The sequence below is a fragment of the Meriones unguiculatus genome, chromosome 17 (assembly GCF_030254825.1).
Source record: "Meriones unguiculatus strain TT.TT164.6M chromosome 17, Bangor_MerUng_6.1, whole genome shotgun sequence".
Lineage (NCBI taxonomy): Eukaryota > Metazoa > Chordata > Mammalia > Rodentia > Muridae > Meriones > Meriones unguiculatus.
The window spans coordinates 35,046,472-35,118,355 of record NC_083364.1 but is presented as its reverse complement, the minus strand read 5'-3'; the positions used below and the strand labels follow the sequence as shown (position 1 = coordinate 35,118,355).

At 45.8% G+C, this 71,884-nt stretch overlaps 1 protein-coding gene across 1 annotated transcript; it reads left to right on the top strand.

Moving 5' to 3' along the window:
• The first annotated feature begins 36,352 nt into the window (after nucleotides 1-36,352).
• Apod (apolipoprotein D) lies at nucleotides 36,353-54,760 on the top strand. The gene is made up of 5 exons (XM_021651220.2): nucleotides 36,353-36,508; nucleotides 40,122-40,272; nucleotides 46,968-47,089; nucleotides 50,768-50,856; nucleotides 54,324-54,760. The coding sequence occupies exons 2-5, from the start codon at nucleotides 40,150-40,152 to the stop codon at nucleotides 54,557-54,559; spliced, it is 570 nt and encodes a 189-aa protein (XP_021506895.1). The 5' UTR covers nucleotides 36,353-36,508; nucleotides 40,122-40,149; the 3' UTR covers nucleotides 54,560-54,760.
• Nucleotides 54,761-71,884: the final 17,124 nt, after the last annotated feature.

The window sequence follows — 71,884 nt, the reverse complement described above, 5'->3', positions numbered from 1 at the left end:
TCTTTTTGCCGTTTCTTTTAAAACTCCAACTAAGAAAGATTGTGAGGTTGCCTTGGGTTCTAGACTGAGGTGTCTAACATACCAAAGCCTCCAGGTTCTCCCAGCATCCCTCACTCCCTACCTGTCACATGCCCTTTCCTTTCCTCTGTATTTCTTTATTTCATTCAGAGACTATGGGGCTGCGCCACTGCTTTGTCTATTCTTGCTTGTTTTGAGGAAGGGTAAGTCCCACCGCCACTCCCGCAAGGGAGCGGAGCCACAGAGAACTGAGTCAGAAACAGCCAGAAACAACTGGGGTCTCGGCCCTCAAAGCACCAGACTCTCTCTCTCTTTCTCTCTCTGACAGGTTGGGGCATTTACATTTCTAAGGAGTTTCTGGGACCTGCCCAGGCTGTTGCCTGGTCCCTCAACTCCTCCTCACCCAGTAAAACTTTTGTTTACATGAAGGCAGTGTGTGTGTGTGTTTGTGTGTCCTGAGTTCTAGACCTGTCTGAGCAAGACCCTGACTCAAAAGGAGAGGGGAGGTGGCTTAGTTGGAACTGAGACCCCAGTTCGGTTGCCAGCGCCCACTGCTGGGCAGATCACAAACACCTGCAACTCCAGCGCCACAGGATCTCAGGTGCTCTTCCGACTTCCTGGGCACCTGCACTCACGTGTACAAACTCACCACTGACACAGATACACATATTTAAAAATAAAATAAATCTTAAAAACACCGGCCCCTCCAAACGGTGATTGTGAGACGGTGTTGAAGTCGATACCCAACATTCTATCCAGTTTGCTCACACTCCACCCGCAAAGCTCCGTCCTCAACCTACAAAACGGTGAGACTGACTGCCTCACTTCTCTCTAGCCCGGCGCAGCTGAGCACCCTTGCTCCCACAGGACAGCTCTCAGAGGACCTAACCTCCCTGAAGCGGGAGCAAGAGACCACGCTTCTCCCAAGAGTCAACTCTAGAGGTCGCCCTTCCCCAACATTACACAAAACTGCCAATGGCTGGCCGGTTCAAAAGGCACCCCGGGAGGTGAACCCTGGGCAGACAGGGAGGTGCTGCTGTGGAGCAGATGAGGTGGTGGGGTTGTCCAAGCTCTGAGGACTGTCTAAGGAGAGGCAGCGAAGAACGCGACACAGAGATGGGTCAGCCGTACTCCCTTCTCCTCCAACCCTCATCTCCCTACCCCTACTCCTGAGCAGCTGTGGTCTGGGGAAAGTTGGAAAAGACAAGATCCTTTCTATGGTGATGAACCAGGAGCACCAAAGGCCGGACTCTCTGGAGAGTATCAACCTGTAGGCATTGCAAAGACAGGGGGACCTGCACCCACTCTTTACTGGCCTGATAGTCTCTGCAGACACAGACACCGAAGGAATGAGGCTCGGGGGTCTCATGAGAGCCCCGGAGGCTGAGACTCCCGGGCTATTATTATAGGTGTTCTGTTATAGACTTGTCAGCCAGTCTCTCTCTTTTGCGCTATCCTTGCCAAACTTTCCTCACGGAGGCCCGCATGCCTGTGTAAACAACATAATACTGTAATCTTTAGTTCTCTAGCCAGGTGCTCGTCTCTGCTGGAAGTCGGGGGGCTTGTTTTGTGAGACCTACAGGTTAAATGCTGAGCTTAGGTCACTCAGCCCTGCAGACTAGGAGTCAGGCTGCTCTCTCCCAGCCCTGGCCACCCTCACCACGCTGCCTGCTTCACACAGGAGAGCCACCCCCTTCCCTCAGCGAACCATGCAGGGCTGGAAAGAAAACTATCACGGAGGGGGTGATGGGAGGAAATTGCAAATAGACATGGGCCCTGCTGCAGTTTGGATGTTCAGTGTCCTTCAGAGGCCGGTGGTTAAGATAAAGGTGAGGTCTCTACCCTGACACTACGGAGGACTGTTGGGTGGGGTCCTGAGGAAGGTCTCCTGTCATGGTAGGTGTGCCTCCCAAAGGGGTTGTGGTACCCCAGTGCTTCCTGGCATATACGAGCAGTTTTTCTCTGCCACACACTCCTGCATTTGTGTTACCTCACCGCAATCCCAACGAACACAGGCTGAAACCTAAAAAGCAATAAGATAAAATAAAAAGTGAGCTAAAACAAGCCCTTTTGAGTTTCATACCTGTGATGGTTTGAAAACGGCTCTCCTAGGCTCGTATGTGTGGACACTTGGTTCCCAGCTACTGGAACTGTTTGGGAAGGATTAGGAGGTGTGGCCTTGTTGGAGGAGGGTGTCACTGGGGATGGGCTTTGAGACTTCGAAAGCCCATGCCATGCCCAGTCTCTCTTTCTTTCTCTCTGCCCAATGCCTGTGGATCAGAATGTAAGTAGCTCTCACCTACAGCTCAAGCACCATGCCTGTCTGTTTTCTGTCATGATTATCAAGGACATCATCATTATAAGAGTTGCCTTGGTGGTGATGTCTCTTCACAGCAACAGAATAGCGACTAAGGCAATACCTCAGGTGTTCTGTTACAGAAACAGAAAGATGACTGGCAAGGCCAACAAAGTCAAGCGTTGCTTCTGGGCATGCAAGCCATCTCCTGGTCCCTCAGGAAGAGCCACACGCTAGCCCTCTTACCCTGAACTTTGGGAGGAGGACAGTACCCTGACCCTTAACACTCCACGATTTTCAGGTATCAGGTCTCAGTGGGGCTGGTTACACTCTGGCTCTCGCCATGACCCAAGTGAAATGCAGCCATTTCTATCTTGAGAACATAGACTTTTGTCTCCAATAGAAGGCCCACGGGAGCCCCCTTGGCATTTGCAGCTTCCTCTTCCTGCTGGAAGGAAACAGCACAGGAGCTGTCCGGCCCTCAGCAGGCCACAAAAGCCAAACACCCCCAGGTACGATGATGGACGTGGAGATCGTAAAATCACAGCATTTCACACGGGGTCCGTTGTCAAATGTTGGAAGTGCTCCCAGGCTGAGCACTAGTTCAAGACACCTGGGGCAGGGGCAGGACTGTGGCTGGCTCCTCCCAGGACCCCCAGACCCAGGTAACAATATGGTGGGAGAATCTGCCCATCAGTGCAGATTAAGTCACTGGGCTGGCTTTAGCTATGGGAGTGCTCTCTGGAACACAGAGGAGCCTGAGAGAATACAAGTTGACATTCTGAAACATAGATACCAATAATGGCATCTCTTTAATTTTTTTATTTTGCAAGCAATTCATGCAAAATAGGACTTTTTCCCAGCAGGACCCTCTTTCTGGGAGTCCACAGTTTCATCCTAAGTTGCGCTCACTCAAGAATGAGAGTTTTCTTCTCAAGAGAATGATGGCCTGCCACAGTGTTTTATACCTTAGGAGGCCACAGAAGGAGACAAACAAAGGCATTAGGTCTCCTTGACCTCGAAGATAGTCATTAGCTATCTTCGAGGGATAAGATAAAAACATCCCTGAGATTTTCCTTGCTGGAAGAGGTAAGCAAGATTCCTTTTATTATCAAAGTGTCGCTGCGCCCCAACCTGCAGCTTAGAGAAGGTCCTGGCTGTACACGCTGTTTTCTGTCACCCACCCCCACCTGCTGCTGATTCAGGATCTTGGGGTCCCCACCCAATGTCTCCCACCACTCTGCTTATTTCTGGGGCTCCGCAGAGCACCTTAGACATTGCTCTGTGTCCTCTCCATCAGCTTTTCTCCATTCCACTCCACCAAGGTGCTCAGGTCCCAGAACAAGTCTCTTCTCAGGCCTGTGCTGGGGGAAAAGGGAAAAATTTTAAGTCCCCCTGCAGCCTTGGCTTCTTAAGGGTGGCATTGTGTTGAGGTCAGGGACAGCCCGAGAGAGACAGCCCTTCTGAATTTTGCATGCCACTGCGTGCCTCATCTGCCTAACCTGGTCTTGGCCTGGCTTCTCAGAGCCCTTTCCTGCCTAATAAATGGCCCTGTCAGCCAGGTCAGACATCTCCATCAGATGTCTGACATCTCCATCTCCTGCTTCCAGGAAAGCTGTTGCCGTCAGCCAAAAGTCCCATGTTGGATAAGTGGCGACTATAACACCTGGACCATGGGATGGTGTGACTTGGTGACAATGTGGAAGTGAAGAAGAAGGGAGACACCAGAGCGCCACATCCAGCAGCCAGTTCACTTTGGGAAAGTTCAATTTTGGAGCCTTTGTTTGTGCCTCAGTCAAATGCCGTATCAATGACATGTTCCTCATGCAGTGGCCGTGAGGAGATGGAACACTTATTTAAAAGTTCACAAGAAAGTGAGTAGATGGCTTGCATGTGTGTTTTATTTGTGTTTAAAATAAAACCACAAAAACTGTGCTCCCCCCCCCCCCAAAAAAAAGGCTGGGCTTAGTGACACTCGTCTGTAATCCCAACATTTGGGAAGCAGAGGTAGGAGGATTTCTATGAGTTCAAAACCAGACTGGTAAATGCCAGGCCAGCCAGAGCTAGATCTTGAGATCCTGTTTCAAAACAAAACAATAACAAAAAGGCCTGCCCCCTAAGAAGGGCACAGGTGGGAAGAGGTTTGAGAGCAGGGATGAGAGTAAGGGTTGGGAGGACGGGCAAAGTCTTTGAAAGAAATCACTGTGCAAGTACTTAAGTGTTTCTTCTTTTACACCACTGAATTTTAATGTCTTCAGTATACTGCCTCCCAGTAGACAATGCCAGCCTAATGAAATAACCAAAGTAGATTCTTTTTTTATAGAAATGTGTGTCTATGCTATAAATTAAATTAAGTAAAATTACACACGGAGAACTCAGCTTTTTGGTGGGTCTCTATTGCTATGATAAAACACCATGACCAAAAGCAAGTGTGTGTGTGTGTGTGTGTGCGCACCCGTGTGTGCGTGTACGTGTATGTATGTTTGTATGTGTGTGTTGTTTCATCGTGAAGGGAAGTCAGGGCAAGACTTCAAGCAGGATCCTGAAGGCAGGAACTGAAGCAGAGACTAGGGAGGAGTCCTCCCTACTGGCTTGTTCCCCACAGCTTGCTCAGTTTGCTTTCTTAGACAGCCCAGGACCGCCTGCCCAGGGGTGGCACTATCCCAATGGACTGGACCCTCCCACATCAATCATCAATCGAGAAAATGCCCCACTGACTTGTCTACAGGCCAAGCTGATGGAGGCATTTTTTCAGCTGAGGTTCACTCTTCCCAAATGACCCTGACTTGCAAGTTGACAAGCCACTAACCAGTGCACTCAGAAATGAGTTGAATTTGGGCTGGAGAGATGGCTCGGCCGATAAGAGCACTTGTTGACTTGGGTTTGGTTCCCAGCACCCGCATGGTGGCTCACAACCATCTGTAACTTCAGGCAGCACCACAGACAATGAACGGAGGCAAAAGATACACAAAATTAAAAAAAATGAATAGATCTAAGAAAATCTTAAAAAAAAAAAAAAGAAATGAGTTGAATTTTGGAGACACAGACTGTAGGGCTATTTGAATTTTTTTCTTCTTTTCCTTTCTTCCTTCTCTCCCCCCCCCCCCTTTTCTTTTTTCCTTTTGCTCTCTTATTTTCCTTTCCATTAGAAGTTTCTGTTTCAGCGCTGGAGGAGTTTCCCCCTTTCCCGGCAGCCCCTCTGTGTACTGGAGGTTCATTTGATGCTCACGCACATGGGGTTGGCATGGTAACCACTTTGCTCCTTGAGAGCGCCTTGCCACCTCCAGTCTCCCAGAACCACTAATGCAGCTCAGTGCTATGTTCATAAACTCTCTTGCTGACTTCACAGTTATTTTAAAGACTTGTCTATGTGGCAATTAGGCGGCAGAGAAAGCTTAGACTTGGTGCAGTTGCTGCGAGATACTCAGCTTACCCCTGTTATTTCCACCACTGCTGGTCCAAAATGGGATGCGGGATCGCTGGGCACAGGTAAGGCTTGTGGGGCACGCTCAGCAGAGAAGAGGCAATGCCTCCAGAACCACGCATCACTCCTGCCCTATGCATCCTGTTTTGTAAATGTCACGAGACTGTTTTCCAGAACATAGATACCATATTTTCCAACCATTTTTCTTTCCCAGGGGAATTGTGGGTACCCGGGACTGGAGAATAAGTGAAAGAGGCAGCCATAGAAACACTAATGATCTAGCAGCTGAGGGCATTCTCTCAGCCACAGTAGTGAGGAAGCAGGAGGCTTTTTTAATCACGCATATGTCCTTCTGCCTCTCTTAGAGCCAAGAGGTCTCCAGCTAGGAAGCCGGTGATTGGCTGAAGAGGTCTCGGCTGGAGTTCTAGCTTGGGCTGTGTTAGGGGTTGGTCTGATGCTTGCATTTGGATGCTAACTACTGGCCCCCAAGATCTGGTTACTGCCTGGATAAACCTGTCCTTGTTGTGTAAACCTGCCTAAGACTTTCCACCTGGATGGTTGATTAAAGGCCTAAAACCGGGACAGGGCAGAATGGGTAGAGTGGTTAAGGTTCCCGGGCTTTGGGTTCAAGAGAATCACGGGGAAACAGACAGACAGGAAGAGAGGAGGAAGAAGGATGCCACACTGGGTTAGTGTGGAGAAGAAACAATGTGGGCCAGGAGGAAGGGCTCCAAGAACAGTGTGGAGAGGCCCGGATGAGGATGGGTAAGGCAGACGGCTTTGGGTGGGGGCTGGGAGGTGATGATGAGGTTATTGAAATGGTGTGGATGGAATTATCTGCCCAGCCCAAGGTGTTTTAAGGCAATTATAAAATCTAACTGTGCCTGTGTTTTATTAGATTGTGATAGCAGGTTAAATAATACCGCCATGATAATCATAGGGTTAATAATAGACAATTTATAGCTCCACACTCTTTTAATTTACTACAACAGCTCTGCCATGTCTAATTTTACATGGTACAATGCCTTCTAGCCATCCGAGCCTTGGCCCCTTCGTTCCAACAGTGAGGATGGTGAAACAGGGCGCCCTGGGGAGACCTTGTTTATAAAAGGGTAAGATAACATTAGATGACCACAGGCTTCACACGAACCAGATGGTTGAAGAGAAAACATGCCAAGAAGATGCAGCCACTTAGGAATCGCACGCATAGCTACCGACCCTAGAGAGACATACCCCCCCCCCCCACACACACACACGAGTCATGACAGAGAAATCATTGCAACAGTGTCTGCAATAGGGAAAAGCTGGGACAGGCTAAATTTTAGCCTGGCGCAAGAGTGTGAATAAAGACATTGTGGACAGTTCAGGGGAGATGAATCTCAAAAACGGGTGTTACGGAAAGATATGGTCAGAACGTCACTATTTGCACGAAGCTTAAAGCATGTAAATCAGCGCTAGCTTTTGTTGCTGGACATTTAGACAAAAACATCCGCGAGGAAGGCTGACACTTCAAACTCATGATAATGCTCCCCCTCCCGAGAAGTGCGGGTGGTAGTAGAGAAAAGGTGGGAATGTGGAGGAGGAGGAGGAGGAAGTAGGGTAGGGTGGAGTGGAGGGAGTTTGGAGGGGTGGGGGAGTGGGGGAGGGGGCGCGGAGGAGAGGGGACCCTCGACTGTAATTGTAGTTGCATTTTCTTACAGAGCAAATGCGGGCCCACGTTTGACTGTGGGAGCAGAGTGGCGTCTTGGGGGATCATTCCACTGAATGCTTGTTCCATACTTGATTTTTTCACAAATTTAAAAGCTCTCCCCCAACTTAAAAAAAAGTTTTGAAAGAAGCTTGGGTTGCATTGGGGAAGCAGGATTCTGCCACGCGGTGGCGCCGTCAACCGCAGGGAGCCGGTGGGTGGTGCAGGCAGCGGCTGGAGAGCCGAGCCACGGGGCTTGTGTGACTTTCTTTGAAGAGAGCGTTTAGAAGGGCAAGTGAAAACAGCCTCGGGATATTTCAAGTAGTGTGGTCCCCGGTAAGGAGGTGGGAACGCAGGCCGACCTAAACACTCTCAACCTGATGCAGCAGATGGCTGGGAGGTCCCGGACACCCTTCCCAAAACAGACCGGAAGGGCCACTCCCAACTCGTTTATTTCACCTGTGGACCGATTGATCAATACTCGAGGTGTTTCTCGTTTGAATCAGTAAGAGCAGTGTGGAACAGATCTGGAAACAAATCTTTTTATTTCCCTTGGGTAAATTCCCAAGGAGTACATTTGCTGAAGTATACGGCTTGTGTGTGTTTGCATTTCAAAGGAACTGTTAGATTACTTGCAAAGTTGATTCATTCCCACCAGCAATTCATGAACACCTCCGTTGTGTAAGTCCTTGCTGACACTTCGAATGTGGATGGATAGTGATGTTTTATTTAGTCACTGGATGGGTAGTGATATTTTATTCTAGTTCCAAGGTACGCGAGTCACAGATAATTATGAACCACTATGTGGGGTCTGGGAACCAAACCCAGATCCTTTGGAAGAACGGCCAGTGCTCTTAACTGCTGAGCCATAGCTTTGGGCTCCCTTTTAATCTGCTTAATAACAGCTTTGAATAGTAATTTTCATTTTGAAATGTGATGAAATAAAACTGATAACTTCTTTTTTTATATTTTCTGGTTGTGTGTGTGACAAAAACCTTACTTTAAGGATTTCTTCTAACCTTTTTAGATCTTATATTCAGACTTCGAGTTTTTATCTATGATGTGAGGTTAGGATAAAATTTCCTCATTTCCCAAGTAGATATCTGATAAACTATTAAGTAGATCACCAACAGCAGAGAGTGATAGCACGCACAGCCTTGCAATCCTGGTACTTAGGAGCCCGAGGCAGGAGGACTGTGAGTTGAAGACCAGCTTGGGTTACCTAATCTAATCCTGGCAAGAGGAGGAGCAGGAAGGGGGGGAAGACCACCGTTGGCTCTGCTTCCCCCATAGAGTTTCCTTGGCATTTTAGTCAAAACTTACCCAGCCATAGAAACATGATTTGTTTTTTCTTTGATCTGTCCCTTATGCTTCTAGCATGACTATGGTAGCCTTAGGTATACACGGAAGCCAGGATAACTCTCCCAATTTTGTTATTGTTTCTCAGTGCTGTCTTAATTTGCAATTTCAACAAAGCTTGCTAAAGATATGTTGAACCTACAACTTAAGCTGAATAAACTGATATATAAACCGTATTGACTCTTCTGATTATCATTAGCGTGATATGTCTTCACCCATCTTTTTTATTTTTGAAAATTTTGTTGTTTTGTAGCTAGCATATAGATGTGATACTTTTAAAATGCAATCTGGAAGCCAGGCATGGTAGCTCACAGTTTTAATTCCAGCATTTGGGAGGTGGCTCTCTGAGTTTGATGCCACTCTGTAGTTGATACAGAGTGAGTTCCAGTACAGCCAGGGCTATGCAGAGAATCCCAGTCTCAAAAAAAAAAAAAAAAAATCTGGGACTGGAGATTAAATGGTTTCATTTGTTGGCATCTTTTTTTTTCTTAAAGATTTATTATGTATACAGGATTCTGCCTGCATGTACACCTGTACACCAGAAGAGGGCACCATGAAAGAATCAGACTAACTTTGTAACCTATGTTTCTTTTAATTGCCTTATAACTTATATTTTCAAGTTTTAGGCCCATGTTAATTAAAGCCTCTTAGTGCTTCTCCAGAGAACCGAGGAATGTAAAAGTTCCTGACATTAGCCATCTGTGAGGGCAGAGATAAGGAAGAGAACAAGCAGAGATCTTTACTAAATGGAAAAAAAATCACCGGCTGGCGCCGGTGAGATGGGCTTTGTTTGGAAACTGGGCCAAATGGCCCCAATCCTTCTCCTGACCTTTGATCCAAAGCCTGTAACCCCCACTCCTCAGAACAGACATGGCATGAGTTAATCACCCCCCCCACACACATTTAACTGTGGATGGCAGGAAATTCCAAACTGACTTGAAGATCAGGTATTTACGACAGGGCTGACTAGACCTAAGGGTGACCAGAACCAACCAATTATTTTAAAAGTTAGACACTTCATCCAATCCTAACTTGCCAAGAAGTCAACCCCAGGAGATTCCCGCCTTGTGTCTTTTAAAAACCTAAGCTCTTTGTCTCCCGGTGCCACTCCTAGCTGACCAGCAGGGGTGACCCCATTGTACAATGGTTAAAAAGAGTCTCTTGCGTTTTTGCATCGATGGATGATTAGTTTCCTGAGTTCTCTTCATACCTTCTTATATTTAGGCTCTTGCTGGGCCTAACAACCAGATCTCATTATAGATGGTTGTGAGCCATCATATGGTTGCTGGGAACTGAACTCAGGACCTTTGGAAGAATAGCCAGTGCTCTTAACCTCTCCAGCCCTGTTGGCAGCTCTAGGGGCCTGAATTTGATTTCTCAGGACCACATGGTAGAAAGGGAGAACTAACTCCTGCAAGACGGATGTTCCCTGACCTCCACACATTGGCAGTGGTACACACTTTCACACACAAATAACTAAATGTAAATTTTTATAGCTTAAAAAAAACTAAAAATATAATCTTACAACCTTTGTTGTTGTTTTTTTTAGTGTTTAGACGTTTACATTCAGTATATTTTTCAATACAATAAGCCAATACAATGAAACTTTGAAAAATATTTTATCTAAATTTTAGATTCTGAAAGAAGACACTATGAAGTCAGGCATGGGGGCAACACACCTGTAATCCCAGCACTCAGCTGACAGAATCAGGGGTTTCATGAGTTTAAGGCCAGCCTGTGCTACATAGTGAGTTACAGGCTGGCTTGAGCTACAGTCAGGTCCTGTCCCCAAAACAAATACATAAATAGTAAAAATTTTAAAGATGCAAAACACATCTAAAAAAGTAAGAAGCTAGGAAGAAAGAACAGGATAAAGAATAGACGAGAGACAAATGGTTAGAAGATTTAAATACAAATTAAACCTAGACATACATCTTTTTTCTTGTTTTTTTTCGAGACAGGGTTTCTCTGTGTAGCTTTGGCTGTTCTGGACTTGCTTTGTAGACCAGGCTGGGCTTGAACTCCTAGCGATCTGCCTGCCTCTGCCTCTCTGAGTGCTGAGATTAAAGGCGTGCACCACCACCACGCCTGGCCCTTAGATATACAGTTTAAAACATTATCATTGAGTGAATAATTTCAGTTGAAAGATTTTTTTTTTATTAGAAACTTTGAAAGTTCAGCTTCCTCATTTTTGAGCTGCAACATCCCTGACGAGAAACCTGTTGTCACTGTCACCCTTCGGCTTCTGTACTTGTTATGTTATTTTTTTCTGATTGTCTTCGTGGCTTTTCAACTTTGACTATGATGTCCCAAGAAAGTGATTTTTGTATTAATTCTTCTTCTTCGGTTATTGTTTTTCAGCTTGTTAAATTACCAGTCTTTAACTGTTCAACTATTTATTTTTTCCATTTGACATCCCTCATATTCTTTGGGGTTTGGTGACACAGTGAACATCAACACAGCCCTAATGTTGCTGACGATGTTCTCTGCGGCTCCTGTCTTCTTCTCTTTGCATTTCAGTTGCATAACTTCCCTTCATCAACCCGTACATCTTCTGACTGCTTTCTGTGCCCATTCAGTCTTTGGTCAGACTATCAGTATATTGTTTTTCTCTTCTTTTCTTTGTTTTTTTCTTTTCTTTTCTTTTCATACACACACATGTATATATCGGGGTGGGTGAAATATGGTTCTCTGTGTAGTCCTGGCTGTCCTAGAACTCACTCTGTAGTAGACCAGGCTGACCCTGAGCTCAGGGGTCCTGCCTGCCTCTCTGTCTCCATCCCAGCATATTCTATCTATCTATCCATCAATGTATCTATCTATCCATCTATCTATCTATCCATCTATGTATCTATCTATCTATCCATCTAGCTATCTATCCATCTATGTATCTATCTATCTAGCCATCTATCTATCTATCCATCCATCCATCCATCCATCCATCCATCCATCCATCCATCTATCTATCTATCTATCTATCTATCTATCTATCTATCTATCTATCTATCTATCTATCTATCCATCCATCCATCTATCCATCCATCTAGCTAGCTAGCTATATCTTGGTGTTTTACCTGCATATATGTCAGTGTGAGGGCGCCAGATCCCCTAGAACTGGAGTTACAGAAATTTGTGAGCTTCCATATGGGTGCTGGGAATTGAACCCACGTCCTCTGGAAGAGCAGCCAGTGTTCTTTACTGCTGAGCCATCTCTCCAGCCTAAATAATTCTTAATTTCTGACGTTGTTTTCCATATGAAACATTTCTAATTGAATAAGTTAAACAGTTTATCTCTGTTTAAATTCTTTTTTTATATGCTGCACATTTTTCTGATGTTTACTTTTAAATAGTAATTACAGTTACATACTAGCTTCTTATTGCTATTACAGCAAATCACTATAAGCTTTATGGTTTGAAAGAGCATAAGGTTATATATCTGGTCATCAGTAATCTGAAATAGGTCCTATGGGGATAAAATGAAAGTGTCTGTGGATTCTTTTCAATTCATAGAATAGTAGTCTATGCAAGTTCTCTTTATTTACATATTCCCTTTAATCTAAATTTCAATTCTTGTTCCTGTTTCTTCCCCCTATATCAATAAATGCTCTAATGTGTTTTATGTAGGTCTTTTATGTGGCTCACCTTATGCCAATTTGGCAGGCAAGGTCATCTGTGTTTTTATTTTTGTTTTTTTCAAATGTGTTTTGTTCATCAACGCATACTTTGTATGAAGAGCATTGTGGTTTATATCTCCCTCGTTTTCTTACTCCTTTAACTCAGCACTAGGAACCAGAGAGGGATGGCTCAGTGGTTAAGGGCACTTGCTACTCTTGCGATGGACCCAGGTTCAATTCCCAGCATCCCACGGCTGCCTAGTAACCCCACCTACAGAGGATCTGCACGTGGTATACATACACACATGCAGGCACTCACACATACACCATAGGTGGGGAAGTTTCCTCGGCCTCACAGCCCACATTTTGCATCATTCTGCTTTCTGACCTCGCCTGCCTGCCAAACTGGCATGAGCTGAGCTCTTTGTAATTTTAATGTGCGCTGCCTGATGACTGAGTTCTGGCATTTCGCCTTTTATCTGGCTTTTTCCATCTACGTATCCTCAGTTGAAAACCATTTCCAGGCACTCCTCAGAGCTTCCCACAAGTGTTGTTTGGCCTTTCAATGCTGTCCGTTGTCATCACGGATCACAATCACCAGTAAGCAGGGATAAACTGTTTCCTCCTTGGCCTGCACAGTGCTGTGAGCATGAAGAGCCTGAGTAGTTTTACGCAGAAACTGCCCTCAGCAAGACTTCCGGTACCACAGTTTTGTTTTATTTTTAATTTCAGTCACTAAGAAAACTTGGATACCATTCTACTTGGGACCTTGTATTCAAAAAGGGGTCCATCTTCCCCGTAAGGCATTTGGAGCCTTTCAAAGTAACTACCATCCTGTCTTTCTCACGGAGACAAGATGGCTGTAACTCACGTTGTCTGTGTCAGTGTCCCAGGCTGTGAGTGTGAGCCTGTGTGCAATCTGGTGAGAGGATCGGATCTGGGCTGTGGAAATCACTGGCTCCACACTGGGACCTGGAAAACAAATCCTTAATCAAATGTTCGCTCTCTCCCCCCTCTTCTCTCTCTCTCTAACCAAACAGAAATGACATAACTTTCTTCTACAACCTCTAGCATTTCTATACCATGCAAGGCCTTTAGAACGTGAGCTAGCTGTGAGAAACAGTGAATTATTGCCTTATAAAGAGACCAAGGAAAGTACGTAGACCCTCTCTTGCCCGCTGTTTCCTCTGCCAACTGAGGACAGAGCTTAAGCAGTTGTCTCTCAGGCACCATTTGGAAGCAGAGAGCAGTTCTTACAAGATAACCATAACTGTAGCACCGTGATCTTGGACTTTCTCTTCTTTCTAAAAATATTTTATTTATTCATTATTTACACAGTGTTCTGCCTGCATGTGTGCCTGCATGACAGCAGATGGCACCAGATCTCATTATGGATGGTTATGAGCCACCATGTGGTTGCTGGGAATTGAACTAAGGACCTTTAGGAAGGGCAGCCAGTGTTCTTAACCTCTGAGCCATCTCTCCAGCCCGATCTTGGGCTCCTTAATTTACAGATCTGTGAGGAATAAATTGCCATTCTTTATCAACTGCCCAGACTCAGGCATTTTGTTATTGTATCGTGAGACAGACTAAAACACCTGTCCTGATCATGTGCTAGAAAATTCAAAACTGGGGATGTAGCTTAGTGGAAGCCTAGTCCACCTGGGAAGCCCAGAACAACAAAAAACTATAAATTTATAACCTAGTTCCCTGGCACTCCCCCAGGACTGCTTATCTTTAATGTCAGTTTCTAATATAGAGTTTGACGATTAATTGTGGATGAATGAGTACAAGGATGACTCGAAGGAGAGATTAGATGGACGGATGAATGAAGGATAGATAAAGAATGAATTTATGGTAGGTAGATGGAAGGGAGACAGGAAAAAGAGCAAGAATGTGCTAGTGAAGATGAAAACAAGCAGAGTGCCATCAGGGCATGGGGGGGTGCAGTCTCAGGCCCCCAGGAAGTGAGAAGGTGGAAGGGGAGTGATGGCTCTGCTCCCTGCCCTAAGCCCTGCTCCTGGAACTGTAGGGTAGTGCCTTTCCATTAAGGCAGCCAAGGGGCCAGGGAAAGGCCATCTCTCTTGCCCAGTGCTTCCATTTCCTCCTTAGGAAATGAGAGGAAGAAGTCATGTGGGTAATCTAAATGGCCCATCCCTGAGGGCACCGAGGAAACCCTGCAGCTCTCTCAGGAAGAGTTGGAGTGATTGCTAAGAGGTAAACCGAAGTATGGAAGCCTTGCCCTGTAATTCCCTCCAAGTCTCAAAGGATTTAGAGAACAAAGAAAGTTTAAAGTCCTTCAGACAATAAACCTTGCGTTTCGGGCTAATCCCTCTTTCAGTTTACATAGAGAAAGAAGTGTGGTATATCCTCGTGGCTCCCGGCCATGACCTCTGAGTCCACATGGAGGCTGGATTACAGGTTTACCTCAGGGTTGGAGGCTCTATCTCCAGAGGGTGTCCAACACTGAGATTGTGCCTGGACTGACTTAACTGATGGTTCTAAGTGTTTCCACCCAGGAGTGCCATGGGGAGCAAAGATTCTACCATGCCTCCGGCTGAGAACGTTACTGGGTGATCTTAGGTAAGCCTTCACACACGCACCTGCTTGTTTCTCTTCTGACTGAACCTCTGTGATGCCTCCCATCATCCAACCCCTAATGGGGGACTTCTTTCTATCAGGTAAAGGCCACTAATAGCCAAGATGAATAAGTTGTATCACGCTGTGGCCTGTGGGACTTCAGTCGTCACTTACCATGACCTGATAGAAGAACCACCTTTCCTGGGGTTCGTGTGAGTGTGTGTGTGTGTGTGTGTGTGTGTGTGTGTGTGTGAGAGAGAGAGAGAGAGAGAGAGAGAGAGAGAGAGAGAGAGAAGAGAAAGAGAGACAGAAAGAGAGAGAGAGAGAGAGAAAACCTTTGCAATTGGAAGCTATCAAATCTTGGTTCCTTAGTCTTCCTAGAGGAAGTGGACCATAAAAACTCTGAGCACGCAGCTCGCTGTGACGGCGCACACCTGTAATCCCAGCACTCAGGGAGGCAAAAGCAAGGGATCTCTGTGAGTTTGAGGCCAGCCTGGTCTACAGAGTGAGTCCAGGATAGCCAAGGCTACACAGAGAAACCCTGTCTCGAAAAACAAAACAAAAACCTCTGAGCACGCTGACCATGGAGAGAAGGCTCACAGGGCGGTCATAACCTTTTAAAATGTTAAACTTGGATTTCTCTCCTGTGATTGCCTTACAGCCTACCAGCATAACAGTACGTAGACAAATGGGTTTAAAGAGACAGGAAGAAGATGGGAGCCCCCCGGGGTCTTTTCAGCTGATATAGTGTGTTGAGCCAAAAAACAAGAACTTGGAGTTTGGAATCCCGTCGTCCAAGCTTGTTCTGAAGGTGATGTCTGACTCCTGCGAAGTCCTGAAACCCTCCTCACACTGGCTCCGTTCCAGCTGCTTCGGTTCTTCCTCTGGAGAGACCCTGTGGATCACAATTCCCCTCCTCCAAGAACAGTAAATGGACCCAGACCCATTGTGAGAAACCTTAGATGAAGCACCAGTTCCCGGCCGGTCTCTGTCCCAAGACGTGCAACACTGGAAGCATCAGAAGCCAGCTCTGTAGGAAGCTCTATAAGGGGGTTTCGTGAGGACTGATTCCCTTGCTGGACACACAGCCCTTCGCCTGACACCCTTAGCTGACACGAAAAGAATAAGTCTGCTGTCTTTTAGTCTGGTGACAGATGTAGACTATTCCATGGCCACCAGGAAGACCCCATCGGGACCTGGAGGCATGCAGGAGTGGTTCCAACTCGTACACGCAGGAGCTCGCATGTCTGGGTAGAGTCACACTGTGTGACACGATGGAACCGCAGAGCAGTCTCCTCGCTAATTCTGCCAACGGGCTAACCTAATGGGCTGCTTGCTCACATGCATACACTCGTGTCTTCCCATGCACAAAGCTGTCAAGCCTGCTCAGCGTGACCTCTGTAACAGGTGCTTAGACACAGGCACTGGCCCCCAACTAGGGCCCACATGGCAGCAGGAGGAAAGCCTGACACCTCAGCCTTTGTTTTGTGACTATGCTGTAGCTGAAGACAAAGAGAGAAGGCACTGCCCTCAATCTTTCCTCTTGAGTCACCATGAATTCTAGAAAGAGTTAGCCATAACAGGACAGGTTCCCCGTTCCCCCTCAAGAACAATTATCCATGTGGGAGAGGCTCTAACATCAGACTAACAGACAAAGCACTAACAATTTACAGAGAACCAACACCTCGGAGGAGAGGAGCTGAGATGTGCAGCTAATATCAGACCCAAGGATATAAGAGGACGAGAGAAACTCCATTTTGTTTTCATTTTAGGACCAGGCCTGACTTTAAAAGAAAAGTCACCAGTCCCAGGGATTAGGCCATAGGTCACCAGTCCCAGGGATTAGGCCATAGGTTACCAATTCCAGGAACAAGACCATAAAATCCCCTAACCAAGGAACAGGATAACCACAAGAATGGGAAAATATCTTGTCTCAGGGTGAAGCGTCTGTGCCGGGCAGCCTTATCTCATCCCGTAGTTAAACATTTATGGCACAGGAATGCAGCCCACTGACCACCTGTATACAAGCCAATCAGGAATCGACCCTTGCAACTTCCCTGGCACCCATCAATGAAGTTTTAGATTACCTAACCCTTGCTAGAATTCGCCTAGTTTCTTATAAAAGGCCTGTGCCCCTTTGTCTAGGGTCACCATTTTATAAAATAGTTTGACCCTTGCACGTGGGGAGAGGTAATGGTGGAAACAGGAACATGGCTGGGCCTTACTAGGCGATCAGTCCAGCCAAAACCTGTGAGTGTCAGGTTCAGTGAGAGACTTTGTTTCACTGAGAAAGAGTGTGATAGAGCAGGACATCCTCCTCTGGCCTCTATATGTGCGCACGCGCACACACACACACACACACACACACACACACACACACACACGGCAACCATCTTCCAGTAACACTCAGGGAAGCCCACCCTTTGACTCCTGCCTTGCTGAAAGGTTCCCATGACACATCTGGGCTCCCTCTCAATGAACTTAGTCTCTGTAAGAGCAGAGAGGTGATTTCTATACACCCCCCTCTCAACCTCAGAGCAACCACCTCCCATTCTCGCTGGGCTGGCTGGTCCCGAGCTGCCTGCGCTCAGGCGAGCCCCCAGTGGTAGTCTCCTGAGTACAGGAGATTGCAGGCGTGTGCCTTGGCCCACTTTGCTGAGCCTTGTCTAATTGACTCTTTCCCCTCGAGTACAGATCTCTCAGACTGCTAGCTTCCACCGCTTCCCATATTTTCTTTTTAAGAGATTCTCTAGAGTGTTTTCCAAACAGATGAGCGTTTCTTTTTTTAATATTATGTCTTAATGGGCCCATTAAATATTCTAATAATTAAGAATGTATTTGGAGAGGAAGGCCTCCCTTGACCAGCTTATCTAATCTAGTTTTCTACCATTCTCTCCACCCTGCCTCACTTTAATCTTCACATTGACCCCCTTGCTTGTTTATTCTTTACTATTTTAAGGTGTGTGTCTGTGTGTGTCTGTGTGTGTGTGTGTGTGTGTGTGTGTGTGTGCACCTGTGGAAGCCAGAGGTCTCTGATCCTCTTGCAAGGGCAGTGTGTGGTCTTAACCAATGAGCCCCAACCCCACTTGCATTTTAAAATCTGCTTTATTTCTGGGTTTATTCAATCACCGACTTTGTTTTGGTTTTCATCTGTTCTATCCCTCAGACTGTGAGCTCCGTACAGGGAGAAGCCATGCCTGCTCCATGATGCCCCCAGCGGAGGGGCATTGTTAAAGCAGGCATTGAGTGGGTAGATACAGTAGGATATTCATGATAAGTGGAGTGCTATGGTGGCCTTGGCTAATTTTACCTGAAAATCCAGATGGGGAAATGATGCCCCGGGACAGGGTTTTGAGAGCAGAACAGAGTGGGCAGGAGCCAACAGGCATAACTAGTCAAACAACAGTCTCCTTTATAGAACACGATTGCCCACGGCTGGCCAGGGTGGTCTGCATCCAGAGGGAGCAGAGCAGCTTCAAGCCACTGCCTCAGGCTAATAAAGTCATGACAACGTCCACCTTGTCCATGGGGACACCTGGAAAAGCAGACATCCAGTACCGATTGATGAACTCATCCATGAATACATGGACACAAGGGACTAACTGCAAGAATCACCTAGTCATCTCATCACCCCCTAAGATGGAGGCTCCATGGTTGTTGTCTGAGTTATTGCTGCAGATGCCTGGTGCCCGGTTCAAGCAGGTGCATGATATGGCTTTCATAGAGTAAATACTGATGGATCTTGTTCACAGTCAGGAAAACCTGTATGGGATCACCGGAAGACTGAATGAAAATGTTTCTTTTGTACGATATCTTAGGAATGGAGTTAGGAGCAATTTTATACATTTAGCACAAAGGGCTCTCATGGTTAATCTTGATTACAGTTTCCTGGACTCAGAATGCCAAGGAGATCAGTAAGCATGCCTCCAGGGTCCTGTGAGGGAATTTCCAGAGATTAGACCATGATGGTTCCAGTCTAGAGGAAGGTCTAATCCACCAATGAAGCCTAAATTTAAATATACTACTTGGAGGTGCTAGAACTGTGGGAGACAGGGCCCAACCGAGGGAGGTAGGTCTCCAAGGGGCCTTGGGGGACCACATCTTGCCCTGGCCCTTTCCATGATCTCTCTTTCTGGCTCACTGTGAGGTGAAATTCTCCACCACCTCCTCCCAACCATTTTAAATCTCAAAAGCCATGAGCAAGACACGTGGTTGTTTCTGGACAATACTTGGCCATAGCAATGATATGATAAACAACAGGGCTAGAAAATGGAACAAAATGAAAAGTGTATTTCCTTCTCTCATAACATTCCTCCAAATATAATTGCTGCAGTGACATTGGAGCAAATATTCTAAATAATAAATCAACTACAGAGAAGTTTAGCTATTGAGAGCAGTGTTTTAACTACTTCTAGCTGACAGAGTAAGAGGGGAGATCAAGGTTAAAGTGAAAAAGCACAAGACAAAGCATATCTTTAGAGAAGCATTGACTGTCGGGATACCTGTCAGTCAAGGTACTCCAGGAAGGGAAGATCAGAAAAAGCCAGATTGTGGTTAGAAAGCCCATGTCCTCGAACTCAAGTCTTTAGGCTTACTAGCTCAGCTATCCCATGTCTCACTGTGTTTCTTGAAGGAACCTGATGAAATTATAGCAGTTCTTGCTCGTTTTTTTTCTACCCACCTGTCTTAGAGTTACTACTGCTGTGACTTAAAACACCACGACCAGAGCAACTTGGGAGGAAAGGGTTTATTCAGCTTACACTTCCACATCACAGTTTATCATCAAAGGAAGCCAGAACAGGAATTCAAACAGGGCAGGGCCCTGGAGGCAGGAGCTGATTCAGAGGCCATGGAGGGGTGCTGCTTACTGGCTTGCTCCTCATGGCTCGCTCAGCCTGCTTTCTCACAGCTGTGAGGACAGGATGCAGTTGGGGGTGGCTGTGTCCTTTCTTGTAGGACCCAGAACCACCAGCCCAGGGTAGCATCACCCACAATGGGCCAGGCCTTTCCCCACTGATCACTAATTAAGAAAATGCCCTACAGCCAGTATCTTCTCAGTTGAGGTTTCCTCCTCTCAGATAACTGTAGCTTGTGTCAAATTGACAAAACAAACAAACAAAAAACAACTAGTCAGTACACTACCCTGCCGTAATTTTAGAGATAGCCACTGGATTTCTTTAAATTTAGTGGTGAATTTTGGTAAATTCATTTCTTTCTTTCTTTCTTTCTTTCTTTCTTTCTTTCTTTCTTTCTTTCTTTCTTTCTTTCTTTCTTTCTTTCTTTCGATGGCTCTTAACCTCTGAGCCATCTCTCCAGCCGAATTTTGGTAAATTCAATACAATAACTCAATTCAGGAGAGTTACAGGTGCGGAGGACACATAGGGAGACAGTAAAGGTTGATTAAGGGTATAAAGTTGCAGTTAGGAGGAATAAGTTTATATGATCCAGCAGAGAACAGTGACTACAATAAGTAATAACGTAATTTATACTTCAAAATTGGCAAAAGATTAGGTTTTAAATGATTTACCACAAAATTATAATTACATGGGAGAAATGAACTTGTTAACCATTTGATTTAATATCTTACATTATAAACATATATATCAAAATACTATGTTGTACCCCCATAAACACATACAACTATTTGTTAATTTAAAATAAAATCCTGAAAACTTAACTTCGCCTAATTAAGAAGAACCCCTTTTAGCACAGTCTTTCTTGGCAGGAGCCTGATCTCTAGCAACAGTTGGAGGTTGTTAGCAAACAAACTCAAAGGAAGAAGTTCACTTTCAAGGTACGGTCGGATTTTACACACTTCGGTCCCAGGACATACAGAACTGAGATGGGTTAAGGTTAGGGTTCCAGCTAGGCTCATCAGCCCAATCAGAGCTGCCGGATCAGGTAATTATATCATTCGATAGAATCATGAGACACTCTTTCAGTTATCTAGTGGTAAGCTGGGCTGAGTGCCGGGAAAGCCCTTGAGAACAGACCCTGAAAACAACACACAGATGAAATTCTTCTTGTATCAGAACAAGCTGTGAGAACAGGATGGAGTTGGAGGCGGCTGTCTCCTTTGCCTGGGCCTGGGTTACTATAGTTCACCAGGGATTATTTGGACTCTGAAAGAGCTCCAGATCCTGCCTTGGGGAGCCATGCTTCTTGGCTTCTTTGAGCTTCATAGAATGTGGCTGTGAAGTTCAATATGGCATAGCTTGTATTGTTCCCATCAGGGCACAGGAGAGAACCTGTGCTCATCCTTTCCTGATTCAGGATGAGCAGCAGCATCTGAAAACAGCACCCCACCCCATCTCTGCATCTAGGATGTGGTCCCTCTGGTCCTGAGACTGAGGACCTGTGGTAACAGCTGCATGCAGAGGCACCTTCTCCCACCCCCCTCCTTCATGCACACACTGCCTCTCTGTCTGCCCTTCCCTGTGGTGAGGACACACAGGGAGAAGAAGTTGGGGCCTGTGAGTCCTGCTGCTCCCCAGGAGGCCCAGGGGCCTGGCCAAGTGGATAGTGGGGGAGGTGAGAAGCAGCCAGGGGTCTCCTGGCACTGACCCATGCCAGCTGAGCTGTGTGGGACCCACGGGGTTTAGTGGTCCCCAAGTTGTCATGTCCCTCCTCTAGCTTCCTTTGTCATTTCTGCCCTGCTTGGTCCTGTCTTCCCCTCCTGTCGGAGGAGCCATGTTCTGACCATGGGATGCTGACATGGAAGGAGAGTACAGCTGGAGCTAGGTACAGGAAGAGAGCATTGCCAAGGCCTGAGCAAAGTGATGACAATGCTTGGCCTAGACCTACCCCGCCTTGTATTGGTCCACAGCTCTGCATGCTTCCACAAGCCCTTAAGGGAAGCTGCCTTAGCTAAGCTTATGGGACAATCTCATACTCCAACTGTAGCATTTATTATGTCAACAATGTTCTGCCTGCATGTACACCTGAATGCCAGAATAGGGGACCAAATCTCATTACAGATGGTTGTGAGACACCACATGGTTGCAGGGAATTGAACTCAGGACCTCTGGAAGAACAAGCAGTGCTCTTAACCTCTGAGCCATCTCTCCAGCCGAATTTTGGTAAATTCAATACAATAACTCAATTCATCACTATTGCTGTGATGAAACGCCATGACCGAGAAGCAAGTTGGGGAGGAAAGGGTTTATGTGGTTCACATTTCCATTTCACTGTCCACCATCAAAGGAAGTCAGGACAAGAACTCAAACAGGGCATGAACCTGGAAGCAGGAGCTGATCAGAAGCCATGGAGGGGTGCTCCTGGTTTGCCTTTCATGGCTTGCTCAGCCCGCTTTCTTATAGAAATCAGGACCACCAGCCCAGGGGTGGCACTATTCACAATGGGCTGGGTCCTCCCTCATCAATCACTAATTAAGAAAGTGCTCTACAGGCTTGTCTACAGCCGGATCTTATGGAGGTATTTTTTCTTCGACTGAGGCTCCCTCCTTTCAGACAGCTGTAGCTTGTGTCGAGGGCCATGAAGCTAGCCAGCACACCAACTCTCAGTAGAAATAATGACTCGCCAAAGTACAAAAAGTCAAATAAGGCAAAGTAGGGCACATCCGAGTCATCTGTGTCTCACAGAGATTACCAATGACCTAGTCCTCGAGTTTCAGACCGTCTGGGTAGGGTCTGGCACCTACCGGGCAGGTTTGATCTCTTTAGCTTTTCCTTCCTTTGCTCTCCACCCAGTGACCATTCCCAATGCAGTCTGTCTTTAGCACTGTTTGGCCAAGTGCCACTGTAAAGTTACAGAGGCTGAAAAAAAAAATGCTTCAGGCTGTGCAGTCAGCTCTTTGCGTGCCCAGGAGGCTGCATGTGTTGGAAGGAGTTGGGAAAGCTTCCTAGAATTCAGCCCAGAGCTGCGTCTGCAGATTTTCCCATGGTGGGAAGACCTGGCAGTTACCTGAGTATCAATTTGATCGTCAGCAGTTATGCTGTGTAATTCAAGCTCAGGGTGTTCTTCGTGCCTGTTGAATCCTTTCATTTGGCAGTCCATACCCAGGGCTCCTCTAGCAGGCCTGGGCTGTAGTCTCCTCTCAGCCTCTTGTGTAGATTTCCAAGTCCATGATCCAGTCCCTTTCCTAGGCCACATGGCCCTGGACCACCCTTCCTCAGGCCAGGAGGCTCTGTTCAAAGGAGTGTGTCTTTGGCTCCTCTATCTTAAGCCATAGGTCTATCCATGCTTGAACGGTTCCTGGTTGAAGCAGCTGTACTGAGCAATTTGTTTGCTTCCCTGAATTCTTTCTAACCACATCAAGACAGTCCAGAGAAACACAATATACCAATGGGAAAAAAATTGGTCATTATGAAGGGAAATATATGTATGTTGTGTATGTTTAGAACCCAACAGACCCAAATTAGAACGGCCCCTGGCCTACCTGGGGTGAAACAATTTTATGTTTTGTTCCATTTTTCCTGGATACCAGGCCCCACCAGTGGGGGCCATCCCAGACTATCATATTGTGTGGCTGAGCTGTCACCTAAGCAGCGAAATGTGCCTATCCTATGCTCTTCTCTTGGATGGCCAGAGCAGGAAAGTGGGGGACACAGAAGACTACTTGCAGCCCGTGATGACAGAACACAGCTCTCCAGGGCAGGATGGAGTCAGATGCATGACTGCTAACCCTTCTCGATTCTGCTTGGGTAGTGGCCGCGCCTCCTAGTATGAGGGTTACTTGGCAACCAGATAAAAGGGATCATTACTGATGCTGAAGGCGAGAGACTAGGGTGGCTCTTCATCGGGAGGAGCCAGAACAGAGCACCCTCCTGGTGTCCAGCAAATGACTGGATTCTTAGGGGATGTGCTTCTTAAAGTAAGAGTTGATTCTGAAAGTGGGCCGGGTGGTAGAGCAGCCAGGGGAAGTCTCGGGGGAAACCTTAGAAGGGCTCAAAATCATTCCCTCATCACTATCCAAGACTCAAATTCAAATGACATTCTAACCGTGGTTGTGACACTTGGTACCAGCTTAGTGACACTGACACCTGTCCAGCTCACATCCAGTGAGACGGTGGCCTGAGCTGAGGCATCACCAGCAAGAAAGCAGAGCGGAGGAAGTAGGAATTTAGGATCCTCAATAAACAAATATGGCTTGCACTGATGTTGAAGGGAGATGGATAGAAAGTGAGCTACGCAGGGGCCACTCCATCACAGGGATGCTGCAAGAAGTAGCCCAGACCGCTGCCAGCCTTTCAGTGCCATTTGCTGGGTTCTTAACTGAAGCTGATTTCTCCTCGATCCTGTCCCCTCTCATTTTCATGGAAGGTAAGGCAATTCCACCAGTGCCTTTCTACGACTGTCGCAACTGAAGTGTGGCTGGATTCCACTGGTCCCCACAAAACAGTTGGAAATAAACACGCCCTCTCTAGTACTGCATAGGGAAAGTCCTGAAAGGCATTATCTTGTTCACAGAACGTTGCTTTGTTCCTCTGACACAAAACTGACAGCTCTTTGGGAAACAAAAAGTCAGCCTAAGTCACAGCCAAGCAGCCGGGATGGGAGCAGGGCTGTGGCCACTAAGACTCCAGTCCTTGTGGTTCAGACTGTGACATCATGTGATTTTCTTTTTTTCTAGAATGGACTTCTGAATGTCAGCTATATGTGCAACCCCATCCCTCCTCAAATATACACTCTGAGATATTCTGGTATTGCTCTGGAGCCTGGAGGGTCTGGCCGGGACCCAGAGTCTGGCCTCGTTTCTGGTTTTTCGACCTGCACGTACCTTCATGCTCTTCTTTATTCCATGAGCAGTTACTGAGCTCCTGCTCCTGTGTTGGAAGTTCCAGGGAGAGAACAGAAAAGATACCCCAGGGCGAGTGAAATCCACTGTGCCAGCTTGGACAGGGCAGCCAACAACCCGTGTGAGCCTGTTCGCTCTTCCACAGGTGCCGCCATAACCCACCTGACACAGTCCCCACCACTTAACAGAGATAAGGCATGGAAAGTGCGTACCTAACTTGTGGCCAGAGGCCAGCAGCTGGCTGGTCAGTCAGAGACACTGTAAGCAGAGTTTTAGGGCAAAAGCCCCAAATCCAGTGCTTCTGACAGGCCGAACAGAGAGGAAACAGGTAAAGGTTTCCCACGTTCATATTCAGGATAGTGATTTGATCCCACATACCTTTCTTACGGCTTTGGTATGGCAAGGTTTTCCCATCTGTCAATTTCTTCATCACACGAGGAGACCCACTGGTTAGGAAGTACACTGGGTTTTTACTCTAACAAAATCTGGTTTCTACAAGGTGATCTCCTCCAGGGGGAAGCCTCTCCATCAGAGAGGGAGCGGACCATTCTGCCTGGGAGGCCTTGTTGTTCCTTGCAGGTCCAAGTGACAAGTCCATGCTTTCTGACAAAGGCAAGTTCCAGACTCAGAAGGACTTGTGTTAAAAAACAAAACAAAACAACAACAAAACCCATAAAGGTGAGGTTCTAGGGTATGATGTGAAAATCATAAATTGTCAAATCAACCAGGACCCTAAAGATCCTAGGGCAGGGTTCCTACCCTTTCTGTACCATGGACCTGTTTGTCATCAGCGATGATTATGATGATGATGGAGGAGGATCAAAACTACAGTTCTATCTAACTTCCTTTGGTGATCGTGGGTTCCAGATCATAAGTACACAATAGCAAAACCTTTTACAGAAATCTCAAGAATGTCTCTCAGGTCCCCCAGGTAAGTGAAAGAGGTAGAACGAACAATGTTCCTAGTCATGGAACCCTGTCAGAAACCAGTTGGTTTATTGTTTTAGAAAGTTCAGAAAGATAAAAGCCACACCCGACTGCTTCTGCACTGCCAAAGCCTTCCCTAGTTTCCACACCGGAAGGTGTGGGGTTGCCCCATTGGCCCTTTGTGTTTACTCAGGAGGCAACCTTGCTTCATAGAGGATTGCAAAATCAGACGAGGAGCATTTCCCAGAAAACAGCTGGAAAACCTCGGAGCCGTACAGAATCAGCCAGCACGCCAATAACCAGCTACAGGTGTCATGGCTCTTGGAGCTCGCCGGAGGGCGGGATGGAAGGACTGACCAAGTGCGTTCAGTTCTCCAGTCAAGTAAGGAACACTGCTTACCCAGTCTGTCACAGACAACCCGGCCCTCTTAGGAACTGGCAGGGCTGGGGGTTTGGGGAGCAGAGAGCTCAGTGGTAGAACATTTCCCTAGCTTGTTGGAAGTCCTGGCTTCCATTAAAGAAGGGATAGGGGAGGTTTTGTAAGCAATTGGTGCCATCCTTTCTGTGTGAGGGAAGAAACAGCAAGAAACTCTGCATGAAGGTGGGGAGTGGGCTCAAAATCCCACCACTAGCTGAGGAACTGTTGATGTTTGATAGCAGCTGGGAGAGGACTAGTCAGTTTTCTTTAATGCTGTGACCTCTGACAGGTCAACCATATGACGGAGCAGGCTCCACTTCCTAGAGTAGCTGGGTAGCACAAACTGGACTTGATGGGGTGAGATTCAAAGTCAGGTGGGTAGGGAGGAGAGGATGGAGACGGTGGATCTGAAAAGAGCTGGGGTAAATATCAAAATCCAGTATAAGAAACTCTCAAAGACTTAATTAAAAGATTTTCAGAAAGAGGAAGAAAGGGAGAAAACACAGAGCCCGAGGGCAATGACCTTCTGAGCAGATGGCATCTCCTTTCTTTCTTTCTTTCTTTCTTTCTTTCTTTCTTTCTTTCTTTCTTTCTTTCTTTCTTTCTTTCTTTCCCTGCCAGGGTAACAGAACACAGCCATATACGTCTGGACTCAGGTTTAGAGTCTCACTTCATCACCTTAGAAGTCACGAGGGCAAGTCTCCTCACCTGCTTCTCGGCTCTTCATCTCTCTCAGGTGGTTGGCAGTCACAGCTGCTTTCAGGATGTGACCTGCGGAGAGACAACATTCAAAAGGCACTGACCTAGGACCTGAAAAGCAGTTTCCTGTAGTCAAGGGCTGTTACTGTAACTAGTTCTGTCAAGTCTCACAGAAGAAGGCTTGTGTGCGGGCAGGGCGCAATCAGCCGGGCTGATGTCCTTAGAGCAGCCATCCACCATGATCAGGGTAGACCTGCTGCTCTAGAAATCTCAGGGGCACATCTAAGCAAGGCGGATATGCTAGTCGCTTTCCGAGTCACCATGACAACGTACCTGACAGAGCTAAGGGAGGAAAGGCTTACTTTGTGTCATGGTTTCATAAGCTTCAGTCTATTGCGAAGGGAAGGCTTGGTGGAGGAGCTCCGTTTATGGCTATGGGAATGTGTTAGGCGGGGTTCCCTGAAGGAACAGAACCGATAGAGTGCATGAATGATTAGACTGGCTCATGGGATGTGGTGGTCTGAGCGGTCCAACAATGGCTGGTTCAGGATGGAAAATCGAAGAGTTCAGGAGTGGTCTGGTCCCCGAGCCTGGATGTCTCTGCAGTCCCAGTCCGGTGCTGGAGTCCTGGAGAGCTTCTGGAGCAGCGCTCCAGTCCAGGTTGGAATCCTGAACAAGTTGGATTGAAGAGCTGTCTCAGCAACCAGATAGATGAATTTACCAGCAGGAGTGAGAGCAAGTGGGCAAAATGCCAAGTTTATGTCTGTGCCCTTTTATGTGGACTACCATCAGAAGATGTGTTCTAAATTTAGGCTGAGTCTTCCTGCTTCCAACAACCCGATTAAGAAAAGCCCCTCACTGGAGTGCTGTAGGCATACTTTTTGTCTACTTTATCGGGGTCTCTTATACCTCTACCTCCCTTCCAACCCCCTAGGCACTATAATCCTAAAGGCTCCATAGCCTTCAAATCATGCCACGAGCTAGGGACCAAGCATTCACCAACCCCTGGAGGACTGCTACAGTTCCTAGGTGTGTTGTTATTTGCTACATATTAGTCTATGTTGTTGAATATGTGATAAGGAGAATAAAACAATTGGTAGTAAATCTAGGCCCAAAACCCAAGCCTCCCGCCTTCCAGATAGCTGGATTCCCATCCCTTCTTCATGTTTATCAGTTGCTTACATCTTAACGGGAGTAAGAGACGGGTTACGCTGGCACCATTTGAGCAACAGGAACACAGATTTAGATTATCATAGATTCCATGTTTCAATGTGGAAGCAGTTCCATGAAGTTATTGTTGTTGTTGTTTTTAATAATTTTACAGAACAAAAAAAAAAGTCATCAGTCAAGGCAAGTTTAAAATACAATGGTGGGTGCATACACTGGACAAGGAAGCTTTTCTATAGGCCCGTTGCTTTCTGTGATATTTTGGATTTGTGGAAGTTAATAGTCTGCTAAGTTAGTAAGTACCGAAAGGTTTCTATCTATTAGTCAGAGGACATTAGTTTTGACAAAGAGGAGAGCAAGGAACACCTATTCTGAGGGCTAGAACTAGCTCAAGATAAGGCAATACCTGCTCAACTTGTACCAGGCCAGCCTCTCCAAAGTGCTGAGATTCTAACTAGTATCTGCAAACACTACTGCTTTTAAGAAGTTTTTGTGTTGGCAGTGGTGGCGCATACCTTTAATCCCAGCACTCAGGAAGCAGAGGCAGGTGGATCTCTGAGTCCGAGGCCAGCCTGGTCTACAAAGTGAGTTCCAGTACAGCCAGAGCTACACACACACACACACACACACACACACACACACACACACACAACCTGTCTTGAAAAAAAAGTTTTTCTTCATACTTGGTATTTTTGGTACCAACCAGTCCCAGCTCTTTGACATGAGGAAATGACAACAAGGGGGTAGAAGGAGAGGAAAGAGATATCATGAATAAATCATGAAGTGTTTAATGTTCTCTAAAGAAAGCATACTAACAGATAAGGGATTGACACCATCAAATGATGTAACAGGGATCTGGGAGGCAGAAAACTGCAATTTGAGCATACTGATTGGGGCAGTGTGAACTGCATTGAGTACCAAAAACACAGGGAAAGGTTTTTGTAGGAGACTTGCACAATGGTTGTTTTTGGAGGCAGCTTATTGGCTGTGAAGAAATCCTAAAATGCAAATTTGTTTTCATTACTGAGTTAATGATTATAATCGATGGCATCAAGAAACTGCTGAACTAGACCATTCTGTGGGCAGAAAGAAAGATTTTTTAGGGATCAAACTGCCAAGGCCATCTCTGGGGAAGGGGTTACAGTGAGAAAAGCAAAATGAGGGAGAAACAAGCAGATTTTATATGACAGACAGCAGGGTGGAGATAGAAACTGATACGTGTACTGAACTGGAACCATGTGCCCTTGCCGGAGTTAGTTGACCTTTGGAGAAAGGTTAAGAGAGGTTCCTGGAGGATTAAGGGTGGTCCCTGGCAAATAGAAACTGTCTTAAGAGATCTACTTTTCTAGTAGCCAGAAATCTTTAGTGTCTGACACTGGCCTTAACTGTTAAAATTGTACTTGATAAAATTGTACTTGAATATTCTTCAGTTTAGCCATTAGCAAGTCTGAGTGTCATCTTCCAACTATCCAACTTCACTTGGAAAGACTTAACCATTGCTTCTTCTTCTTCTTCTTCTTCTTCTTCTTCTTCTTCTTCTTCTTCTTCTTCTTCTTCTTCTTCTCAGGTCTCTATTTCCAATGACAATCTTGAACTTTAGGGTTCCAGGGATCCTCCTGCCTCAGCATCCTAAGTGGCTGAGAGCATATTATCACATCTGGTTTGTTAACTCCATTTTCTATCCTAAAAACCAAGCCCTGAAAGTACTGAGAACTAAGCATTCCATCACTCACTGTATCATCTTTGTGGTAACACTTAGTAAACACTGAGCACGTGCCAGGGGCCCCTGTTTGAGAGACCAGACATGCTTTAGAAGGAGAGGGACATGAGGGTGATGGCTGACATGGTGTGAGGGCACAGTGTGATGTGCTGTGGAAATACAAAGCAGAAAGTGACACTGACTGGGAGGGGTGGGATCCAAGAGGACAAAGACACCTCTCAGACCGGTTTTCACATGAACAGTACAGCCATGCCTACCTGCCCTTTAATTGATGAAGGAAAAATCATTTCAGCAGAACAAATAGGGAGACGCTAATGTCTGAGAGAACCACTTATCCACTTATTAGGAAATGGGTACAGTGGCACACACCTGTAATCCCAGCACCCTGAGATTCTCTCTGTGAGTTCAAGGCCAGCCTGGTCTACAAAGTGAGTCCAGGACAGCGAGGGCTACACAGAGAAACCCTATCTGGAAAAAAAACCAAAACCAAACTAAAAAAAAGAAAAGAAAGAAAAAAGAAACAGATATTTTCGTCAAGGAGACGTCCATTTTGAGGGATAAAATGGTTCTTTATTTCTTGCCACAAAGTGTTCACCAAATATAGTTTCATCTTTGCTGTGAGTTTTATAGTGGCAACATTAAGGCAGTCACTGGTGTGATGAAAGATCTCCCAATCAGAGCACTGTGTTCCTTTAAAACCACAGGCCATGTCTGTAAAGAAATGTGCTGGGGGTGGGGGTGGGAGTGGGGACACCAGCATTTGCAGCAGGTGAGCGAAGCAGATCTTTGTGCATTAGTGCAGAGATGTGCCGTGACCCTTAACAAAGTCCATTCAGGACATCATTCAGCGTTTTGTTCGGATATTAGGCTTTACGTGGAGAGACCTAGGAGAATCACTGACAACACAGCAATGCTCAGATCTAAGCTGTAGGAGCAGGAGGCACTCATGAGGGACTAGGAGTTAGACAGACAGAAAGGGGCCATGGCTAGGTACAAAGATGGCTGACTCCTTCCACAGCCTCCTGCCCTGAAACAAAGCCTGGTTTATCACATCTCTTGGACACTTGTGCCGGCCCAGATTGAAGTTGCTGGAGGTTTGAACCTCTGTGAAACAGATGAAGTCATCTCTCATCTCTAAAACAAACAAACAAAACAACAAACACAAAAGCTTGTTCATTACCAAAGCAAGTACAGAACAACGCTGTTATTTGTACTTAAGCTAGCAGAGATTTGACGGATCACTGTTCAATCAAATCATTCCTCAAAACAGCTTATTCTGTTTTTCTCTGGGTTTCAAAAGAACGTGCTCTTCAAGACTGGGCCCTTCAACATTTCACCTTGGACTGGGGAGGGGGCAGGCCTACAAAGCCCCACCCTTCCCTGAGGAGCTCTAGGCAGCTAATGATGTGTGTGTATGGGGGGTGGTAGTGTGTCCTCAGTGGTATAGCCAATGGTAAATTGGCCTCACTCAAGCAGATAACTCCCCACCCAGGCTCAGGCAGGCAGCCCTAATTAAACTCAGTGGAAGAACAGGAGGGAGAGGGGGAAGGGAAGAAGGAAAAAATAAAAAAGCTGGAAGGCGCTTGAAGGTAAACAAGGGTTGGTGAGAGTAGGGGTGGGTAAGAGGGTAATGATGGGGGAATATGATCAAAGTAATGTGTGTGTGTGCGTGTGAAGACGAAATCTAATTTTTAAAAATATATATTAAAGAAGAATGTCCTTTGGTTTTAAAAATGTTTGGCTAATGAGGGAAAATGGCTTGAGACCACTTAGAGGAGAAAAAGTACTCATTTCGAGGACTTCTTTGCTACCTTCTGTTTCCTTGTTACTGACTCAACACTCAGGGATAAAGTGGAGGGATAGAGTGGTGACCAACTTACAAATTTAGAAACTTCAGCAAAATTGCTCTTGCTTTTGCGGAAAACTTTTGAGTTACCAAAACAAGATGTATAGGAAGCTTTGTTTGGACTGAGCTGCTGTGCTAGGCCCAATGAGCTGAACTAAGTCGCTTCTCTGAAGTCCCTAGCTTTTCCAGGAGCAGCAGAGACAGGGCAAGAGAGCCAGGTTGGACAAAAGCTAGAGTGGAACACAACCCTGCCCCCACAAATGGCCAGTTTTAGCATGAGGACATCCCTCAGCTAGTGCTTTCATGCAGCAGGAGGTGCTGTAGCCTGTGCTGTAGCCTGTGCCGTAGCCCGAAGCATCTCTTGCCTGCTCCGGAGAAGCCGTGATCTTACCACAGGCAAAAGAACTTTAGGATGAGTCAGTATGGAGCAAAGAGGCAGAGGAGATGTGCAGCTAGCAGTGGTTACGTATGTGATTTGGAGCTTCCGGAATTATATTATTCTAAGGATGTCACCCAAGTTTAAGGATCGAGTAAAGATTTATCCGGCTTGCTTATTTCCCTTGTCTAGAGAATCAAGGTGATTGAGGAGAGGTGTCGTTTCAGGTTTGTAGGTGAGAAAGTGCTAGAGGCTCAAAAACCAAAGGTCATGAGGTTAAGATTAAGGTTAAGCCTTAATCATAAGTGTGGCCTGTCAGCTGTTCTGATGTTCTTGGCAGGCAGTCTCACGATGGATTGGCCGGTGTGTTGAAATTTTTTGACTCTCAGCCAGTGAGAAACCTAAACCAGATCTTTCTTTGAAACAACAGCTTTGTTAAGTCTTTACTTCTCTCTGCCCTTCTCTGTGGAGAAAGCTAACCACTGCCTCGCCCAGCATCCCGAAACCCTTTCCTGTACAGTGGAATTGCAACTAAAAGCAATTGAGGTCCTTGTGCTTATTGCAATTTTTGTCCTTTGACAGAAGGCAATATTCTCTCTGTGATGTTGAAGAGAGGCTAATTATGCATCTTTCAATAATCAGCAATTCCTAGAAAAATTATGATTTAGATGGAAAAGATGCAAACCAAGGGGTTAGCGCTTTTCTAGCAAATTAATTCCCACAGACACGTCTGGAATGTTACCTCTAGCTCTTTGTTTTTTATCTTTGAATGCACATTAAAATCTTGGGGTAGTATCCATTCAATTAAGTTTTTGGGAAGCACCCGAGGGAAGCAGAGCAGAGGGCGAGGACACAAATGCCAGGAGCTTACAGAGCCTGCATGTTATCAGGAAAACAAAACAAGCAGGAAAACAGGACCGTGGTTACAGTGAGGTGAGGGTCTAATAAGGATGGAGGGGAGCCAGAAAAGTGCTAGTGGCATCACTGTTATTTTTTGAGAGACCATTTTAAGGAAAAGTAGCACTTGAGCAAGGGCATGGAGAGAGGAAGGGATGGGGACATCGTGGGAGGAAGGAAGAGATGGGGACATCGTGGCAGGGGTGTTGCAGGAGAAGGCCCTGCGCAGGAAAGAGAATGCCTCATTGTTGTAAGAAAAGAACCAAAGACAGACCTCTCGGCCTCTGGCACATGGAAGAGTCACTGGGGTCCTGGCAGTAGGGTCACTGTTTATAGCGTGTAGAGCTATAAAATTCCGTCTACTGTTGGCAAACTGGAGTTTTATTTAGGAATCTAAATGTGCTATGGCGGAACTACCTCATCTGTAAGGACAGAGGGTAGTCACCAGCCACAGGGAGCAAGGGGTTGTTAGGACGGAAAGAAAGAAAAGGTTTCCCAAGGAAGGGGCATGGAGTAAAAGGCAAGTCACTTCCCTCTCCCAGCTACAGCTCTGGCTTTTTTCTTCTTCTCTTTTCCTGTCTGTTTTCCTCATTTTTGCCTTTAGTTCAGCTGGCTTAGCCAGTGAGGCCTACCTGCCTTATCCTACCTGTGACAGAGGAAACTCCATGTAGGCACCACTCACCTCCTACCCTCTCATTCTTTGTCTCCAGGCAACAGTCTGTGATGAGCACTGGGGTAGCCTCATGGAGGGGTGAAGGGTGAACAGAGGAAGTTAGGAAGGGAACACGGGTGACCTGGGATACGGGAGGACAAGAAAGCACCAATATTCTGCCAGGGAAGAGTTTGCTGGCCATTGCGCACAGTGTCTGAGACCTGAGTCTACCTTGAGCTTCACGAAAGTGTCATCCTCCTAACATGCTAAACAGCCTGCCCAGGATCTCCAGGCCCTTCTCTCTTCTCCAGGCCCTTCTCTCTTCTGTCCTCTGACTGGCTCATGACTTTGGACTAAAATCCAAGGCTAGTCCAACCCAGCCACTAATAACTTACTACAAAAGGGTGCCTTCTCCTGAAGCCTAAAGATCGCAGCTGACCAACAGGGGCTCTCCAACACACACACACACACACACACACACCACACACACACACCCACACCACAAAGAACACACGAAGACACATACAACACAGGCAACACACATGCCACATGCACATACAATACTATGCACACATACAACACAAAGACACACACACAACACACATTCAACATACACACACCACACACAGAGAAAGAAGTAGAGAGAGAGGAGAATGCAGATGCAGTAGTACAGCAATTTCTTGGAAGACTCAGCAGACTGCTTGAACCAGGCAATTAAATAAGCCGTGGAAAAAATAAGGCAATGTTCCTTGCTAAACCAGTAACCTGATATTGGAAGGCAGCCTTCCTGGTCATTAAGTGTCCACTAGGCTGAGTGCCAGGCAAGCCCTTGAGAATAGACCCTGAAAACAACACACAGATGAAATTCTTCTTGTATCAAAACAAGCTGTGAGAACAGGACGGAGTTGGAGGCGGCTGTCTCCTTTGCCTGGGCCTGGGTTACTATAGTTCACCAGGGATTGTTTGGACTCTGAAAGAGCTCCAGATCCTGCCTTGGGGAGCCATGCTTCTTGGCTTCTTTGAGCTTCATAGAATGTGGCTGTGAAGTTCAATATGGCATAGCTTGTATTGTTCCCATCAGGGCACAGGAGAGAACCTGTGCTCATCCTTTCCTGATTCAGGGTGAACATCATCATCTGAAAACAGCACCCCACCCCATCCCTGCATCTAGGATGTGGTCCCTCTGGTCCTGAGACTGAGGACCTGTGGTGACAGCTGCATGCAGAGGCACCTTCTCCCACCCCCCTCCCTCATGCACACACTGCCTCTCTGTCTGCCCTTCCCTGTGGTGAGGACACACAGGGAGAAGAAGTTGGGGCCTGTGAGTCCTGCTGCTCCCCAGGAGGCCCAGGGGCCTGGCCAAAGTGGATAGTAGGGGAGGTGGGAAGCGGCCAGGGGTCTCCTGGCACTGACCCATGCCAGCTGAGCTGTGTGGGACCCACGGGGCTTAGTGGTCCCGAAGCTGTCATGCCCCTCCTCTAGCTTCCTTTGTCATTTCTGCCCTGCTTGGTCCTGTCTTCCCCTCCTGTCAGAGGAGCCATGTTCTGACCATGGGATGCTGACATGAAAGGAGAGTACAGCTGGAGCTAAGGCCTGAGGCAAGGTGATGACAATTTTTTTTTTTTTTAAATCTAGATAGACCTCTTGTCTTGATTCACAGCCCTGTGCCCCTTCACGGATGCTGAGGGGAAGAGGCCTCCCTGAGCTTTACTCCTCAACATCACAGATTCAGTCCCTGGATGTGAATAGTAATGACCAGTCAACAACAGAGGTTCCTTATGTCCCACTGGCTGTATCAACATAGAACCCACTAACTGCCTTGTCTCTGAGATCTTCAGTGGTCCGAACGTCGTGCTGGACCCTGTGGATTTGTTGAGTCCCCTGAGCTCTTCCTTCTTCTACTGTCCACTCTCATCTACAGTAAGGTTTGTCCTGAGCACCATTTGGCTGAAAATCATTGTAAAATTGTAGATACTGAGGGAAGAAAGGCCCTTATGGAGCCTGTGGCCCCATCCACTCTGAATATTAAAAGCAGAGGCCTGTCTGAGATAGCCTCAGTAGCTCTGTCTACAGACCTCTTTGAGGCCTGAAGATCTGAGTATGAATTTGAATGGTTAGCAGTTATGCTGTGTAGTTTAAGCTGGAATGCACCGCATGCCTCTTCAATCCATTCATTCGGCAGTCAGTCTGCACGGCAGAGGCACCATTCATCAGGTTTCCAAGTCTGTAGCCATCTGGGTATACCTATGGTATGCCCTAATGTGGCTGAGCCAAAAGTCCCCATTTTAAATTCACACCCCACTTTCTGGCTCCAAGCCACACAAGGGAGGAGGACCTGTTGCAAAGGGTGCAGAGAGGGGGACTGTGGAAGATTCTCTGATGCTCTCAATTTTGACCCCAGCCGGTATAGAACTGGCCTGTCCCTTACATGTCCCTTTCTAGTGAAGACCATCATGTCTGTCTCTACCTCACAATGGAGAAAATGAAGCTTACTGGAACAGGGACCCGCCCTGGGTCTCATAACTGATCCCTGCATTCCTGACCAGGGATGCGTGGGGTACAGTGTTCTTACCCCATCTCAGGAAATTAAACTGTTGATTTTTCATTTACACAAAAATGAAAAAATAAATACCAGATGTTTGGAAGCATAGTACAGTTTCTCTTGCTGGAACTTACAAAGGCATTCTGGCAAAAAAAAAAAAAAAAAAAAAAAAATTAAAGTTGAAAACCCACAAAGAAAAAAATAAAAGGGGGTGTTTTGAATGAAAATGCACTTTGTCTTTCTCTCTCTCACACACACAAACAATATCTCGTTGTTTCTTCTTCAGGGAGCAGCTGGAAAGGAAATTAAGGGAGGGGACAGACACAGCTTCCCATCTTTGTACCTCACACAGAGCTCAGCTTTGAGGCCAGTCTCCCCCAAGCTGTGTGTGTGGGGTGTGGCATGCATGACTATCAAAGGGCAATGGCCTGCTGGCAGCTTATAAAGTGATCTGGGAGAAGCCAAGCACCAAACAGCCACCTCACTTGCAAGATTCCGTGTGGAAACTGCCTTCATCTTGATACAAGAGGTATGTACGTGGTTTTAACTTTCGCTTAGGATAAATGATGTTTAAAATAGAGACTGCCTTGACTTTCCATTGCCCCCTTTTGGCTATAAACTTTCAGTAAGTGCTGACTGAGGGCTTTTACAGGCTCCAGCTCATTTTCCTCAAACGAACTTACCAGGTAAGTGCTATTGGCCCCAGTTTTCAGGTGACAAAGTAGAGGGGTAGGTAAGCCTGTGCTTGCCCCGAAGGCTGCTTCTATCCCACACTCTCCTCTACCAAAAGAAGACCATGAGAAAGTTGCCTGTGTGCCAACACAGCACCAGATGAATTCTCAAGTGTGATTCGCCTGCGCCTGACAGTAAGATCAGCTGAAAACTGGAATTAATTGTGTGATCAGAGTACAAACATATTTTGTTTAGAATATGTGGTTTGCTGGGTGTAGTGGTATAACCCTTTAGCCCTAGCACTGGTGAAGCAGAGATCACAAACTGTAGGACAGCCTGAGTTACAGAGCAATCTTGAGGACAGCTGGGCTATGTAGAAAAAGAAGAAAACAAACAAACAAAACAAAACAAAACAAAATGATGCGGTTCTTGTTCTATTAAAAGGCCATATGTGTTTGTTTGTTTGTTTGTTTTTAAGATCTATTCACCCATGCAAACATTTTATTTTGTCAAGTGTAATCTCCGAATCTAGTTAATGTCATAGAGCTTCTTAACATCAGGGACTGTGGTTACAGTGACACACATGTGCTCTTGGCGACCTGGGCTAAAGTTCTGGCCTCACTAAGAACTGAGCTGAGCAAATTGACCTTACAGAGAAACTGACCTTTCAGCACAGCTGGCTTCCAGATGAGACGTTGGAGCTTTGGTGCAGAGCACACAATGGGTCCCCAGCCAATGCTTCCCACGGAAGAGCTCAGTGTATCTGGTCTACAACGTACCCGCAATCAGTGCCTGGCACCGGGTGCACTACAGCCTTGGCAGAATTACCTTTAAGTTATTTATTAGTTAAAATTAGTTACGCTTGTTTCTTAAAGTAAACTCACCTGTGGTATTAGAAGAAAAGGAAAACCTGCATCGTAAAATATGCAACTTTAAGCCTACTGTGGTGGTGCTGGCTCTAGGGGAGGCAGAAGCAGGTGGATCTCTGTGCGTTTGAGGCAAGTCTGGTCTACAAAACAAGTCTGGGACAGCCAAGGCTACACAGGAAAAACCTGTCTCGAAAAACAAACCAACCAAACCAAACACATCTTTTACCCAGAGTTAAACACACACACCAATAGCATGCTCTGTCAGGTTACATGAATCCGAAGAGAAGGAGTATGGAAAATGTGATGTTATCAGCCTCTCCCCGCTCAAGAACATTTAGCTATAGGAAGAAAACTCAAACAACCAGGTGGCCTCTCTAGAAGCCATGTAGTCAAGGAGAGTTAGCTGGCCTTGTTCTGAATCCTCCCACAGAACACAAGAGTATGTTTCAGCCCGCAAGGGAACATCCTGTAAGGAGACATGGGTTGACTTGTTATCACTGTTGCATGGTGAGGCAGAGCTCATCAGGTCTCACAAGCAGGCATTTTCTGGAAGGCACAAAGATGGACGCAGGAGGGAGTGTGGTAGAGAGGCTCTGTGTGGAGAGCTGGCCCTGTCAAGGTCCTGCTCCCTTCCAGGCCTCAGTTTTTCCATCTGCACACCTGGCAGGGGTGAGGGGGGGGGCTGGATAGATGTCCTCTAAGTTCCTATCCATTTTGGAAATGCAGTAGAGTCTACATACTATGTGCCATACTTTAAAGTCCAGTGCTTGGGCAAGACCATTGGCTTAGGCCTGTTGGGTAGAGCTACAGGGATTCCAAAAGCCCTTGAGAATGGGTGCAAACATTTGTGAGTTTGGGCTGGGCTTCTGCAGACATTCCACCCTCTGAAATGTCAAAAGATAGGTGTTGTTTATATGGTGATGGGAAAGGGGGTCTCCAGGACTGAAGATGGTGGTCCCACCACAGATTTGCTCAAGAGAACTTCAGCAGCCACCCCCCCCAACCCGCCCCAGCTGGCAGCTCCCACTCCTTACATAACTGTTCTTTTGGAAGCCAGGCAACAAAACCTTCAGAAGAAAAGGCTATTGATTATTAAAGTTATTTGGAGGTTCAGAGACTCATAATAAAGTGGTTATAATTATTCCTGTTATGACACATCCTTTTAAATGCTCAGCTCTGAGAACATTTTGCTTGCATTGACTCAGTCATCTTCATCACAGAGAGAAAAGCAGCGAGCTGGAAATAGCTTGTGTGCAGCGAGAGGCAAGGAGTCACACAAAGGGAACAGAGGGAAGGCAAGTCAGGGAAAGAGGCAGAGGAGCCCCAAGTCTCCATCCAGAGCCTGCACTGACAGCCATCTCATGCCCCTGTCCACCGCCTCTCCAGAGCCAGTTGTGGCCTTTACTACAGAGGACTTCTGTATTGAAATGATGCTGCACTCTTACACGTCAGCTGACAGGCCTTCTCTGGCTAGGTGCATGTCCTGTATGAAAAACACCCTCAGTGGATGTGGAAAACATTTGGGAAAGGCAATCCTGTTGCTGCTTTTCATAATAACAATTGCTAGTAGTTAGCTGACAAGAGGTGCACGTCTTTAATTTCCAGCACTCAGGAGACAGAGAAGGGAAGGATCTCTGTGAAGTTGAGACCAACCCAGTCTACGCAGCAAGTTCCAGTCTAGCCAGGAACAATAGCGAGACACTGTCTCAAAAAATTCAATAAAAAAAATAAAAATCTAATATTTACTGAGCACCTATTTACTCAGACACTCATCTGAATTTTCGTATTTTCTCTCTCTCTCTCTTTCTCCAGTGTGTGTGGCAGGGTGTCTTCCCATGCCACTGAAGCTGGTCTTGAATTGATGGACTCCAACATTGTCCCATCTAAGCCTCCCTAGCAGGCCCCTTTACCACCCCTCCTGGCTTTATTTCATCCCATTTCATTTTTAAAAAGAGTCATGAGATAGACACGACCCTTAGTCCAACTTTATAGGCCAACAAGCAAAGGCCTAACTTGCACAGCTACACGTAGTAGGTGGCAGAGCCAGAATCCACCTGTGTAACGCTGGGGTCCCCCACATGCTGTTAAGCAGTCCCAGACCAGGCCTGAAGGCAGCCCAGCAAGGCATTGGCAAGAGTAAGAGGTGGCTGTCTGGGGGAGCATTCCCTTATTTATCGCACAGGACACTTAGTGTTGTGTGTGGTTTGGATTTGGGCACTGTGCTTTCATTCACAGACCCTTTGCCTTTCCAGTGCACCTCTTTGCCTAGTCCCTGCATACACATGATTTTTGTTCCAGAAACAAATACCGACTGAGCGCTGACATTGCCAAGACCCTGGGGGTGATTCAGAGGAGAACCAGACAGGGTTCCCACCCTGGAGAAACACGCAGTGGGGCATGGGAGGGTGTGGATCCATGAAAGAGGCTAACCCAGGAAGAGATGCTTTGAGGTCATGGCCTGCTGCAGATGGACAATCAGGCTGGCAGCAGCTGCTGGATGCAACAGCTCAGTGCTAAGAAGAATAGCAGCTGAATGGTGGCCAGGGCCCACAAGGACATCACTGCGTGTCAAACACCTCTGGCTGCTCTGTTTCTCCACAGGTCTCTCCTGCAGCCGCCCGGCCCCAAGATGGCAACCATGCTGCTGCTCGTGGCCACGCTGGCAGGCCTCTTCACTGCAGCCAAGGGACAAAGCTTCCATCTTGGCAAATGCCCATCTCCTCCAGTACAAGAGAATTTTGACGTGAAAAAGGTGTGGTAACTCAACCCTCTCGTTTATTTTGAGCGTGCTGGGAGTTTTGTTTTATTCCCATTTAATCTCCAAAGCAAACCTTGGGGAAGTGTGTGTGTGTATGTATGTGTGTGTGTATTGCCTGTGTGTGTGTGTGGGGGGGGGGTCTCTGCAGACACCAGGGCCAGCAGAGTAACAATCGTGTGAGACAAGAAGGAAACCCAGCTCAGCACGACTCAGTAGCCCATCGTTTTGGTTCAAATTTCTAGAGTCTGACACTGGGCAGTTTATCTTAGGCATATTTAAGTACAGTGTAATTGGGGGGAAATTTCCTGGTGTAACAATCCCTTGTACACAAAGAGTCATACGTACATCACACTCTTTCAAAGTACATGTGTCACTTCTTCCATGAAGATGGGTTCTATAGATGTGTTATCTTTAGGGCCTCGATGAGGAGCTGGTGTGGTCTTGATGGCATGGCTAGCATTGAGGTCATCTAGACTATTAGCCACCTTCAGTCCTGGCTGTGACAGCTTGAGGGAGCCTCTGAACACACAGATAGTGCAAAGGTCACCTCGGCTATTAATCATCTCCGGTCCCGGTTGTGGGAGCTTGGGAGAGAGAGGTATGGCTTGGCCCTGCAGATAGCACAGGGTTGCCTAGGTGGTTAGGCACCTCCACTCCCAGCCTTCTGGGTGGAAAACAGGTTATTCATCTTTTCCCTTGAAAAGGCAGCCCTGCGTGTTTAACCTTCCTGGCTTCCCCAGCGTTTGCCCTCTGTGAGGGCAAGGACCTCTGTGCTCCCAACAGGGAAGGCACTTGTCTTATTTTGGGTTTTTTCTGAAGCAGTCTCTGAGAGCGGCAAGGGGAGAAGGGGAGTCTTCGGTACCTCACTTTTCCCCGTAGGTGGCTATCAAAAGGCCATGGTGGCTCCCATGGCCCTGGCAGGGGAGAGCCCAAGGTGGTAAGTATGAGCTGTCTCCCACAGCTACGGGGAGGTGGGGGTGAGCATGGCGGATGTGGGTAGGGCGTTATCTATGGCTGATTCACTACTACTGTCCTACACAGAGAGAAGCCGGGTGTGCCTCCCAAGTGACGCAGCTAGTTTAGGTGCAAAGAGTTCAAAACTAGGCTTCCCATCAGTGTAGGTAACTCAAGACACGACTTAGGAAAGGCCAGAAGTCCCCAGGGGTGCTCCCCATAAATGCTATTAGATGACAGAACCCAGCGTCTCCACAGCGGTGGAGGGACTGGACTCTCATCCCAAGGCCCCTTCTCCTTAAAAGGCTTTGATTGCTTTTAGGAAGCAGCACACTAGTTTGAGAAACACTGACATTATCGGTGACTGGAACTTTGGAGTGAGTGTTGGGAATGTTAGAGGGAGGGTTAGGCAGAGCTGGGAGGGAAATGCTTAGAGACTGACCGGGTGGACTAAGACGGTAGGGGTGGGTTAGGTAAGGAAGGAAAAGCCACACCCTAAGGCCTGCACCGTTTTAAGGATTCCCTTTAGCTGAGTGAACCTGGAAACACCCCCCCCCCCCTGCCCCTGCAAGAAGCCTTTATGATACTATCCAGGGAATTCGAGTTCGGTTTTAGTTTGGGAGTGAAAAAGTCCCAAATATCTTGGAAATTACAGCTGGTATCTTCCCTTGAAGAAGTCCTTTGAGAATTGAAGCAGAATGTTTTTAAAAAAATTTTTTTTTGGAATTTGTGTATGTGTGTGGGACTGTGTGTGCATGTGTGTGTGTGCACAAGTGCCCATGGAGAAGGTTGGAGCCCTCGGAGCTGCAGTTACAGGCAGTTTGTGAGCAGTCCAGTGTGTATCCCGGGACTCAAACTCCAGTCCTCTGCAAGAGTGTCAAGCACTCAACCGCAGGACCATTTCTCCAGCCCAAAAAGCAGGATTTTTAAGACAAAAAATTTATTAGGATTAGTTTATAGATAATATTCTGACTTGTTCAAAAAGGTTTTTTATTTCAAGGATTTTTTTAATATAGTCACTGTTATGCAACCACCATTAAATCAATTTTAGAACATTTTTATTATCTTAAGAAACCACAAACCCACTAACAGTCTCTCCATCTGCATTACTCAGACTTTTCATCACTGTGACAAATGCCTGAAAGAAACAACTTGAAAGAGAAAAGACTCATTCTGGCTCCTGGTTTCAGTGCTTTCAAGCCTGTGATCCATATGGTCCATAGGCTCATGGGGAGGCAGAGCATCGTAGCATGTGTGATGCAGGAGGCTGCTTAGCTTATGATAGCCAGGAAGCAGGGAGAGAGAGAGAGAGAGAGAGAGAGAGAGAGAGAGAGAGAGAGAGAGAGAAGATAGCAAACACACATCTCTCCCAGGCATGCACCCACTGGCCTGCTTTTCCTAACCAGACGCCCCCTTACCACCTCCCAATACATCATATCATGAACCCATCAAGGGTTTAATCCTTTGATTAATCAGCATCCAATCACTTCCTGAAATTCCCACCTCTGAACTCTGCTCTCATCAGGACCAAGCCTTCAACATACAAGCCTGGAGAGAAGCTTTACATCTAAGCCAAAACATTCCTTTTCTTCCATCTCCACTATCTGCACACAACCAATATTTTACTTTCTGTCGCTACGGATTTGTCTATTGACTATGCAACACTAGCCTTTTGTGATTGCAGGGAATGTTTTCAAGGCTTACTTGAGTCACAGCATGCAACAATACTCCTCTTCCTTTTGCTGCCAAATGGCGTGTGCATTATTCTACAGTTTATTTATCTTTATCATTTGAGTTATTTCACTTTTTTTTTTTAAAGATTTGTTTATTATGTGTACAATGGTCTGTCTGCCTGTACACCTGCAGGCCAGAAGAGGGCAGCAGATCTCATTATAGATGGTTGTGAGCCACCGTGTGGTTGCTGGGAATGGAACTCAGGACCTCTGGAAGAAGAGCCAGTGCTCTTAAGCTCTGAGCCATCTCCAGCCCTCGCTTTTTTATTTTTTATTTTTTTATTTTTTTAAAGGGGAGTACTGCTGCTGTGGGCATTCAGGCTTGAGGATTTGGGGAAGAGAGGGGCATATGTTCTCAGTTCTTTGGGGGATGTATGAAGTGTAATTGAAGATGTGGTAACTCCATGCTTAACTTTTCGAAAGCTGTTTTAGAAGAATTGCATCATTGTACATTTTCATAAACAGCCTCTAACTCCAACTTCTCTGCATTGTCCCCTCCAGCTTGCTTTCTTTCTTTCTTTCTTTCTTTCTTTCTTTCTTTCTTTCTTTCTTTCTTTCTTTTTCTTTTATCACAAGCCTCTTAGTGGTGCTAAATGACATGATCTCCATTTCCTGATGGCTAGTGTCGTTAAGTATCTTTTCATGTACTTGTGCGTCATGTGTAAATCTTCCATTCAAATCTTCTGCCTTTAAAAAAAAATGGGCTATTTATCTTTTAATTATTGGTACCCAAATGTTCTTTTTCTAGGATAGATGAAGATCTCTTCTCAGATATGTTAAGAGATGTTCCTCCCATTTGGTGGGATTTTTGCCTTTATTGATATACTCTTTGGAGCAGGAGATTTTTTTTTTTCATCCTGATCAAGTCCAAGTTGTCCATGTTTTTTGTTGTTGCTTGTTCTTCTGTGATCAGGCCTACAAACACAACTAATTAGTGAGAATCTTGCTTGTGCAGTAGGTATCACTCAGTCTAGAGAACTGTTGCCAAATCCAAGACTATAATGATTTACATCTATATGTTTTTCTCAGGGTTTTATAGTGTAAGCCCTTGTGTTTATCTCAATTCTAGTCTCTCTATACGTCTATACTTACTCCAGTTTCAATTGCTAAAATTTGTCCTAAGTTGTGACTCAGAGTGCAGACATCATTCAGTTTTATTCTTCTAACTCTTCTGTGTCCCTTGTATTTTCATATGAAATTTATGATCAGTTTGTCCACATCTGCAGAGAACATAAAGAACAATTTGGAAGGCATCACTATCTTAACCGTTCTTGTTCATGAGCATAAGCTATCTTTCCCATTTACTTTCTATTTACCTTTTTGTCTTACCAACATTTTCTAGCCTCCAAAACACAAGTTCCTACATGTCTCAAGTCAAATTTCTTACTATGTTTATACTTTTGATGTTATTATAAATGGAATTTTCTTAATCTCATTGGCAGATTTTTTTTCATCATGTACAGAAATGTATTTGTTTATTGATCTTGCATCTTTTAAACTTGCAGAACTCATTATTTAGATCGTGTGTGTGTGTGTGTGTGTGTGTGTGTTTAGGATTCCATACGGAGGTTGGCGCTATAGCTCAGTTGGTAGAATGCTTATGTACCTTGCACAAAATCAAGTTTGATTCCCCCTGCCAAATAAACTAAGCGTGGCCACACACACCTCTAATTTTAGATGAGGGCAAGTGAAGTTACTCACAAACAGTGCCGTAGGACTTTCTGTGTACAGGAATATGTCATCTGTAAAGATAGGTGACTTTGTACCTTTCCCAGTTTTCTTTTTCAGACCCTGAATTGTCCTTATGTAGAAACTTCAATGAGAAAGATTTACAGAGGAATATGGGATCATGAGGAAACATGACACCGAAACCTCTCACCTCTGAGTTTACTGGTTTCTGGAAAGTCATACTTCCTTACTCTTAACTGTGGATCACTGAATAGTTAAGAACTATTTTAAACAGATTACAGGATGACATTTTTTCTGAGGTTGTCTATGAAACCTGGTAGACTCGCTCTTTGGTACTTTCAGTGAAGGTCAGGTTTGAGGGGGTTGTTCTATTTTGTTAGTTTTTTTTTGTCTTGTTTTGTTTTTGAGACAGGGTCTCCAGTTGCCCCCGTTGGCCTTGAACTCCCTTTGTACCTGATGCTGACCTTGAATTCCTGATTTTCCTGCTTTGTATATTTCCATGGTTCTGGGATCAGAGGCCTCTGCTAGATTTCAGTGTTTTTAACTGCCTGTTGGAGTTTACTAACAGGGTGGTAAAAGTCTGGTCAAAGATGTGGGAGTGTGCTTGAGCAGAGTCACGTGACTGAAGCAGCCCTGTCACCTTGGGGACGCTTCTGAATGTTTGAGGGTGAATGCGTGCTTTACTTTCTCTGCTGAGTGACAGATTTTTAAAAATTTGTAAAGCGACTGTAATTAACATTTTGACTAGGCAAATACATTCAAGTAGTTTAAAATGCTGACGGTGCAAAGAGAGTTGGGCACAGAGCTCAGTAATAGCATATCTGCCTAGTGTAAAGTCTTTGTTCCATCATGGAGGGTGGGGGTGGGGAGGACAAAACCCAAACCCCAAAGGTCCAAAGGAACTTCCAGTGAAGTTTCCCTTAGTCTCCTCATTTTCCTCCCCCAGAAGCAACCAGTAAAAACATGTAGATACATAGTTTTAGACGATGTATACATTATGCAAGCAAATATGTATAAGATTGTGGTAACCAAAACAATAGCTTCCAGATGCCCATGGCCTGTTTTCTAACCTGTGAACACGTTACCTTCCAAAGAATGAAGGGATTCTACAGCGGTGACCTGAGGTGGCCAGATTAACCTGGTTATCCAGGTGTACCCAATTTAATCATATAAATTGTTAGAAGCAGAAAGACCTTTCCTCGATGTGGTCAGAGAGAGAGGTTTGATGAAGAAATGAGAGTCAGAGAGGCGCCTTCTTGGGCCTGCCCTACGTTCGGTGACTTTGAAAATAGAGAGCTTCCCGGTCCTGAGAGCAGGTGGCCTATGTAACATGGAGAAACAAAGCAAGGACACCCCTCTCCCTCAAAGCCTCTGGAAGGGGAGGAAGCCCACACCTCAATTTTAGCCTAGGGAGCTTAGGATCGGAGTCTACCTTATAGAACCATAAATTATAAATCTGTGCTGCTTTTAGCTCATCACAGCAACAAAAGATGCCCCATACGATAAGCTTTTCCTTGTTACAGCAAAGGCAGCTGAAGCACATCCCTGGCTCTTTCAAGCCTGGCTCTTTGCTCTTAATTCTTTAGATAACCTTCAAGATAATTGCATGCAACTTTTTAAAAGGGGGTTGTATAAAATTTCATCCTATATGTTCACCATCATTTATTTCCCCAGCTCCCTGCTAGTCTGATTCCTGCATTTTGTTACAGACAGAACTGCAACAAATAACCTTATACTTACAGATACATTTTTTTTTGTTTTTTTGTTTTGTTTTGTTTTGTTTTGTTTTAACAACAGGAGATACCTTCCCAAAAGCTAAACTGCTGGGCTAAAGAACATGTGCTTTTAGTTCTGCTCAATATTATTAAACTGCTCTTTGCAGAGATTATAAGTTGGTACAGTGACCAACTCCAAGCAGAAGTGGTCCCACAGACCACATGTCTGAGTGACACAAAATTCAAGATGCCTCGTAGGATTATCAGCTGTTGGAGGTAAAAGGTATTTTCTGTCAATCAGACAGTCCCTTCCTTTCACAGAGGCTGGAATTTCACACAAGTTTTGACCAGAGGGAACTCTGAGAGCCTGTGTAAATAAAGAGGCCCTTAGGAACAGAATGTGGCATGCAACCAGTGCCCGCACATCCGAACCACTTATTCTCATTTGAAACACTATCTTGTCCTGTTGGCTGGGAACGAGGCGGCCCATTTGGCCTGGTTTCCCCTGGAAAGGGCTGTGCTTCTAAGACAACAATGAGGAAGAGCCAGCAGGTCCCCAGAGAGCCCCTGGGTTTTGCTCTGCTTGTTGTCTGTGCAGTATCTTGGAAGATGGTACGAAATTGAGAAGACCCCGGCGAGCTTTGAGAAAGGAAACTGCATTCAAGCCAACTACTCCCTGATGGAGAATGGAAACATCAAAGTCCTGAACCAGGAGATGAGGTGAGCGGCCGCGCAGGCCTGCCTGGGATGGCCTTGTTCTGTGCCCGAGCAGGCAGGGGCAGGGAGAAGGTGTGTGTTACTCAAGCTAGGCAGGATGGTCTGGACTGGAATGTGTGTGCTATAACCACTGCCGAGCACCTACTGAATACCAGACACTGATTTAACTGTCATCTTGGAGGCAGTGTGGAGTCAACAACGGTAACTTAGTCAGTGCCTCTGCTCTCATTGCAAAATGGAGACTCTGGCAGCAAAGGGCACTAGGCCATCTGGCCTCCAGACCAAGAGAGAAGCCCTTTCTGTCCATCTACTCACAGAGGCCATCTCCTTTTGTCAAATATTCTGGGAACTGGAGTCTCATCTCGTCCCATGGCAATGTATCCGACCTCCGGCCTCCTTCCCTGGTAGGGACGCCTCCCTCTTTTCGTTTTCTCTCTTCTCTTCTTTTGAGACAGGATCTTATATAACCCAGGCTGGCCTCCAACTCACTGTGTAGCCAAGGTCCTGGTATCTCTAGTCCCCCTTAGTGCTGGGATTACAAGGACATACCACCAAGCCTTGTTTGCGCAGTACTGGTGGTTAACCCAGAGCCTTTTACGTGCAAAGCAAGCATGCTACCAACCAAGACACATCTCCAGCCTTAGGCATCTCTTTTTCTTCAGATACCCGAACCATGTACTTTCTAGCATAGATAGCATGTCTTTTAGAAGCATGTTCTTCTATTACTAAGTGCACTGAACATTGCTATTTGATCCTCATCTTTGCACTCTGGAGAGCAGACATGAAGAGACCCAGGATGAAGTCCTTCTCCTTTACCTTCCACCAACAAAGGTTATACAACACCAACAAATACATTTAAGTATTTCCTATATGCAAGGCACTCTCACCCCCCACCCCACAATCACCTCTCTGAAAATATATTTACTTAATTCCCATGACATAGCAAAAGTAGATACTATTATGACCCTCATGGGTGAGAAAACTTAGGTACAGAGAAAGAAGTTAAGCAGCTTGCTCAAGGACCACACAAGCGATACATGAGGAAGCCTAGATTTGAACCCAGGAAAGGAGAAATGAAGAGAACAGAGACAAGTTAAAAAGGCTGGGGATGAAGGCTTGCTCTTTCTGGTCTCTATAAGATCTGAGGACAGTGTTCAACACCAGGGAAACAGCTACACTCAGCGCTCAAGTTGCTAGGTTCACAGAGGCTCTTGGTGGCCATCATGCCATCCACTAATGTCCCTGTGGGCCAGAGTGCAGCCGGCTGACTCCCAGCCTGCACAAACCAGAGAAGTGCAGGAAGGAGCTTGAGGACCTCTAGCTCCTTTTGGACACAACTCTAGCTTATTTTGGAGCCCCAGGGAAGAGCTGCAGGAAGGGCTGACCACAGGAACTGAAATGCCTTTGCCAGGAATCTCCCAGGAATGTTACAGGTCCTGTGTTAGCTGCTTCTCCTCACAGTGGAATCCAGAGAAAAGGTTTGTTTGGGCCATAGTTCATGAAGCTCCCATCTGGAATCAAGGGGCCTTGTTCCTTGTGCCTCTGGTGGAGGTGGTGCCTCCTGGTAGAAGGCAGAAAAAAACAAAACAAAAACAAGAAAGGAAAGAGAAACAGGAAGAGCATGGAGTTCCATAATCCTCTTTGAAGGCACACCCCCACTGACCTACAGACCTCTCTCAGTCTCATGTTCTATGTCTACCCTAACAACACCATCCTGGGAACCAAACCTTTACCATGTCCTTTGGGAAACATTTATCCAGATCATAGCAGGCAGGGAAGTTGTAATGGCCTTTATTTTTATTTTATTTTCAAGGTAGGGTTTCTCTGTATAGCCCTTGTTGTTCTGGAACTCACTCTGTAGACCAGTCTGGCCTTGAACTCAGAGATCTACTACCTCGTGGCAGTAACGACCTGTTTTCAATGAGATATTACGTCCCACTAGATCCCAAGCCCATGATGTTTCACATACAGGGAGCTGCAACAAGGGAATTCTTTCAAGAGTGTGTTCAAGAACTTAGGGCCTAAAAGAGCTGGCCCAGAGGGAAGGAATCAGGCTTTGGCGCTTGGCAGCCTAGTTTCAGATCAGGTTGCAATGGGATTTTAGGTCAGCTAAGGTGTGTTCTGTAGCCAGTAGCAGTAGAGCTAACATCCCTGAGGCTGTCTGGGCATCAAATGAGGTAAAAGGCGTAAAGCTCTTACAACTGTATCTGGTGAGTGATAATCATCTAATTAAACATGACCTTTTTATGGCTGAACTCTTGCTACTTGAAAACACAGGTTGGAGTCCATGAGATAGTAGAAGGGTCTGCCTCCAAGCAGATTCCCACAAGTTATGCTTATGACACTAGTGTCACGATAGGAGTAAACACACAGGCACATACATGTGCATACCCCCACCCCCACACAAACACTAATGCAATAAAATAATATTTAAAAGAAAATACCAATGCATTTCTTTTTTGGTGCATTTATGATCAAAGACGGGTGTTTTGACAACTATTCTGGAACAAGACACAAATGATAGCGTTAAGGAGAGGAGCCTGGTTTGTTGCTAAGTTACCATTTGCAGAGGGAATCAGACCATCTTCCAGGGAGACAGCGAGGCATGGTGCCTGGTCCTACGTGGTAACAAACAGACGATGCAATCGGGAATATGAGAGTGCCTTCCTAACCTCCCTAACCTGGTGCTGAGGATCTGGATTTTAGAGCATCCCTCACGGCCAACCATACAGCACTCACCTACTGACTTCCTCATACATACTTAGCTCTCATGATTGCCCTGCTTGAGGACCAACGCACAGGCAGCTCTCTTCTACCTCCTGAAGGGGAGCACTCTGATTTCCAGGTGCCTCCCTTCTCTGTCCTCTTCTCTAAAGTTTTCCCCTGTCCTCTGGGTTCAGGGAGTCATTGGGATTAGCCTGAAATGGGCCAGATCCTTGTGAAAGGCCAGAGTACTCCCTTAAGACCAGCATACTTAAGATATGCCACCATTTTATATACCACTAAGAAAGAGTGGCTCTGCCCCTGCTAAGTGTTGGGGGACCAGTTAGAAGATGCGTGTCTCCTCACAATGTGTCTCTGAGAACTGGGCTGAATCACAGTGGCCAGGTCTCCTCATTGTCTCTGTGCAACGCAGGGGTGATGGGAAGTACCACCAGACCCCTTCCTGCTCTGCATTATTTTCAGTGAGCTAGTTCCTCCTTCCTTTGTTTCTTTGTCATCCTCTCCTGGGCAAAGAGAGGAATCTTGTAGGGGGGTTGTTTTGTCTATTTTCCCACTCCCATTTATCCCTTCTCTTTGAAGCCTAGGGGCAGGAAATGCCTGGAAGACAAATGGCCAACAGTCCAAAACCCAGGGTATTCTATAAGCAAAAGCTTATAGAATCCAGCCCCTGAGCGTGGCCATAGCTGCCTCTTGTCCACCGACTCTGTCTTTCTCCACTGAATCTCAGACAGTCACAGACAGAGGGAAGGACAGGGTTTTGAACCAGGTCTGGCTGGTTCAAGAGCCTCCCACACCAGACACCACCATGCTGGCTGTTGGAGCCCTTGGGGAACAAAGCTTGACTTTCATTGATTTTTGGTTTTTAATTTGTTTGTATGTACTTTTCCATATCTCTCTTCCTTACTCTCCCCAACCTTTCCTTGTTTCTTTTCTCTTTTTTTTTTCCACTCACTGAAGAACTGATGGAACCGTGAACAGAATTGAAGGTGAAGCCATACAGAGCAACCTCTCGGAGCCAGCCAAGCTGGGAGTCAAGTTTTTTGAGTGTAAGTATCCACTTCCCTCAGGAAGCATCAGGCACGGGAGATCTGCAGATGAGAAGACAGAGCCCTGTGTTCAAGCACATCTGAGCCCTGTCACCAGGGTTCAATTCAGTGCACAATATTTCCTGGGCACCTACTGTGTGCTGTTCCCTGGCCTAGGCACTGGGATACACAGGGATGCAGTGATGGGCAAAACAGAGCCAGCCATGTCCTGACAGGCTGACGTCCTATGTGAACACTGAGGAGGAACCAGGAAAGTTGGTATTTCGGCAGACAAGGCTCACAGAAAAGCATATGTGGCATGAAGAGGAGAGGGAATCCAGTCTGATCTCGTTGGAAAGAGAGGCTCCCAAATTACTAGGTGTTAGAACAACCGCCCTGTGCAAAAGCTCACAGGCAAGAGGCAAGGGTGAAGGCAAGCGTGAGGCCTGGCTCTGCCGCTCTCTAGTCACTCAGTTGATGACTGCCCTCTGGGGAATGTACACAGGCAGCAGAGAGGGCAGTTAGTTCTGTTGCCACTGTAGATGCGCTGGAGAATTCAGCTCAGACCCCGGAGGTTTTCTCTTGCTGGAAATGCTCCCGAGCCCCCTCTTCCTACGTACAGAGCAGACACTAAAGTCACTCTCTGCAAGTGAAATCACCATCCTTCTCCTTCCTGCCGGCCCCTTCCATCTCTGCACAATCAGTCAGGTCCCTAGAGTAGGGTGGGGAGGAAGTTCTTACTTGTAAACCAGGAAAGAAATGCTGGAAGGATAAAGCAGTTCTTCCCACACGTGTGGCTATGAGCAATGCCTACAGGGGAACAGGCGTTTCGAAGACAGACTAGAGGGGCTCCGTGCAAGGACTTTCTTTGTGCATATTTGTTTCTCTTGTCATTTTTACAAACAAGGAAGCTGGAATGGAGGGAATCTGAGTAAGATGAATAGGCACAGAGCTCATTGGAGCTACATCTAGGCATGAACCCAACTCTTCAACCCCTCATTCGAGAATTTTCCCCATAGCATGGATGGGAAAGGGAGAGGGATGAGAGTGAAGGTGATAAGCCTCAGTTTCTCTCTATTTGCCCTTCAATTCTGGGCTCTCTACTGTAACTGAGGCTGTGCCTTCACGTGAAGTATCGTACGCAAGGGCTACGGAAGGAGCCCTGGGACCAGAGCTAAAAGAGAGGCTAGGGACGTTGAGGACAAAGAGGTTCATTTGGAATAAAGGGTGTTCTGGATGGCTTTCTGTTGCTATAAGACACTGAGCAAAAGCAGGGTGGGAACTGAAGCAAAGATTATGAAGGGACGCTGGCTACTGACTTGCTCCCTATGACTCGTTCAGTTGGTTTATTTTATACAACTCAGGACCACCTGCCCAGGGTTATACCACCCATGGTGGACTGAGCCCCTCCCCTCCCCTCCCATTCACCATTAATCAAGAAAACGCCCCACAGGCCAATTTGGTAGAGGCATTTCCTCAAATGCAGGTCTCTCCTCCCAGGCTACCCTAACTTGTGTCAAGTTCTTAAAAAAAAAATTAAAAAACCTAATCAACCTCATCAGCACAAATGGGATTAAGCGGTTGTGGAGGACCTTCTAGGATCTATGGGAGACTGTGGGAAAGATGGATGTTTCAAATACAGAAAGTGACATGGGAGAGGCCTATATAGACGTCTAGAGCCCAGAAGGCACAGCAAGTACAGGATAGATTTAAGGAGGCCCCAAGCAGAGAATTTGCACCGTAGCATTCATGAGCATCAGGGGAAGGGCAACATTTTCCAATGAAGAGAGACATGTAAGCTGTCTGCATAAAGAGGAAATGCGGGGTAAATTCATTCCTGAGAGACAGACAAGGTGAGGAAAAGACAAAATGTTTATGTCTCGGCGGATAGAAGAGCCTTTGGTGCTGCTAAGAGATGGGAGAGATATTTTCTCAAAACTCAAATGCAGAGTGACTAAGTTCACCAATAGCAGACATACGATGATTGCCTCACTCGTGAGTGTGTGTCTGTGTGTGTGTGTGTGTCCATGTAAGGACCTCAAGTGCCAAAAGGTGACTCAGAACCAACTGTCTGTCCAGGCTTACATCCACCTTCTTCTCAGCACCCCTCCACTTCCGTTTCTATAAAAAGAAACTCAAAGGTAGGAGGAAGCTCAGTGGCTGGTGCTCTGGGCCTACATTTCCATGCAATTAGCGGGACCCTTGGCACCTAGGCAAATGCCCATCACTTGCACAGGCCTCCTTTATCACACATCTTCTCAGGCTGACCTGGCAAGTAGGAACCATTACTGTTTTTGGGTGGAGGGAGCCGGCTCTCTGGAATCCAAAGAAGCATCACCCACGAGTGCACACAAGCCCATCCTTTCATCCTCCTGAAGCCTAGGCACAGCTTTTCCCCACTTGATGCTTCCTCCACTCCTGGGCTACGAGTTTCCTCTGGCCTAGACCCTCCCTGTGGAGGTTAAGTCCATGAAGGAAGTCTCTAGATCCAGGGGGAGAGGATGAAGCTGCAATCTTTCCTCTGAAGAACCTCTTTAAATTCAGGCCCCTCCACTCTGCAGAGGCCCATCACCGGACCTGTATGAGCCCTTTGGCAGGAAAAGCTTATAACCTCCGGCCTGGTGCAGATCAGTAAGAGCACTGGATGCTGATCTGGAGGTCCTGAGTTCAACTCCCTGCAACCACAGTGGTGGCTCACAACCATCTATAATGGGACCTGATGCTCTCTCTGGCATGCAAGCATATATGCAGACAGAGTATTCAAACATAAATAAATCAGAGAGAGAGAAAGAAAGAAGAAAGGAAAGAAGGAAGGAAGTCAGGCAGGCAGGCAGTCAAGCTTATAACCCACCGCCACCTGCCACATCACATTTTTATTGAGTCAGGGGGTGGTGGTGTGTCCCAAGGTAGGGTTTCTCTGTGTAGCCCTGGCTGTGCTGGAACTCCGCTCTGTAGACCAGACTGGCCCCAAACTCACAATGATCTGCCTGCCTCTGCTTCGTGAGTGCTGGGTGGGATTACAGGCGTGTGCAACCGCTGCCTGATTTACCACACCACATTCCTAAAGCTGAAGGGTTTGCTGATTACGTAGGAAGAGCCTCCGCTTCTTCACACCGCCAGGCTGATGCAGCCAGTCAGCCCAAGGAGCCCTCTGGCTCGCCAGTCATCCAGCACGCCTTTTTCGTGTTACTCTGGGGGAGGAGGGCATAGAAACGGGTCTTGACTATTGCCACTCACTGGAATCGCTGGGGAGTGTTGGTGTTTCCATACCAATCGCGGTGGTACACGCCTGCAATCCCAACACTGAGGAGACTAAGGCAGGGATGTTAGTAATCCTTTTTTAAAAGGTCAACCCCCTGAAGGTCTGAAGGTGGAGAAGGGGCGGGAAGAGGTAAGAAGCACGGATTTAGGGACTGGGTTCCCAAAGCCCTGGAGTGGAGGCTTCTCTCGCCCTGGTCCTTCCTCACGCTGCGGCCTCTGGTTCTCAGTGATGCCCTTCTCGCCGTACTGGGTCCTGGCCACCGACTACGACAGCTACGCCCTCGTGTACTCCTGCACCACCGTGCTCTGGCTCTTCCACGTGGATTACGTCTGGATCCTGGGAAGAAACCCTTACCTCCCTCCAGAAACAGTGACCTACCTAAAAGATATCCTCACTTCTAACGACATCGACTTCGAAAAAATAACGACAACAGATCAGGCCAACTGCCCGGACTTCCTGTAAAGGGAGGGGTCAGCCACTCCAGGTTACTTAGCTTTGCGTTCTCTGGCTCCACCCCACTCCTCCTCAAGCCGAGCCAAGGGAAACCGGAGGGAAACCTCGGCTGTAGAGGCCAATGGAGGGGCCTCGTGGAAAGTTGGCCCAAACCCAACCAGACCCTACCCTCTTACCCCGCTAGCCCGATAATAAACGTTTTGCTCATCAGCTGGGTTCCCAGTCGACTCTGAACTAGGTTTATTGTGGGAGATTCATTATCAGCAGATGGTTGGAAACCCTCCGGCAGTTAGGTTTAGAGAACCAGTTCCGAGCTGTCCTAGTTTAAAGGCAGGAGCTAGCTGATGACAAAGTCAGATCCTGGTGACTCGGATGCAGGGTTGCACTCCAACGGACACACTGCCCTGGACGTAATGCTGGGAGGTTTTCATGTCTATACGGAGGCTTCCTTGAAGCTCTTACTTTCTCATCTGGAATCTTCGGAGCAGGGCTGAGGAAGGAGCATCCTGGGAGGATCTGGGGAAAGAGGGCACTGTGAGGAGAAGACAAGGGGATTTAAAAACTGATACAAAATCGTGTTCTCTCTCATTCATTTGATGTTTACCGAGTTCCAATTGCATTCTAGTCACTGAAAAAAAAAATCCAGAATTCCTTCCCTCATCCCCCAACCTCCAGCCTAGTGGTGGAAACCATACAGAGCAATGTAGAGGCACCATGGGAGATCTGAGAACATCCCACCCCCTTCAAGACACAGGGTCAAGCTTACACAGTCTGTCTTCAAGCCTCAGGGCATTCCCATGCCCTGCTCCACCAGGAAGTCAGGAACCACCCGTGTTGTGTTTCCTGACTTCAGATTCATCACGCCACACTCTCACTTAGCTCTTGTGTGTAAGACGTATCTGTTAATATATACAATTTTCACTTAATTAAAAAAAAATAAACTCAAATGTAGCTTCCAGCTTAGATTCAAAAAGTCTGAAAACTGCAAGGCAAAAAGACAGGAAAGGGGTTGTGTGTGGTCAAGTGCTCTCTCCAGCACTGCCTGCTGGGTCCTGTGTCTGCCACGCCACTGTCCACCCCCCCCACACCTTGCCATTGGCTGCTCTTCTAGAATACAGTGATTCCCCAGAGCACTAAGTTTCCAACCATCTGTCAACTCAAGGGAAAAACTAAATTGTGCAGTGACAGGTAGCAGCTGCTAAATGAATGAACAACAGAAATAAAAAGGAAAAGAAAGGAAACGCAACCACCCTTAGGTATGGAGGAGGAGAAAGGTTATTATCGACATATGGGAGAGCATAGCCAGCAGCAGAGACATATGGTAAAGTCCTGTGTGGACATACCCCTGAGCTGGGCCATTTGGGGCGGGGTGGAGAGGGAGAGAGGGGAACCAGGGGCAGCAGCCAGGAGGTTCAAAGGTACAAAGAAGACAAGCAACCACAATGGATGGATTATATAGGGAAGGGCAGCCCAGCCCCCAGGGCTGGAAAATTCAGGGTAGGGGGCGGGGTGTGCCAACCTGGAGAGCCCTGTAACAGGTAGGGACTGAGGGATTCGGGGAGAACCTGGTGGCCAGGTCCATTTTGATATTTAAATAGGCACCTCAGCCATTTGCCCTGGGTATGAAACTTAACAATAAAGGCATCTGTCACCAAGCCCAGGACCCGAGTTTGATCCCTGGGACCCCCTTGGTGGGGGTCCAGCAAGTTGCCCTCGGACCTCCAAACAACTATTTTAGAATGCCTGTGCCCACATACAAACACACACACACAAAATAAATAAATAAATAAACATGTGGAAATGAGAGGTGATTTCTTCCTTGTTAGAAACTCTCTGGCAAATGCACCTGAGTAAATTACTGAGCGATTTGGAGAGGGCAGTACACGGGCATACAGGAAAGTGTACAGGGAAAGACACTAGAGCGGAAAAGAGAAGGACAGTAGGAAACACATAGCAAGATAAGACAATAGTACATAATAAGCCCGGCACAGCCATCAGTAACTCCAACAATCATCAACACCTCACCACTCTCACTCCATTATCTCCTAAACACTGCATTTTTTTTTTCCTGGAGTGTTTATAAAGCAAACCCCAGATGTCAAAGTTCATGACTTGGCCTATAACTACCTAAGTACACATCTCTGGTAGATATAGGTATATGTGAAACAAAAATATTGCAAGTTATGGCTTATGTCCTGGAGGTATCCAGAAAATGTAATCTCTATGTAGTTTTAAAAATATTTTACACAATCTAGGTGAAAGGGGAGATGTACTTACATAAATGTTCATCGCGGGTTTTAATTGTGGCAGCTCCAGATTTTACACAATTTAGGTGAAAAGGAAGATGCAGGTACAGAAATGCTCACTGTGGTTTTATTTGTGGTCTCCCCAGATGGGCAGCTAGGGAATGGGATCTGGGGTTATAGAATAGCCGCTTGATATCTGCCATGAGTTCATGAAACTGAGAACTACAAACGTCACGAGGGAGTTGCTGGTGTGTGTGTGTGTTTGTGTGTGCGCACATGCAGGTCAGTGTGCGTGCACAGAGGATGGGGTGGGGTTGGGAGGTCCCTGCTGGTGGCCTTGCTGCTATGCAGAGACTGAGCATGTGATCCTCCCTCCGTAGCCACAGCCAGTGGAACCAAGAAGTGTCTGTCTGAGCTAGGGGACACCAGGCTGTAGACTGAGCAGCCTAATTGCATGGAGATCACAGACACTTGACTTTAGAGATCTGGAGGCAGAGTCCAGCGGTACAGTGTGATGCCCTGGCTTCCATCCTTAGCTTCTTAAAAGAAAACACAAAACAGAACAAAACCAACCTAAGAGGTCTGGAATGCTCCAGAGCTGCGAGATCTCATAGCTGGCCATTATGTTACTGGTGCTGTACACGGAAGTTAGGAGAGTACAAAGCACAAATGCAGGTATCAGGTGAGGCCCTGACACCTGCCCAAGGCTCCTGACAGCAGCTTCAGTTGCCAGTGGCTCTCCATGTCCCAGCTCAACTCCTATGACACTTAGCTGACTTAGAGCCTTGGTTCCTACCCCTGGAAATCTGCACAATTAGATATGTATACACACACACACATACACACACACACACACACACACACACTTCCCTACCTTTTAATTCTGAGATAATTTGACTTGACACTTTCCTACCTTTTAATTCTGAGATAATTTGACTTGGTTCCTTGCAACCAAAATAGCCTCAAGACAAAAGAGTTCATAATATAATGTTGGGTGGAAAAAAAAAGAACACGGCATTTTAACTATGTTGTATTTATAGCTGCATGGAATAATGGCATTAAATCAAGAACTAAGAGTGAACAAAGAAAATGAAAGCAATTAATGTGTTAGGTTGGTAGAATTATGGGTAATTCTATTTTTCTTATTTTTGCAGCTGCTATTTGTAGTGTAAACCCTAAGATATATACAAACCCTAAGACTTTCTTTTAGTTTAGCCTTGTCCTCTGGAAAGTATAGTGTCAAAACCCCCAAATGGGCCTCCTCTTTCCGGAATTGCCTGAGACATGGAGGCCTTCCAGAACTATTCTCATGTTCCTAAGGTTAGGGCTTCATTCACAAGTATAGGATATGCTATACTTAAATTTTTTTCACTTATAGAGCAATTATCATTTGCTACCAGCAAGGACCCCTGTTCACTTCTACAAGACCTAGAGGGAAATGTTAAGTCACTTAGTTTTTATTTCCGTAAGTTGTCCAAACACTGTTTTCTAACAGACTTTACCCCAAAGGAACCATCCTTACCTTGATAATTATGAGGAACTGGAGGTTTTCAGCATTTGTTAAATATGATCACTTTTTAGGCCAGAAGTCAGTATTTTGCTTAGTTGTGATAGTAAAATAGGTTCAAGAGTTATGCAATGTTTTCCCATAGGAAAGGTGATGTGTGTTCATCAGAAATGGCAAGGAGAAGCTCAGAGGGTAATAACAAGGGTGGGGATGTGGGTGGGAGGTGAGGGGTGGGGGTGGGGTGGGAGGAGTGCCAGTCTTGACTCCATAGTCCAGCAGATTCTCTCAGGATCCTCCTACAGTACTATGGTTTTGTACAGGAACAATAAGCAAGTTGAGGGAACACCTGTAATTTTTTGGTAGGGAAAATAACCCCAACATATTTATAAAATAGCTGCCAGGCACATGCCTGTAATTCCAGCACTGGGTAGGTTGAGGCAGGTGGATCAGAGGATTCAAAAAACAGAAAACATTATTCTCTGCTTTATTCCTTTGAGGCAGGGTCTCTCCCTGTACCTCAAGCTCAGGGTTTTCAGTTAGGCTGGCAGCCTGCAAGCCCCAATGACTCCCTTGTCTCTGTCATTCACAGTACTGGGGTGCATCACTTGTATAGATGCCAGGACCTGAACACAGGTCTTTATGGCTGCACAGCAAAGCCTCTTAACCACTGAGCAACCTGTAAAAGGAACTTTTATTTTCCTCTTTCAATTGTTGTCTGGGAGGCTTACTGCTTCTGCCAAACTAGGCCCAATCCTGGAAGCATCTAGCCTCCGTACAACCTAACCTAGGCCTAGAATATTTTTAGCCTCTAAGATTTACTGTTGAATAAGCTCACCCTTTATTGTTCTTTCTGAGCTTTGGGCTGGCTGGTTCAACTCAGCTTTTCTGGCTCAAACTCCTCTCCCAGGTAACTTATTCAATCTGGCTTTTCTCTCTGCCTCTGAATTGCCCCACTTGGCTTTAAACTAACTCAAGCAATCTGTTGTAATCTTCTGGCTCCTTCTCATTCTCTGGCTTATTCAGTCTTCACTAAGTTCTTTCTCTGCAATCTGTCTCTCTATTACTGTCCCAGTAAAACCACTTCTCCCCTCTCTCTCTGTATTGTCCTTTGAGTAGCTTCCTTTTCTTCTCTCTTATTGTGAGAGTTGGGCACATCCTGCTCTGTCAAGTCTTTCTCTGATTCCTCAGTTTCTAGCACTCAATTAGACATCACTTTCAAACATGGGTACTTCCTTCTACAACTAACTCTACCTTTATTGTTTGGGATTAAAGGTGTGTACCTCCACTCCTGGACCTAAGCTTTTCTTTACCTGAAACTTGCTCTATACAAGGCTGGCCTTGAACTCAGATCTGCTTCCCTCTGTCTCCTGGATTAAAGGTATGTTTGTATTCCAGCCAGATCACACAGACCTAGAAGGTCTTTGGTTGTAATCTCTTGCCAGAACAGCCATGTTCTGAATTAAAATTCTTCTACAGCAACCTTCCCCCTTTAAGTCCCATTAAGCCAACTCTTTAGCATCTTTATACCCCCAGAAACCCAGAGACAGTAATGGGTCATTGAGCTCGGAAAAGACTGTCAGTAAAGCAATGTTAAAACGGGACTTGAGATAAGAGCTACCAGATGCTAGAGCTCAATGATGCGATGTGGTCAAGGATGGAGACTCTACCCACAAATCTCTCAGGTAGAAAGAACCCCTTCTTTACCTGAGAATCAATGAGGTGGTGACGGCAGAACACACCATCAGCATACATCAAGATACACAAGAAGTGGGCTGCAAGAGCATGGCCCCTGGGAACAAAGAGATTGGGAAACTTTGCATAAAAACCTTGAGCTTGCAGATGGGTGCATAGATACTATGCTCAACGGAGCTAGCCGAGCTAAAGGAACAGCAACAGTGACAAAAAAAATGTCCTGTATCTGGAACTCACACGTGCTTGTTCACACAACATAATAAGGATGAAGATTCTCCAAGCAAGCCATATGCAGTGACTTCACAGCTGCTGTGACCACTTACGAGAAGGAACCCATTGTCTAAGTCAGCGTCCATTGTCAACTAGCACAGCGTACTCACCTGAGAGGAAACTCCCTATTAAGGAACTGCCCAGATCAGATTGACCCAAGGGCATGTGCGGGGGAGGAGGGGACCTTGACTATTAATTGATACAGGAGGACTCAGCTCTCCAAGTGCAGCACAGTTCCCAGGGCAGGCTGTCCTAGACTGTATAAGAAAACTCAAGAACCATGACACTGACTAACCCAGCCAGCAGTGGCCCTCCATTGTTTCTGCTTCCAGTTCTTGTTTGAGTTCCTGCCCTAACTTCCTCAAGGATGGTCTGTGACCTGGAACTATGAGCCAAATAAAATCTTTCCTCCCCTGAGTTGCTTTGAGTCATAGTGTTTGTCAAAGCAAAAGATTGAAACTAGAACATCACTGATTATCAAATAGCTATTAAAGTGGCATGTGTGTGCTTATATGTACACAGAAGAGAGAGGCGGAGAGGGAGAGAAAGATTGAGAGAGAGAGAGAGAGAGAGAGAGAGAGAGATACTGAGAGGGAGAGAGCTTTCTACCTTGACTTATACCTCTGTTGTACTGACATGTCCTTCGGATTTGGGACAGGCAGTTCTGGATAAGATTCAGCCTAAGACCAGCACACCTACAACCTGACTATTATTCTTGATGTTTTAAAATTTCTGTGAGTAGCTTTTTTTTTTTTTCTTGACAGGGTCCCACAATCTAGCCTAGACTGGTGTAACACCCACTAGTCCACACTGACTTCAAACTTATAGCAAGCCCCTTTTGCTCACCCCCCCAAGTGCTGGGGCTGCAGGTATGTGCCACCACACCCAGCTTGTGAGTCCATTTTTGGACTAGACGTAATATATATATACATATATATATGTATATATATATATAAAATAATAGTTACAGTGATCTTGTTCTGTATGAGTTATGAGTGATCTTGTCCAAAAGCATACACTAATGGAAAAGCAAAAGCACCTCACCCATAAAAAAGAAAACACAGAAGGAATTTAAAGACCAAATGGATTGGATGCTAGCTTCTAGCAAAAGAGTTTCCAGCCTTGTGAACTGGTCAGTAGGGAAAAATTCCAAACATTTTACGCAGACAGCCAGCAGTTCCACCTGCTTGCCATCCAGGCCTTCTGTTTCCCACCCATCCCAGGTCAAAATGACTGCTAGTGTTCTGAGTCAGCTCCATCTCCACAAGGTGACAAATGGGCTCAGGAGCCACCTGGCCAGCTTGGGTAGAACTGGAATAAGGATGTGGGTATTCTTTGCCAGGGCGTCGTAGCTGTGACTAAGTGGGTGGCTCTTCTTTGCCTCAGCCTTGTCTGAGACAAAAGCCAGTGTACAAACCACCCAGTCAGAGGACTCCCTGCATCATCTCTCCAAATTGAGGGAGTGGTTGGTAATGCCCAGGACCAACCCTTTGCAAGATACTATGGGAATCTACAAAACCGAGGCTGACATAATGCATTTTTCTTAGAGGCATTTTGCCAACAAATGATAATTTGCATCGGAAGCAGCCTAGATGAGTCATTTTTGCACCTGCAAATTACTAATAATTGCTTTGGAGCCTGGAAGCTCAGCTTGTTAGCATTTGGTGAAGTCTCGGCTTGGATGACAGACTCCTCAGGAAGCACCTGTCTAAAAGTAGCTGCCCTGGAAAGTTTCCATAGCTCCCTCCTTTTGATTCCTTTCTTGCTGCTTCTCGTAATCCTTGGTTATCATGCTATTACTTGTTTACATATTTATTGTTCGTGTCTCCTACTGGAACACAGCTTCTGAAAGCAGCCACCCTACTTTTCTGCACTCTTGTAATCTCAGAGCCTAGGACTGAGGCACTCAATAAATGTTTATTGAGTGAATGAGTGAATGGACAGATGGATGGGTAAATGCAGGGGCTTCAGAGATGTCCCTCAACCCCCCACCCTCCACCCAAAAAAAAAAAAATCAGTGACAGATGTGAAGACAGAATGTCTACATCCATGTGCCTAAACATAGTCAGCTGAGATAGCTTCCTAGTTCCTATTTCTGGTGTGTTCCCACAAGTGGCCACTGGAAAATTACCAGCTCCCTCACACGCACATTCGCTTTCTAAATGGAGAGGCTCAAGCTCAGCCAAATGAAGTGACTTGAACAAAACTATGTCGCTTGTCATAATTCACAACGTGAACTTGGCCCTTGGCTTCTACTAAGAAGGCCTTTACTCATAGGATGATATGGGTTTTCTTTTATAAAAATAATAGTTTTTTTCCTCCCCTGCCACAAACAAAACAAAATATAAGAATAAAATATAATTATGAAGTGATTTCTCTTCATGAGACAAAACCAAACCCTATAGCATAAAGCTAGTGTTAGATGTGACAAATCAGTGATCACGCCACAGGCAGTTTGTCCAAGGAATTGTTGCTTGAGAAACTGTCTTAGGGTTTGTATTGCTGCAATAAAACACCTTGACCAATAGCAACTTCTGAAGCCTATTTTGAAATAGAAGAGGAAAAAGTTTGGTCTATTAGTGGAAGAAGAAAACATTTTTTTTAACAAATAAAAACCACAAGCTATTGTTTTTTGTCATAATTTCGCTTCCTACCAAAAGGGAAAGTAGTGATGGTTCATTACATCATTCTGTGAAAGAATGATTCATCACAAACACTTTTTTTTTTTTCTAGACAAGGTTTCTTTGTGTAGTCTTGGCTGGCCTGGAACTCACTCTGTGGACAAGGCTGGCCTCAGACTCAGAGATCTGCCTGTCTCTGCCTCCCAGAGCTGGGATTAAAGGCATGTGCCACCACTGTATTGCTAAAACCACCAATACAGCTTGTCAAAGAGAGTAACCCCCTGCCAGGCTTGTTGGTACACTCCTTTAATCCCAGTACTTGGGAGACAGTGGCAGGCTGGATTTCTAGGCCAGCCTGGGGTACATAGCAAGTTCCAGGACAGCAAGGGCAGTTATACAGACAAACCCTATTTTGAAAAAACAAAAACAAAAACAAATACTACCAAAACCCAAAACAGAAAACATCAACTCAACTAATAAGAGGCACCCTAAGAGGAGTGTCAACACAGACTGGTGGTATTACCTAAATGTTAAATAGAAGAAATCACAGAGAAAACCAATTAAAATGAAGAATAATGATCCTATCGGAGTAACAACGCAACGGAAACAAACATGACTCTCTAAAATTAGAATCTATAGAACATTCCAGAACAGATTGCATTAAACTACTCAGTTCGACACAATCAAGTATGGGGTTTTCTGCCTAAGGGACAATGGTTTCAGCTTTCTGCTCTGAGGACTGGTTTGACTCATTCTCGGAATTATGCCTGCAAAATCCTAACATCGATGTTAGATTGGCAGGAAGGCAGCTGGCTCTTGTTTCTTAGAATCACAACCTCCCAAAATAAACCTGTACCAACCCCAAGTTATTTACATAAATTAGCTAGGGCTATAGCTCAGTGGTAGAGTAGTGATACAGCATACACAAGGCCCTCGGTTGGGTATCCAGCACTGGAGGGGTGCATTGTTTTCAGCTGGGATATAAATTAATGGTACAGGACCTGCTTGCCTACTTTGTATAACACCTGGGTTTATCTCTTTGATTCTTTTTTTTTTTTAAATAGATGTTTTAATACAATTTTAATTTATATGCTTAGTGATTTTTTTTTTTTCTCCAGTGGGATAGAGTTTCCCGAGTCTCTTGGATTTTGGAGATGTATTCAGATATCATGCTGATATATTTTAGTTTGGGAGCTTTGAGTGGGGGAAATGAAAGCAAATTTACTTCAGTATCTCCTTTCCTTTAACAGATGTCTATGTTTTCTTATTTCTAATTTTTATTAATTGCCCTTGGACAATTTACATGTACACATAATACTTTCTATCCACTATCACCCCTCACCCCCTCCCATTTCCCTGTTACCACTGCCTACCCACCCCCTTCTCTACAAATCCCTTTCTTACCTACACATTTAGATGGCAGTTAGACGCTGTGTTACACAGTCGCACTAAGTTTTTCCCCTTGGCCTTACAAGCTCTCAAGGCACGGGTTGTTAAACAGGCTTACGGTAGCCGTGAAGCCAGCTTCAAATGCAATCAGAGGATGGTTGGTTTCCCCGCAACAGCTGCATCACTACTGTACAGGTAGGTAGGCACGCCTCACCCTGTAAGGTTGCTTTCGTAGCTTTTAGGTCTCACAGCTGGGTAAAACCATCGTTGCCTTTACCTCCCCCAGAAGCCTGCATGGCACCACCCGGCACTTTGAAAGCCAATCAGCGAGGAAGAAATTTCTAGTTCCGCCACTTTGCTTTCTTTCTACCTCAAAATGGAGCTGTGCGATGTCTTCAGCAACAGGATCCCGCCTTCTAGCTCTGGTTGGAAGGCAAGAAGGCCGACGAGAGTCTGTAGTGTTCTGAGGACTGGTGGAGACTCCCTGGCCCTGCTGTGGAGGTAGCCCCCTCCTGGGGCTGGATTCACATTCAGTAACCTGTAACTTCTGGGAGCAGCATCGTCTAGCCATGCAGGGGAACTAACTCCCTTCAGTCTCTCTTTTGTGCTTTTTTTTTTTTTTGGCTATAAGATAGTAGATTTCTAGTAAGTATTTCATGCACCCTTTCTGATTAATCTTTAATTAATTTTCTTCTGATTAATATTTCTGACTTATTCACTCCACCCCTTTCGACCGGCATCTCCTTCTTAAATTTATTTTACTGTTTCTTTGCATATATGCGTGTGTGTGACTTGTGCACAGGCGTCTGTGGAGGCCAGCAAGGGGCCTCTGAGTCCCTAGAGCTGAAGTTCCAGGCCATTGTGCTTTGCCCAACATGGGAACCAAACTCAGGTCTTTGCAAGAGCAGCAAGAGCACCTCACTGCTGAGCTCCCCAGCGCTGCCCATCTCAACTCGTACCGTAGCCTTGGCTGGCCACACTTTGTAGACCAGGCTGGCCTCAAACTCACAGAGAAACCCTGTCTTGAAAAACAACAACAACAACAACAAAACATTGTGACCCAAAGCATGTTGTGCCAGGGGTCTGTTTCAAATGAGCCTGGAACAGATTTGTGACGGTTTATGAATGGTAGAATTTTTTAGGTCTAGTAATTATTATTTTTCCTAGGCCAGGTGTGGTGACACGCAGCTACAATCCCAGTACTGGAGAGGCAAAGTCAGGGCAACTGTGAGTTTGAGGATACATAGTGAGACCTGTGTCCAAGAGAAAAAGAATACTTAAAAATCACAAAATAACACGCTAGAATATAATTTATCGTAAGAACACAATTAAAAGAATAGTAACTAGTGTTTTAAGTGCTAACTAAAAATACTATAAAATATAATACTAATTTGTACTATTATGGGTAACTGAAAGAAACTGATTTCAATCATTTTCAGTTGCAAGCTACCCACAGCAATACTTTTTAGTCTACACTTAAGGTTACTATTTCATCGACAGAAACACTTTCAGCTGCTAGATAGGTGTTCCTTCCCTATCTCCTTTGGGCCCAGCTGCTCAGCATACATCATGGATAACTGCAAACGTTAATTCTTTGAAAGGGGCAGGTTACAAAAAGGTTTATGTTTAACATCTGTGGAACCCAGCAGTTTTGTAGAAAGCAAAATACAAATGTGGAAATGAATAAAGAAATGGAAAAAAAAGAGCAGGAAGGAGGAAGAAAAGAGAAAGGGAAGAAATGAGGGACAGAGGGAGAAAAGGAGGGAGACAGGAAAAAAGGGGGGAAAGGCATGAAAGGGCAAGCTTGACTACCCCATAGATGCTAATGGGGCAGTGTTTATGGCATACTGCTTTTAGGAGAACTGCTCTGGACCTGGCTGGATTTGCTCACCATCTAAAGGAAAAGGCAAACAAGAAAACCAACTATTACAATATAGGATTTGGAGATCCCATATAATTAGAAGTCTGTAATCAGGGCAGAAGAGGGCATTGTGGGATGAAGTGGGCAAGGCTTCCTCCAGAAACAAATCCAAAGCTGTATTTACAAAAAGAGTAGGAGAGAGACTGCCTTAGGAAGGGACTCAAGTGTATAAGCCTGTGGACCAGCAGTAGGAGACAAAGGAAGGACTAGGTGGCCAAGGATGAGATTATGAAAAGATAGACAGAGAGATAGATAGAGGTGGCCAAGGGTCAGATTATGAAAGTCAGATAGATAGATAGATAGATAGATAATAGTAGATGAATACATAGATAGATAGATGGATACAGAGATAGATAATAGTAGATGGATAGATAGACAGACAGACAGATAGATAGATAGATAGATAGATAGATAGATAGATAGATAGATAGATAGATATGTAAATAGGCAGGCAGGCAGGTAGGCAGACAGAAAGACGGATGGATGGATGGATAGATAGATAGATAGACAGACAGACAGAATCACCATAGATCACAAGTTCAGGTTTCAATCTGAAGGTAGAGAGCGGTTGAAGGATTTAAACCTCAAAAAATAGTTAACTAGATTTAAAAACCAGAAATACTAATTTACGAATTTACATTGAAAAACAGAAAAAAAAAATCCATTCCTAGTTAGCACTCAGAGGCTGGTGTCCTCTGGGAGCCAAATGGTTGCCTGAAGGATGGCCCAGGGACAGATGCCAGAGTCTGAAGACGAAAGGCTGGTGGTGCTCATAGATCAAGAAGCCACCTCATTTGTCACACATTGAGAAGCCACTCACCACTTGGCCAGACATCTCCACTGGTAAGACTGTTTTGAGCTGATAAAACTGAGCAACTGCAGCAGGAAGGCATGTGGAAGGGATGGGAGATGATGGAACCTGAAGCTGGGAGGACTGGAGGGGAGGCCAGGACATTAATGTGTTACCTGAAAAAAAACAAAGGCAGATATGGAGGATCTTCAGGAGACGGAGTGGATTTAGCGATGAACCGAGTGTGGGATGTGATGGGAATTAGAAGTCTGAAATGACCAATCCAGATTGAGATTCCTTGGAAAGCAGGCATTTGTGTGCGGAGGTGGCTAGCTTAAGACTGGCTTTGGACACATTTCAGGATATTGTTGTTGAATATAGGTGCGGGGCGCTGTGGCACATGCTTCTGATCTCAGCACTCAGGGAGGCAGAGGCAGGCAGGTCTCTGTAAGCTCTAAGCCAGCCTGGTCTCTGCAAAGCGAGTCCCAAATAGCCAGGGCTGTTACACAGAGAAACCCTGTCTCAAAAAACAAATAGTTGTACCCACCAAGCTGAGACTCAGCCACTTTAAGTTCCCAAAGGAGCGAACATCTCAGACATCATACACATGCGGGTCCAGAAGACACGGCTCCTCAGTTCTACCTGATAGTTTCAAGTTGTCAGTTGATCACACCTGGTCCTCACTTCCTATCCAAATGTTAGGGGATGAGCACTGTCTTCCTAAAGATTACAGCAGCCCTGATCCCTGGCGCCTGTGGACGTGACCTTCCTGGGGTCTCAGCACACTGAATCAGGTTGAATGAGGACAATGGAATTGGCCCTAATTCTGTCTGACTGAAGGCCTCTCAAGAAGAGAAAACACTACGTAAAGCAAGAAACACACAGAGAATTTTACACCACAAAGGCACAAGTTAGAACAAGGCATCTACGAGGTAAGGGGTGACAGCCGTGGTCACCACCTGCAGAAGCCGGGAAGAAATAAGAAAGGATTTTACCCATCCAGTCATGGTGACACTGATGAGCACTTGCATGGCAGGGGCATAACGATTTCCAAAGGTTCAAGGCCAATTTGACCTGCACAGTGAGTTCCAGATCAGTTTGGACCACACAGTAAGACCTTTTCTCAAAAACCAAAAGCCAAACCAGATCAAAACAAAAACTCCATCCAGGAGTGTGAGCTCCCCACCCCCACAACCTTGATTTCAGAAAAGTCTTCAGAACTATGAGAGAATGCATGTGTGTTTAAAAAATAATACTTGAAGGGCTGGAGAGATGTCTCAGAGCTTAAGAACACTGGCTGTTCTTCCAAAGGTCCTGAGTTTAATTCCCAGCAACCACCTGGTGGCTCACAACCATCTATAATGAAATCTGGTGCCCTCTTCTGGCGTGCAGGGAGAATACTGTATAAATAATAAATACATGTTTTTAAATGTTTTATATTTAATATTTGATAATTTATATATATTTGGTAAATATATGAAATTGATGTATACAAACATATTTATTATATTATATATCATACATAAATTTGATAATAAACACTGATATCACCATTCTGTCATTTCTCCCTTCCCTTTCATTTTCTGCAAACCCTGCCATGTACCCTGTCTTGCTTTCTTTCAAATTCATGACTTCATTTTCTTTAAATGTGTGTGTATGTTCAGGGATGACCATTTACTCTTGGATAACCAACTGATGTGTTCTTCCCTGGAGAAGACTATTTCTCCTACTCAGCATTCCTTCCTTAGTCACCTGTAGTTCTTTATGTAGAGTTGAGAACTCTTGGGCTTCCCCCATTCTTTAGCATTATCTATTGCTGTTGTCTTTGTTCAGCTCATGTTTAGGCATCCACATTGGTGAGACTTCATGGGCACAGCTTCTGAGATTTTTTTTTAATCAACTGATCAAAACATGTGTTTCTTCACGTGTAATAAGTTTGTCACCTGTTGCTGCCTGTTGAACCTGAGAATTTTCCTGTCTTCGTAAGTCTTTAATTAGTGGAGAAAACAAACTGGGTCAAGATCCCTAGATGGGAACAATACCTCAACACACCTTGTAGGAAATTGCCTGATGTGATGGATAGTCAGCAAATGTTTCTTAAATAGACAGACAAAACAAACAAACAAAACTGAACTGAGAGGAACTTACCAGATAGCAATAACTCTAAGGGAATATATAAATGACAATAAAGGAGGAGAGTTGTGGTAGAATTGTTAGACTCCTTCGGGCTCTTACTATATCCAGCTAGCCCTCCCTCTCCAAAAGTGAAGACAGAGACCTAGTGGTTTATTAAAACAGCTTCAGCACAATAACTGGGCAGGTATGATTTAAACTAATTTTCTAAGCTAGTATGGCTATTTCCCAGCTGTATTCCCAAGTTACCTGCCAATAAGTCTTCCTGTCTGGACTGGATCTGCTCCATCAGACCACATCCTCTTTCTCTGTCTTCTTCCTTCTCTCTCCCACCTTCTCCTAGCCTTATAGTTCCTACCTGAGACCACAAGCCTGGGAACCTTGGTAGGCACAAGCTCTGCCTACTCTTCTTCTGCCCAGCTAGAGACTTCTAGTTATTTTTATTAACCAGCCAACTTTAAAGTGGGGAGCAAGGTTTACATGGTATCACTTGGTGTCTGTGAGAATGTGCTCCTTTGGACTGAAATCAGACCTTGGGGTCCGGTGTTTAGCATTTGAATACACAACACCAGACCAACCCTCAACAGAGGAGTCATGAGGTAGATCAGGATGGAGAGAGTGACAATGAAAGAAAGCCAGGAGACTTCTTCCCAGCTCTCTGCACCTCGGCTCATGGATGAACTGCCAGTTACTGTTTGTGAGGACATCATAGGAAATTAAAAACAGGATACTTCTAAGGCAAGAAGTTCAGGCAATGTTTTGGAAGACATTTGGAACATCTGGGCTGATCATTAGTGGGTATACACTAGAAAAATAGTATGACTTGGTAGGCATTCAATATTTAATTTTCTCTCTGTAGCCCTGGTTGTCCTGGAACTCTCTGTGAAGACTAGGCTAGCTTCAAACTCAGAGAGATCCATCTTCCTCTGCCTCCTGAGTGCTGGGATTAAAGTTATGTACTTCAAAACTCACGTACAGTGTGTGTGTGTATGTGTGTATCTGTGTGTGTTTGTGTATATGGGCACATTCATACAGGTACCAAAGGAGGCCAGAAGATGACATCAGATCCTCTGGAGCTGGAGTTACAGGCTATTGTGAGCCATCTGATACAGTGAGTGGGGTTAAGAACTGGTTTCTGGTCCTCTGGAAGATCAGCAAGTGCTCTTAGCTACTGAGCCACCTTTCCAGCCCTAGAATTCATTCTTCTGTTGCCTTCTAAACGTTCTCCATCATTGACTACCCTGGATCTCCCAGTAAATCCCCCAAATAAAAAACTAATACTTAGAAGAGACCTACATGAATCACACAACCCCACTGTCTGATGGCTCTCTATCTGATTGGTTGGTGCCAGCCCAAACCACTTTCATTAGCAAGCGTTCTGCACAATATCCAGTAGGAGCAGTTTGGCGTTGAGGAATGGGGCCAGAATGCGCAGCAGAAAGGCCACCATCTCTCAGGATGGTGGTAGGGACAGAACCTACAGCCCAAGGTGGGTTGAGGTTAAGAGGATGGAAAGTGTAGTGAGTGAATTCTGCTTTAAGAGTGAAAGGACTTGTCTACCACACCACCTGACTCCTAAGGGATGGCTAGGTTTGGCTCTCCAAGGCAGCTGTGCCAGGAAGGAAGGGCTTGGATGGGTCCCAGAACCCGGAAAGATTGAATGAAGAGCTCAGTGAGTGCAGCGAGGGAGCCAAAAACATTGTGGTTAAACTCTGATTCAAGCTATTATAGCATTGATTTAATTGAGTCATATTCTAATTCTCCAAGAAACTTAATTTCACTCTTAAGGATGCTAACTTGAAGTTCTGTTCTTCTGAAATTGCCATTAAGCAGTACAGCTGAACATTGTATTAAGAATTCTGAAGAGAGGCTAAGGAGGCATCAGTGAAGTATCTTCCACACAAGAAGAGGACCTGAGTTTGGATCCTTAGCAAAGTAATAGCAGCTAGTGTCTGTAACCTAGCGCCTGGGTGGTGAGCTGAGACAGGCAGATTCCTGGAGCTCATTGGCTGGCCAGCCTTGCATAACCAATGAGCTCCAGGAGCAGTGAGAAACCATGTCGTGGTGTTACTAATGCTGTGATAAATCACAAAACCAAAGCAACTTGGGGACAGAAGAGTTCATTTAGCTTACATATACAAAATCACAGTCCACTGGGAGAAGCCAGGACAGACACTCAAACCAGGTAGGAACCTGGGAATAGCTGATTCAATGAATGGAGGGATGCTGGTCACTGGCTTGCTCATTCTACTTTCTTATAGAACCCAGGACCACCAGCCCAGGAGTGGGCCCTCTCCTGTCAATTACTAATTAAGAAAATGCCTGCAGGCTTACCTTCGAGTCTCATCTCATGGAGGCATTTTCTCAACTGAGATACCCTCCTCTCATGTGACTTCAGCTTGAGTCAGGTTGACATAAAGCTAGCCAGGACAGACTATGTCTCAAGAAGTAAGGTGGGGAGTGATTGAGAAAGATAACCAGCGTCAACCTAGGGCCTCCACAGGCATCATACATACTGATGTGTTCATACACACTGACATGAACACATACATATGTTGCATACCTACATAGACATGCACACTAAAAGTTTGTCGGAGTATTGGGGGTGGTAGACTTTCACAAAATTAAGGCAAAATTACTGTTGGCTATAGGTCTATCTTGGACAGAGTTAGGCTTCCAGGTAAAGAAACTATTAATGACAGCTAGAAGAAATAATCTAATTGGCTGCCCATGAGACAATGGCTCAGGTGCCATGTTAAAATATA

Coding starts and splice junctions, on each gene's coding strand:
- Apod (XM_021651220.2), top strand. CDS start 40,150: ATGGCAACCATGCTGCTGCTCGTGGCCACGCTGGCAGGCCTCTTCACT. Junction 40,273..46,967: donor AGAATTTTGACGTGAAAAAG/GTGTGGTAACTC, acceptor TTGTCTGTGCAG/TATCTTGGAAGATGGTACGA. Junction 47,090..50,767: donor GTCCTGAACCAGGAGATGAG/GTGAGCGGCCGC, acceptor CACTCACTGAAG/AACTGATGGAACCGTGAACA.